The sequence below is a fragment of the Podarcis liolepis genome (genome assembly GCF_965112155.1).
Source record: "Podarcis liolepis genome assembly, chromosome: 4".
NCBI lineage: Eukaryota > Metazoa > Chordata > Lepidosauria > Squamata > Lacertidae > Podarcis > Podarcis liolepis.
The window spans coordinates 44,813,960-44,886,048 of NC_139558.1; the positions used below are offsets into that span (position 1 = coordinate 44,813,960).

The window sequence follows — 72,089 nt, forward strand, 5'->3', positions numbered from 1 at the left end:
ATGAAACTAGTTTCCTAAGCCCAAGGGGGCACTAGATTTGTTATTTCTCTCAAATTATAACTTCTTCCCATGCTACATGGTAAACTGCTTGATAAAAGGAGCTTGTGAATAGATATGGTACTCATCCTCACAGCAGCCTTAGGTTGACTGTTCTGTGAGATTACTGGCCCAAGGTCACTGAATGAGATTTGTGGCTAAGATGTCAAAACCCTGGTTCCTTCAGCTCAGTATTGTTTACTCCTGAATATTCAGAGTCTCCAGCAGTTTGCCGTTTGCCTGACCATATAAATGGAATACCAAGAATTGAATTTAGCTCCTTTGATAAGAAGAGCCAGAGTTCAGTGGTGGAACATATACCTTGTATTGAAATGATCCCAGGTTCAATCATCTCTAGGTAGAGCCTGGAAATCTATTGTGGTGCAGTCATTTCTTCTTTGGTGCAAGAAAAAGCTGTAGCTCAGGGGTAGCGTGTGGTTTGATCATTGGTATCTCCAGATAGAGCTAGAAAAGCCTGGAGAACTGGTGACCACTAAGCCTAAAGCCAGGGGTCAGCAAACTTTTCTAGCAGGGGGCCGGTCCACTGTCCCTCAGACCTTGTGGGGGGCTGGACTATATTTTGAAGGAAAAAAATGAATGGATTCCTATGCCCCACAAATAACCCAGAGATGCATTTTAAATAAAAGGACACATTCTACTCATGTAAAAACATGCTGATTCCCGGTCTATCTGTAGGCTGGATTTAGAAGGCAATTGGGCCGGATCCGGCCCCCAGGCCATAGTTTGCCTACCCATGGCCTAGACTGTACTGAGCAAGATGGAGCAATGGGATAAGGCAGCTTCCTATATGAGGGCTTGATTCTGCAATAAAGTAAGTTAAAAGTAAGTTCTGGGTTGGTGTTCATTCAAACCTAATTCAGACTTCTTACCCAGAGCACAAGGCTGACTGGCTTCTTTCTGTGGGGGCATGAGGTCACTCCACCCTCCCTAAACTGAGCAATTTCAAACTTTTTTAAAAAATATGTCGCGATAGAAGACGATGATGATAATGACAAAGAGGAACAAATCAATTGAATGAATGTACATATTGCCTTCTTGTTATTAAAGGCAGGTGGGCTGTCTGAATATATTCATTTATATTTATGTCCCACCTTTCATTCAAGTGATCAGGGAAGTTTAAAGACACTGTAAAGAACTGCCTTGAACACAGCACTACTTGCTATCTGTTATTAGCTGTTAATTCTTACAACCCTCTGGTTCTTTTTCCTTATCTTTCTTGTCCAGCACCATACTGCTTCCAGCCAAGAGACTCTGGCCTTTATGCATGCGGTTGAGGGTCCCATCTTGTTTGGCCCCACCCCTGGGCTGCCTGTTCCCCTCTTGTCCTAATTAGTTGCCCTTTCCCTTTTGCATCCTCTTTTCACTAAGTCCTTTGACCTGCAGGGCTTGCTCTGGCATCTGCTGGCACCATCTAACTCATATTTGAAATAAGCTAAAAAAGAGCAACTTCATAAATAAAGCACTACACATAATATAAATAAAGCACTACACATAATATATGAGTTAGAAAAGAACAGATAAAAGGAGTTAAAAGAATGGGAGGAGGGACAAGATAATTGTCCCCCTGATTTCAGTGGGACTTCAATTAACTCACAGTGGTACCTTGGGTTACATACGCTTCAGGTTACATACGCTTCAGGTTACAGACTCCGCTAACCCAGAAATAGTGCTTCAGGTTAAGAACTTTGCTTCAGGATGAGAACAGAAATCGTGTCCCGGCGGCGCGGCGGCGCGGCGGCAGCAGCAGGTCCCATTAGCTAAAGTGGTGCTTCAGGTTAAGAACAGTTTCAGGTTAAGAATGGACCTCCGGAACGAATTGAGTACTTAACCAGAGGTAGCACTGTAGTCTGAATTCAACCCAATGAATCTGTTCTACATGATATTTTGGTGCAATGTGATATTTCAGTGGCAACAAATGCTATTTTGTTACACATGGGTTAATTAAGAAATGACTTCAGAAGCTTTTTTGAGGGTTTTTTTTTTAAAAAAATGACACTTGGTTTGGTCTTCTTTCTCTTGAAGCCAGAAATAAATAGCTAGCTAACTAAGTAGAAGTCAAGAAGTGCACATAAAATCCAGGGTAAATGCATAATGAAGGATCCTCCTGAGAAGTTTCCTCGCCATTATGCATTTATTCAGGTCTGTTGTTGCATGGCTGATTGTGATGTGTGTGAAGAAAAACAGACAGCAAGGAATTGTATTCCAGGTCACTGAGTAACACCAGCAAGTCACATTTGCATGAAGGCCAAATTGTTTCGCTGGTTCTTTTAACAGAAGTTTGGAGTGACAGTTGTAGACAATAAACGTGAACTATGAATATTAAGTGACAGAGCACACTTGGCACACATAGAGATATCCAGATTCAATCCCTGGGAATATGTTCATTGGATGGTTGCACAACAGCTGTGGCCATGGCATGGGAGCAAGAAGGGAAGGACACCGAGAGGGGGAAAGTGGTGCTTTGAAACAAAGGCTGAAGTTTGAGGAAAGTACCTCCATACAGTGGAATATCTGAGGTCGCCTAATCCTTTATCTCTCTCGTTTGAAGCAGCTGAGGAAGGGAAGTTTGTTTAGAAATACCTACACTGAGATAATTTACCTATTATGTTGCAGTACAATAGTTTTAAAAATACATATTTAAATGAAAATTTGGTACAGGGTTATGGTGTTCTTTGTATTTAAAAAAAAATAATATCACCAGATTAATGCGCAATCGGGACAGAGGAGGCTTATGAGTCACCATATGCAGAAACTGGCATGGAGCAGAAATAGATTAATTCATCCATCTCTAAGAACAGGGAACCAGGGGCCCTCCAGATGTTGTTGGACTGCAACTCCTGAGGAAGCCCCAGCCAGAATTCCCAATGGTTGGTACTCATGGGAGATAAAGTCCAACAATATCCAGAGGACCACTGGTTCTCCCTCTCTAGGGCTAGATGATCTGCCCTCAGTATAATGAAGCTTCAAAGTTTCTATTGTCTCTCTAAGATACAGTATACCCTGACTTCACTTAATACTTACTTACTTTGCCTCATATGCCGAGTTTCATGAATGTTATGTTGGTCAGTGTAATTATGCGTATGAGAGTAAGGGGAGGTGGGGAAGAGAAAAATGCAAATACACCTCACAGTCACGAGATACTTGTTTGTGTGACAGGGAGCGCTGTGGAAAAGGTGAGGAATCCCAGTTACATAGTAAGATCTGCCAAAACACGGAAGTTAAAAGGAAGCAATTCCCAGATGGCTGATTTTCCCTTTAACATCTAATGTATTTTTGGGAATAGAGACATTTTCGTAAATTATTTCAAATCATTTTAAAGCCATCAAGTTTGAGATAGCAAGTAGCATTGCACTGTCAATTTGAGAGTCATATAAATATACAGAGATGAAATGCATTTGCTATTGGAAATGTAATGACTTTCTCAGTATAATGATTCAAAACTTTATTGTCATAGATCATAAAAGTTAGCAAGTGAAAAATCAGATATGGAAGAACTTGCTACCAGTTTCTAGCATTGTGTGTTGTTGCCTGGCATTCCAAGGTAAGTTTCGTTGCATTTCAACACGTATTCTGTTTTATTATGGTCCATTTTGTTTGGTCCTGTGACCAAGGGAAGACCAGCTATAAGTTCCTACTGGCACAGATAAAGTGGTACCAGCAGAGAGTCAGAGAACCAGCCATTCCTTAGCCCTGGGTGGAATGCAGAACTGCCATCTAAAGTGGGGACTTTGTTTATGCCTACACTCTGTTTCCCATTCTTACAATCTTAAATCCAATTTCTGCAGCAATTTGTATTTTTTAAATTTTTTTTTAAAAAAAACATGAAAAGTCATCAGCATTTTAGTGTGAATTTCTCCAAATAAACATATTGTTGCCAGCAATTTACCCAAATATAAAGCATTGTTATAAGTTATTTTCACAGTGTGTTCATTTTTATGCACACTTTCCACCAATAGATGCATTTTTGTAACATTGTTTAGGTTGAGAATTGCATTGTGATATTCAGGTAAGTGTGAATTTTGAAGGATGGCTGTGTTTCGATTCTCATCTTTTTTGGAAAGTGGAAATTTGATAGATTTGACTTTAAATGAGTTTTAAGTCAACCCCCGCCCCCCAATTCCTACGCAGAACTAATGCCAGTAATCTAAATGTCTAAGTCCAAATTAGGATCTATTTTTCCAAGACTATTGTCCACTTTTTCAGATTCCAATCTTTCAGTGAAGTGTATATGCCCTGTTATTCAATTAACATTACATGGTGAGAAAGCAGGAGAGCATGTATGGTGTAATTTGCACTTGTTTAATTGCTCATTTTGTTCTGTTCACCACTATGATATTTCCCCCTTAATGTTGGCAGAATCTTGCAAACAAATAAACACATTTTGCCACCGCCACTATCACATGCTTTTGAGGTCCTGACTCCCAAGCTCCTCACATATTAGGGACATTTTTTGTAGAAGGGAAACCTGCTGAATGTGCTCCAGCCCTTAAATTCATTAGGCTCGCTCTCTGCAGATATACTCCTGATGTGTGGACAGCATGGGGTAGGGCCAGCAGTGGATACATTAACAGGGGCAAGACCAGCACACCTGGGTGCCATGCCCCCCCCCCATAGTATGTTGACTGCATGGAGTAAATAATGCCTGGACAGACCCACAATGGCTTCAAGAGAACAGCTGGTGTCCCTACCTCTCTTGTTTCCTTTCCAGGCTTGTAACTGGCCAATTGGGATTGCCAGTCCCTCAATGACTCAGGTAGAGTGTTGTGGACTCATAGGGCCGATTTGTCAATGCTCACCTTTTTTTGCTTTCTTGCTAGTACTGCAAGTTCAGCATGACATCCTACATCAGGTCAGCCCTATCACAATCTCATTAGCAGGGTGTTCCTCAAATGTTTTAGTCAAAAATCCACAATCTGCCCCCCTCTCACTCTGTTGCCCTTATTTATTGCATGATAAAAGCAGATGCAGTAGTAAGTAAAATAAAACAGCATATTCCCTGTTAAAACTGTCACTCATGTCAAATAGCAGCAAGAAGCAGTTTATACGAGCAAGCTTGTATGGCTACTTAATTGTACAAATCAACAGTCTAAGGTCCCACCTTCACTGAATAGTTATTTCAAGGTTCTCAGATTAAGGCAGGGAAATCAGGAAGCATTTCTGAATTCCGTCATGTATTCCAATGACATATTTTCATAAAAAAATTGTCCAGTAGCACCTTAGAGACCAACTACATTTGTTCTTGGTTTAAGCTTTTGTGTGCATGCACATGAAAGCTTATATCAGGAACAAACGTAGTTAGTCTCTAAGGTTGTTGTTGTTTAGTTGTTTAGTCGTGTCCGACTCTTCGTGACCCTATGGACCAGAGCACGCCAGGCACTTCTGTCTTCCACTGCCTCCCGCAGTTTAGTCAAACTCATGCTGGTAGCTTCGACAACACTGTCCAACCATCTTGTCCTCTGTTGTCCCCTTCTCCTTGTGCCCTCCATCTTTCCCAACATCAGGGTTTTTTCCAGGGAGTCTTCTCTTCTCATGAGGTGGCCAAAGTATTGGAGTCTCAGCTTCACAATCTGCACTTCCAGTGAGCACTCAGGGCTAATTTCCTTAAGAATTGATAGGTTTGATCTTCTTGCAGTCCACGGGACTCTCAAGAGTCTCCTCCAGCACCATAATTCAAAAGCATCAGTCTAAGGTCTCTAAGGTGCTACTGGACAATTTTATTTATTTATTTATTTCAACTGTGTCAGACCAACACGGCTACGTACCTGAATTTATTTTCATATTAAATGCTAGATTAGGCCTGACCTTAACAGAAAGTAGTTAACTGAATCACAGCTAAATTTTCATCAGATAATTCTCCTATTTCCAAGTTTCTAATGCTCCTCAGATAATAGTTGCTCATTATCAAACTTTCTCTAGTTACCATTATTAAGTCATTTTCTTCCTCAAACAATAACCCCTTCCCTCAACTCATCACTGTTTCTCTTGCAGGAATTCCTTTTACAGTAGTGTATTATAGGAACAAAATAATTTGCCTTATACCAAGTCAGACCATTAGTCTGTATAGTTCAGTACTTTCTGCACAGATTGGCAGGGGCTGTTCAGAATTTTGTATACCGGTCTTTCCTAGCTCTATCTAGAGGTGCCAGCTGACTTTTTCCAAACTGACAACATTCTGATGCTAGCATCAAAGCTATAGACAGTTTATTATCTACCCAATTTGCTGTCTGCACGCAAAAAATAAAAATAAAAAAAATTATAAGAACTGTTTGCTAAAAGGGGGGCAGAGAGCAAGAGAGCATAATATTTAGGTCTTGTTTACACACCCTGGCTTTACAGGTGCAATAACCTTGAGCATCCAAAGTGAAAGGAATTCAAAGCTTATTATAATTAATCAGTCCTAGAAAAGTGTCATGGGGATACGCAGCATTAAAATATGAATCAATTAACAAAATTGCTGATTGTTTAGTCACACAATTGCTTTCTCTCTTTTTTTTCAGCCACTTAGACGGGGTACTATTGACTCTCTCTCTGCACCACAATAGTTGCTGAATAAGCACCGTAATTTATGAGTGTTGCATCTGCCTGCACAGTTTGTACACAGGGTATACATTAAGGATGCAGTAAATAATTGTGATCTGCAGATTCCGATATTTTGTTCTCAGCAAAAGAGCAGGGAGAGAGAGAGCGTAGACAAAAAGAAAGTAAATGAGTGCACAAGATAATATGGAAGTTCAGAAACTTGGTCCCTAACTTCCTTCAAAGCACAACACACATGCTTTCTATTGGGAAATAGTATGCAAAATAATCAGATCCATCTATAACCCAGAATGGAAGCTTTTGCTGATTAGTGAGAGTTTCAGATAGGGACCATGATTCAACTTTAAGCCAAATTGTAAAACCTATTCATTTTATTTACAGTGGTACCTTGGGTTAAGTACTTAATTCATTCAGGAGGTCCGTTCTTAACCTGAAACTGTTCTTAACCTGAAGCACCACTTTAGCTAATGGGGCCTCCTGCTGCCGCTGCACCGCCGGACCCCGATTTCTGTTCTTATCCTGAAGCAAAGTTCTTAACCCGAGGTACTATTTCTGGGTTAGTGGAGTCTGTAACCTGAAGCGTATGTAACCTGAAGTGTCTGTAACCCGAGGTACCACTGTATTTATTTTTTACTGCTTAGGGATGCCCTTTGATTGGATATGCAAAGCTACTAAAGACTACTTGCATAAGTTAAGAATCTTGCTAGATCAGGCAATCATCCTCTTCTCAGAGAGGTCACCCAGGTGCCTATGGAAAGCCCCAGAACAGGACCTAAACACAAGAGTGTTCTTCTCCACTTGTGACTCCCAGTACTTGAGAAGCATTCAGAGGCGGGCTGCCTCCAGGGTAGTAAAATATACCCATTGCGGCTAGTAGCCATTTGCCACAAACCCCTGGCCTACCTGGCAGCAAGTCAGTATGCTAAGTCCAAGGGTCAATCCACACAGGCAAAGTCCAAAGTCCAAGGTCAGAAAATGCAGTCCAGGGTCAATCCAAGTAGCTGTCTGAAGTCCAGCCGTCAGAATATAATCCAGAATCAAGCCTGAAGCCCCATAGAGGTCCAGGAACATTCAAGTCAAGATCCATTAACATAGGCAAGTAAGCAGACACAGCACCTCACCTCTGCTTCCCTTTTGTACTTTGCCTGCTGATTGCAGCTTCTGGGCTTGATGTGACATGTGACCTTCACCTGTTCCAAGCCTACTCCAGGTAAAGAATCACACCCTTCCTCCCAGAGCTAGTGAGCCCCACCTGGCCAGCTAGGGAGCTGGGCTGTGGACCCTTGCCTGCCTCAGCCTCCTGGAGCGCCCTGCATGCAGCTCCCTATACCTCAGAGCACTCTATGATTGTGGAGACAAGGGGCCCTTCTAACTTTGGTGATGGGCCCTGCTGCTCTGTTTCCTGTGCACTGACCCCCATCCCTTCACCAGCCCCTGTCACCCTGTGAGTACTTCCTTTCCCCTCCCCTGCTTGCTCCGGTGTGTCCCAGTCCCCACTACATCCCTCGCCCAGGCCCTCTTCTTCCTCTTCCTCCTCCCCATCGTCCTGCCAGTTCATGACATCATTTATAGCAATATCCTCCATGAATTTATTTAATCCTCTTTTAAAGCCAACCAAGCTGGTGGCCATCACTGCGTCCGGTGGAGGTGAATGCCACAGTTTAACTATGTACTACTGTGTGGGAAAAGTACTCATTTTTGTCTGTTGTGAACCTTCCAAACTCCTGCTTCAATTTATGACTTTGAGTTCTTGCTCATCCAGTTGACTTTTAAAAAGGAAAAAGAAATGTCAACATGAAGTGGATCCATGTGATGATACAGTGCTGGGCTGATGAATGCGTCTCCTTTGCTGAAAGTGGTAGTGAAGCACATACAGTGGTACCTCAGGTTACATATGCTTCAGGTTACAGACTCCGCTAACCCAGAAATAGTGCTTCAGGTTAAGAACTTTGCTTCAAGATAACAACAGAAATTGTGTTCCGGCGGCGTGGCGGCAGCAGGAGGCCCCATTAGCTAAAGTGGTGCTTCAGGTTAAGAACAGTTTCAGGTTGAGAACAGACCTCCGGAACAAATTAAGTACTTAACCCGAGGTACCACTGTAGTTGAAATTTCCATAGGAAACTGCTGTATACCAGTTCAGATCATGAGTGCATCTATCTCAGTGTTGTCTACATTGACTGGAAGTGGGTTCATCAAATTGCAGGGTGGAATTTCTCCAAGAGATGCCAAGGATTCATTAAAGGATCATCTGCATGGAAATCACATGCTCTACCATTCAGCTATGGTCTTTCCGTCGTTAGAAATTGCTTTGTGGATGGGGACAGGGAACGCCATGGAGTTTAGTGAGTCTTACTACATCTCCTTTTACATTTACAAAAGAAATACATTTTTCTGCAGATTTTTCTAGTTACAATTGCTCAGGATTTATAAGGAGATGCAGTCTTTTATTGGCTATATAATCTTATTTATGTTCATTTTAGCATTGCACCTTTATAAACCCTAACTGTCCAATTAAAAGAGAAGCTTAGTATAAAAAGTTAGATTATTATGGCTATGGGACAATAAGAACAGAAAAAGAAATAAGGTGATGGAAATATTCATTCATCTTTTCATGATCCAAGGAGGGGTCTTCAGTAGCTGGGACATTATGCTTCAAAACCAAAAGCTCTGCTAACTTAGAACTCATTGAATAGCTATTACACCTGAGGCTCTGTGGTTAAATGTCATGAAGAAGGACATAAGAAAGGTCAAGGGGGGGGGATTATGCTCTCCTCTCCTCACTGTCATCTGAGCAGAAGAGTGTCTGGATCATCACATTGCTTAATGCGTACCATGTTGAGCACTGGATGGTTGGCAAAACAGCATCCATTATGGACTAATTTTGCAGCCTAAGTTGCTGCAGCTGAAACAAGGATGTGGTGTGGGCCTTCCCCTCAAGAGGGTAATACTTTGGTGTTGAGCCAGCAGGGGAAGTACACACAATGATGTATCCACCATCAGTCTTAAGTTGCTAAGGGTTTTGCCTTTCAGGCCAAGTTTTGAAACCCATATGCAACAATGCCTGTTTGCTGTTGTTAACCACCTTGAATGGCTCGATGGATGAGAGCCTCAAAGTATTAAAACATCCAATGTGGTTAAGCACCATGTGGATACAGAAATTTTAACCACTAAGCTGCTAAAAAAATATGGCACAATACATTGGATCCATTTGGTCAACACTGGGAAAAGGTGGGTTCTCTAAATCCATTCTGCCTTGCATTCGGTTACCACCAAACCCTTTCTATCTGAACTACTCGATGCCCTTTTATTGCCCTTAATATCTGCAGTGCTAGCATTCTGTAGAGCTTATTGCTGTACAGAAAAAGCAGTAGTTTTATTATGAATTTCATTTCATTTTGCAGACTTACATCTGTTTTTAAGATTTGCCTTACCTATATAAAAGACCACACACTATTGCTTAGAATATAATTGCTGATGAATGAATAAATAACAGCATTTTTATTGCAGAGTCATTTTCACCTGCTTGCATTTGGATTCTAAACCCATTTCTACAAAAGGCAATCTCTCTAGTTGTTGAAATTTCCTCTACAGCTCTGTGCAATGTATAGTGTAGAAATGAAAGCCCTGAGAAAGGGAACTTCCATGGTTCATGGGCTTGTTTATATGGGGTCTATTAATGTTCAACCAGGACCTTTTGAGTAAACATACCCTTAATTTTCTTTAGGTTACATCTCACACATAAACCCTATGCAGGCATTTTGCTTGCATGTGAAAGCTACTACTTGAACAAGGAAAGATGCCACAATCCTATAATGTGGGTCTTAAATTCTGCAAACAGCCCCCACTACAATACACTGTGCACTTCTGACTTTTGCCCTCCAAGAGTTGAAGGTGATGGGGGTAGCAAGGCTGGGTGCACTTATCTCACTCTTTTTGCTCACATTTAGTTTCTGTACACCAGCAGAACAACTGTATAGGGCTATAGATTCCAAGTGCAAGTGTGTAGGCCATTGCATAAGCAGGGAGCAATTATCAGGAGGTTTGTGGCGGGCTGTCATCAGTAGACTCAGGTCTACTACAGTGGTACCTCGGGTTACATACACTTCAGGTTACAGACTCCGCTAACCCAGAAAGAATACCGTGGGTTAAGGACTTTGCTTCAGGATGAGAAGAGAAATCATGCTCCGGTGGTGCAGCAGCAGTAGGAGGCCCCATTAGCTAAAGTGGTGCTTCAGGTTAAGAACAGTTTCAGGTTAAGAACGGACCTCCGGAACGAATTAAATATGTAACCAGAGGTACCACTGTATTTCATTAAATCTGAGTCATACCCATGACCATTTTGGTTGCCCTTTTCTGAACCTTTTCCAGCTTTTCACTCTGGTTTCACTAAGCTACCCTGAATATTTCTTTCTTGGCCAATCACAGCATAAATGTGAAGTTCAGATTTTTGCTGCATCACTTCGTTCTTCCTTACATTGAACTGCATTTGCCATTTTACCCAGACATCCTTTTGGGGCTTCTCACAATCTCTTTTTATTCTTACTTACCTGAATTGTTGGGTGTCATCGCCAAGCTTTGCTCACTGCTCATCCTGAACTTCAAATCAATTACAAACAAGTTAAAATGTACCAGTGAGAGTACTGATCATTAGGATACTGTAACTAGATAGATACAATCCAGACACAGGAACAGTTAAGAAACCAACACTGGGAGATTGTTGTTTGTATTGCTGTCAAAACAAGCAGTGATCATTGTAATCTTGACTAAATTGCCCATGGCATATAAGAATTTTGTTTTTGTGCTGGACTTGATTTTTTATATGCTGCTAATTAGAAGGTGAGTGATCTCAGTCAGCTACAGCCTCCAATTTGTTCTTCTCAAACAAATCTGGAATAGAGAGCTAATGCTTTACTGCAGTGAAGTAATAACCAGATAACATTACACTCTCCTTATCATGTAGTTTCTGTGAGATAGTGGCTCGCTGTGCAACCTAGGAATTGCATAAATGGGCTGATTCATCAGTGCATGATATGCGGATAACACAGTGTCTGATAGAACTTCATAAATTCCAATTTGCTTATCGTTTGGATTATAAAGAGGTACAATGTAGACTGAGTTTCATGTATATTGGACTTTTAGCAGAAATTCTTAAGAATATTAACACAGGTGGGGTTTTTTGCTCATAAATTCAAATTAACAAAGGGTGACTACAAACAGCCATTTGCCAAGTGATGCATATAACAACTTGGTAAACTGGTCTTCTGGATAATCCTGTCAAATGGTGGGCGGCGGGGGGGGGGGGGGAGACCACAATCCTGAGTTTGATCTGAAATCCAGCGATGCTGTGAAAAACTAATACTTTCCTCACCACTGAGCAGGGCAATACAAATGGTCAGCTTATAAAAAAAAATATACAGACTTGGCAATGGTAATCTTTATTCATCCCAAATTTCAAGTATATGGCCTCATTCAAGTTCCAGATATAGAGTGATTATCAATTATTCTGGATTGCAATTATCTAAACTAATTATAAAAATCCTTTTGTTTCCTTTATATAGCCTCATAAAATAAGTCTAAAACTCAACACCCACACATAAACAAACAAATGTTCTCCAGTTGTTTTTGCTTTTTCAATATCACAGATGTGACTATAATTTTTAAAACAGATTATATCGTCCACTGTGTATGTATCACCCAGCTGCAAAGAGAGGCCGTTACAGGTAATGGGAAGTTTCTGTACCTCCATTTAACTAGCCTGTATGCTTTATCAAGGGATACAAGTTGTAAGATAATGCTCAGGGCTCCCATTATGTCTAACAAGCTGGTGCAAAGTCTGCACATTAAAACCTCATCTGGTCTCATCCACATGTGCCAAGAGGGAAAACAGGACTGGAATGGCCCACACAGATCCCTCTGCAGATGAGTACATTGGTGGACTGGCTTAATTCATTTTAATTAAATTAATGCCTATTATCCAACTACAACAATATTTTTATATTGATTCTGCCTGACATTTTGGTCAAAGTTTCAATGATAGGGTAAAAATAGAAGCAGATTTCCCCCTTTTATTCCTAAAAATGCTAAGAAATAAGTTTGGATAAGTGGGCAGAATTCAGTGGCAACAAAGCACACTCAAACCTCATTGGGCTTATATTAGTAGCAGCAGCAGCAACAACAACAGTGTTTAATCACTATCTACATGTATTCTGTTAAAGACAGCACAAAAAATAAAAGCAAATGAATTGAAAAATGATAAAAAGAGACATTATCATCCTGCAAGGAAAGCTTGTCAGAACAAAAATGTCTCCACTTGTCTCTCTCACTTCCTCCCCTTGTGCTTTATCATATGCTAAAATAATATGCATAACATTAGCATGTTAAATGATCCAGAGCAATGACTACTAACTTAATATAAAAACTCTATTTCACCTGAAAACATGCAGTGAAAAAAGAGCAAATCCATCCTTTTACCTGTTCAGTAGTCATATGATTGTGCTATCCTATGACTACAACAATGATGCAGAATACTGAAATCTACAGAAAGCTACAGCTATGAGTACAATGTGATAGCAATACTCCAATAGAGGTAATTTTTCATGTATAGTTGGGGGATTCTGAGAACTTATGCTTGTCATGATTTTGGATGCATTTGCTTACAAGTGCTTATTAATTGCTTATTTTGCTACAGCTAGTTTCCTCACTCCCTTTCCACTTTGCTATTGTTGATATACTGAGATATATTGATTTATTCCATTTAAGTAATGGAATAGTATGAGGGGCTCTGTATACGATTGAACCTACAAATTTAGATCAGGGTGATGATGAATGTTTCTCATTTTCTCCACACCCAAGTAACCAACCACAGTGTGCTGTTTATCCTTTAGCAAATAAACACTCCTCAAATGAGATTTTTTTCCTAAAAGTGCATTATCTTCTTTTTCCCCCCAGAGGAACATACCCGGAATTTACCGCATGATGAAACATTTGGTCAGTTATTTATTCAGTTTGTGTGCTTTGGATGGTGTATGTGGTACTCTAAAATATTCCATTAAACAGTCGGTTATATTATTGAGCTGATATTCTGATATCACAGCATTCTGTTGCCTGTACTGGTTCCAGTAGTGAATGACTCAATGCAAGCAAGTAAACAAAACCAACTAGAAGATGAGATGGAAGCTACATTTCTGCACCACTTTATGATTTATTTTTATTTTGTAAAAGTCCTCCTGAAAAATTGCCAGCATGTTAGTATCCATTTCTCTTAATGTACACATTTTTGCAACCAGTTTTCCCCAACGGAATGTATTTTCGTTTGTTACTTTTATTCATGGGTAAGCAAACTAAGGCCCATGGGCTTCTGGAAGGCCCAATTGCCTTCTGGATCTGGCCCACTGACAGTCCAGGAATCTCTGCGTGGATCGCCAGTGTGCACGGTTCTTTCCCTCTTCCTCACACGGCGGCAGTGGCGGCGGCGCCTCCTCCCTGGAGAAGCTCCCCCTGGCTTCTCCCCACCCTGGGGAGGAAGGGGGCTGGGCTTTGTTGGTGCCAGCAGCAGCAGTGCTCAAGCAGCCGCCATTTTAGGCAGCCCCTCTCTGGAGCCCTTTCGCGCTCCACTCATTGTCCCTCCACCACCACCAGCCCCTGCCACTCACGAGACACAGGTAAGCAGCCACTGGGGCTCTTGGTACTCTTGCATCATCCCCTCCCCCCAAAAAATATAGTCCGGCCCCCCACCAGGTCTGAGGAACAGTGGACTGGCCCCCTGCTGAAAACATTTGCTGACCCCTGCTTTTATTCAGGTAAAGGTAAAGGGACCCCTGGCCATTAGGTCCAGTCGTGACCAACTCTGGGGTTGCGGCACTCATCTCGCTTTATTGGCCGTGGGAGCCAGCGTACAGCTTCCGGGTCATGTGGCCAGCATGACTAAGCCGCTTCTGGCAAACCAAAGCAGCGCACGGAAACGCCGTTTACCTTCCCGCCTGAGCAGTACCTATTTATCTACTGGAACTTTGAGGTGCTTTCAAACTGCTAGGTTGGCAGGAGCAAGGACTGAGCAACGGGAGCTCACCCCGTCGCGGGGATTCGAACCGCCGACCTTCTGATCAGCAAGTCCTAGGCTCAGTGGTTTAACCCACAGCGCCACCTGCATCCCTACAACCTCTGAGTAGCATGGCATAAAATTGCATTTTAAGACCCCTCTCTCTCATTCTTCATCAGCAGCTTGTCAGAGTTCATATTGTTTCCATAATTTTTGTTTGAAACCTCACTTGCTCACTAACTTTGGAGCCAGCAGTAGTTTGGTAAGCCTATTTTTAAAAAATCTTTAACATCTGTATTTTAGAGGAAGCTGCAGAATATTTGATGAAACACGCTGTACATTCATTATTCCCCTCCTTGCAGTACAACAATTCTCTCAGGTTTTAATGGCTTTTGATAATAAGGTACAAAATTTAACAGTTAGCCAAATTGCTTTTTCTGTTTTATAGAAAAAACAAATGAAATATACCAGACTTTGCTGGAGAGAATGAATGCTGCCTGAATGTTGCCAAAAGAAAGGTGTTTTCAATTAGTTACTGCAGTGCAAAATAAAATTACTATATTTTACTTATTCTTGTCTTTGTTTGAAAAGCTACATTTCTAAGAAAAAATGGATGTGAAAATATGTGCATCTCCATAGTTTGCTAGAAATCCAGTACACATGGAAAAGGTAAAGATGGATATCAATCCATTGTAGACCAAACAGTTGCATGAGCACTATGATAACTGAACTTTCTTCCCTTTTTGGCGAAATAGGCATGGCAAGTATGCACACATCTGTAGCCAATATGATGTTATTATCTGCTATCAGGCCCAGTTACCATAGTTGGTGGTCAGAGAAGATGGAGCAATAGAGGGAGACATACCTCAAAGTGCTAAGATAGAGCTTATTTGGAAAAAATGACTCTAATAATTGTTTAAATGTCTGGTGTATTTTGAACAATTGTTTTTCAGAAACAACTGCACAATTAAATACAATTCCGAAAACTGCATTCCATGACTCCTGTTCATCCACAAACACCCATTGCTGTCTCCCCCCCCATCTTAACTTTTAGCAGCTCCTGTAGTGGAGGAAAGCAAATAGTGGATAGTACCAAAGCAAATGGTAAATCAAACCTGACAAAAGCATAATTATTACAACATATATTGATTTTTTCCCCAATTAAAATTGATCCACGGTTATTCTCATTAGCTTAATTTGACTGTAATTGACATCATTAACCAAAAAACACAAGGACATGTCCAGACTTAAGAAGAAATTAATGGATCTTCATTATTTACTGGCAATTTACTGGGGTTTTCATTGTGTATTCTCTTTATATTACTGCAAAAAATTGCTAGTTATCAACTCAAGGTTTTCTGTTTGAAAAATTAATCACAATGATTTTTATAAAGTTTTTTTTTTAAAAAAACAAAAAACCCAGACACAACAAAACCGTATGAGCAAGCCAGATTTTCCCACCAGTGATTGAAGAAAAGATTCTATTTATATGAAGTAGTACTTTGTATAAGCATAAACATCAATTTTATTAAATTTGACATACCTAATAAATACGAAAACCTGGCTGAGTTTACTTTTTTAACAAGAAATGATGAAATGTTAATAAAATAAGTGTTTCATTGCTGTTCTCATGTTCTCTATTTTTGTTTCTCAACAGAACACTTAAACCTATGAAAATTCACTAGAAAGAGCTGCATATTTCATTGTTAAATATACACCTTGAAAAATGAGAGTGTTCTGATGAAATGTATACAGAATTCTTTTCTACACATTACAAATGACTTCTATTGACAGTGATTACTTTAAAATCGACTTTCTTCCTTTTACAATGTGAACTCCTGAAGTATAGCTCAGAGATCGTGTCTTTCACATTGGGAAACGTTCCTGCAGGCTCTGAAGGATATAGAATCAATTAATCCATTGCAGCACGGTGCAAGGCAATTTGAGATCCTGGCATATGAATTGCTGGAACCCAGAATATGAAGAGGAGCAGGGAAACCAAAGCAGTTGGGAACAAAGGAAACTACCTTACACCAGGTCAGACAATGTGCCCATCTAACCCTGTACTGCATGGGCAGATGTTTTCACTGAGGGCCTCTTTCTCATCACATGCTACCATAACTAGAGATGATGGGAGATTAGATGTGGGACCTTCTGCAATGGAATGTACATATCACATCAATGTGCTATTGTCCCTCTGCATAGACATAATTATGTAGATAAGTAAATATGGACTTCATGGCAGCTAAAATAATAAGTGCCAGGTGGCATCTGTGTAAGTTCACAGTCTGGCATCAACTACTGAGCTTCCACCACCAGTATTCGGGGGGGGGGGACTGGGGGCTGGTGTGCCTCTCTTAGGGAGGGAGTGCAACAGTTTTCTGGCAGATCTACAACATGGCATATGTCAGGGACAGCCAACACGGTGCCTCCCAGATGTTGTTGAACTACAACTCCCAACGAGGGGAGTTGTAGTTCAACAATACCATCAGCCTGAAAAGTAAGGAAACCACAACAAAAACCCTAGGCCTCACCCAAAAGAATTCCACAAAAGAGTTGTCTCCCCTTTTGTAATTTTTGAATGAAATTTCTTTTCTCATTAATTTATGGGGAATTGTTGGGGGGAAATGCAGAGTAATTTTGAGCAGAGCACTAATACTTATGTTGGCTTATGATGAGCCACAGTTTGATGCAGTGTGCTTCGTATCCTCTGTGGGGGTGAGGGCGGAGGGGTCTATATTCTCTTAAAGTCAGAATACCACAAAGCGTGTTCTCCTTCATGGAGAGCACGTGTTGCGGTGGGGGCCGCCAGGACACTCCAAAGTTGGGGGCGGGCTAATTGATTGTTGGCCACTGATGCGATTGGGGCTTCCCTTGTTGTTGGGAAGAAGTTAATGTTGCCATTTATTGATTGACAGCCAGAAATAGTAAAACTCCTGGCACGAGGCTAGGGCTTCCTCTTTTCGCACGTGCATCGGATTGCCCGCTCCCCCTCCCTAGAATAGGGTTGTTCGCTTTGATCTTGCTATGCCTGTCATGGGGTCGTCTGCTTTGGAGCGGGGGCCTGGTAGGAATTTTGTCCATCTGGCTGATTGGCTGGGGCCATTTGGTTTTTGCCTACTGCGTAGCAAATCGTCACAACTTGTAAGGTTCGCGGTTAGGCATTGGTTTATGGTTTGGTTTACGGCATGGATTGGCTGTGCCTGCCCCTCTAATGCTGCTGCTGCAAGGGATTCCGTTAAAGGAATTGGGAGCTAACTATTGCTTGTCCACTCTGTCAAGGGGGCTCGGGCCATAGCAATGAGCTCCTGGTTGCATTTGGGGTGAAGGCAGGTTCCCTGCTCCGCGTAACCCCCAAGTGTATTCCCCTGTTCTGACTTTCGCATCGTGCGGAATGTCAGACTGTCCCCCACGGTGGGGGCAGCTAGTCGCAACCAATGCCTACGCAACCACTCACAAATTTGTATTTTAATAAAGTTGTGGCCAAAATTATGCCAAAAATCTTAAACAAAAATTTCTGTGTGATGTGTGAGTTATTGGGGTGGACCTGGGGACCTCGACACGCAACTTCTCAGCCAAAAGATGCTACAGTAGAAGCAGCACAATATCTGCAAGTAAGTTATTTATCTCTGTTATCGTGTCAACTTTTAGTTATTTAATAGGTAGGCATATGATTAACCTCACTGCCAATCCTTTAAACCCAGAGCCCAGTCCACAAGAACATAAAATTGTCCCTTTAGCTTTCTTTATCAAGTTTGTGAGACCTGACATTATTTCACAAGGATTACTAAGGCACAAATCCCAGGATATGTGTTGCTGCCCATTCTTTATCAATTTTGCAAAACACTCCTGGGTAATTGTTTAAGGGGAATTCTGAGTTTAATGGAGCTTTGCATACCCAAGATAATGGCCATGCCTTTGTTTATATTGTTCACATATCCCAAGATGGTACAGAATTGAGTCAAGAGCCCCTAATTATCTTAAGGGCCTTCCTTCTTTACTTTCAATTCATTTCGACCTCTAATTAGCCAATTTACTATGTAAAAAAGTCAAAGAAGAGAAGTTTGGGTAGTGGGCTTAGGATAAGCGATTAATCAAAGCCTCTTGCAGCAATCTAAAACTCATACAGAATTATGCTTGCTCGGGTTGTTTGGCCTTTTTCAGTTTCATGTCATGCTCTACTGAGGAATTGTTCTTTTATGTACACTATTCTGCTCAAATATTCTGACCCATCACATCGCATTTTTAGCAGTGGTTTGCCCTCTTCAGGTATTCAAATGAACAAATGAAAGAGTAAGTCTGGCCCTTATCAGGCGGGTGGCTTTGCGGGTGGGCCCCAGATCTTCCTGGTAAACCAGCCTATCACAGGCCAGATCGTCTTCCTATCCCCAAATGGCCCAATGGCAGCAGGAGTTAGGGGCCTTTCCCTGAGCACAGGACCAACCGACCAATTACAGCCCTTGGCACCATATCCAGGGGAAGTTTAAATACCAGGCCTACAGGGCCTTTTGGCGTCTCTCACTGCGCCGCTTCATCCACCCTCAGATTAGGGTTTTTTCACAGGTGCTACAACCTTGCTATGGACAATGTGAATTGCCTAATTTTCAGGGGCTGGGCAGGAATTTTTGCCACTTGGCTAATTGGCACTACCATTTGGGTTTTTGCCTTCCTCATAGCAATCGTCACAACTTTATAAGGCAGATAGGCGCGAAATTAAAAGACGCCTGCTTCTTGGGATAAAAGCAATGACAAACCTAGACAGCATATTAAAAAGCAGAGACATCACCTTGCCAACAAAGGTCCGTATAGTTAAAGCTATGCTTTTCCATACAGTATGTATGGAAGTGAGAGCTGGGCCATAAAGAAGGCTAATCACCAAAGAATTGATGCTTTTGAATTATGGTACTGGAGGAGACTCTTGAGAGTCCCATGGACTGCAAGAAGATCAAACCTATCAATTCTTAAGGAAATCAGCCCTGAGTGCTCACTGGAAGGACAGATCCTGAAGCTGAGACTCCAATACTTTGGCCACCTCATGAGAAGAGAAGACTCCCTGGAAAAGACCCTGATGTTGGGAAAGATGGAGGGCACAAGGAGAAGGGGACGACAGAGGACGAGATGGTTGGATAGTGTTCTCGAAGCTACCAGCATGTGTTTGACCAAACTGCAGGAGGCAGTGGAAGACAGGAGTGCCTGGCGTGCTCTGGTCCATGGGGTCATGAAGAGTCGAACACAACTAAACGACTAAACAACAAGTCTTGGTTGGAGGGGAGGTTGTAGTCTCTGCCTGCCCCTCCACGGGTAAGGGTATCCTGTTAAAGGGATCTGGGAGGAGTGGCTCTTGTCCAATGCCCAGATGGGGGTTAGGATCATACCACTCCTCCAATGGGGACCGCTGGGGGGCAGAACGCATCTGTAACCAATAAAGGTGTGGCCTTATTTGATCTCCAAATCAATATGCTCCACTTCTGACCTTCATGCATTCATTGTGGAAGTCTTGGGAAGGGGGATTCTAGCCAGGTTCAGATGAAGACCATTAGAATCATCTCTGCATTCAGAGTGAAAGGAGGATTCTAAACACATTCAGCTGAACAACTGGAATCTCCTTGCAGACATCGGGAGCTGAGGGGACAGGGCAGTGCACACAGATACATTGGGGTGGGGAAATTGTGCATGCCCCAGGTTCAACCCTCATGCTTTCTTCTGAATGTCTGAAGATAGCTAAAGTTAGAGGGGAAAATTGCACCTCACAGAGTCAGGACCTGCCAAGGCTAAAACAATAAAGAAACCCGGGACGCTGGTTACCTTGCTGAGGTCCTCTCTTCAATGAGACGATTATCCTCATAGAGAGAAGACTAACTAAGAGATGTTGTGGGCACATGTTAAGAAACAACTAACCTTGAGCCAGCAGCAACAGCTTAAAAAATCATTGAAATAGTGAGAAATCCCAGGACTCTTGACAGTAGTCTGGGAGAGAGGGAACAGTTCCACTACTGGAGGAAGTGATTCACAAGAGTTAGTGGAGAACTCACTGTACAGATCTTAATCAAAACATGAAGGAGAGGAAAGGAGAATGAGGTATAAAACTTAAAGACATAGATAAGGTAAATGTTTGGGTTATTTAAGGCATTTGTGATTCCTCTGGCATTTTGAAGGGAACAGAACTTAGAATTCTAAAACCTCTACAGTGAAAATTTATAATACTCTGTGTGGCCATATGGCATGTGTAAATATTTCCAGAATGCTGTGGGCTTTGAGATGGGATGAAGAGAGCAAACAGTTTTATTACCATTTTAATGAACACTGATGCTAAAGCTTTAGCTGAAGTTCAGCTATACTTGTGTGTAGACTGTGGGGTCATCCATAAAACATGTCACACTAAAAACCACAGTAGCAGCTCTTTTTACTCCTCCCTTGACCTTCTTGTCACAATGGGTCTCAAACAGATTCTTTTCCAAAAGTATTAAATACTTATTGGGACAACCTTGGTATTTTATTGCCTCTGAACTATCATTCAATTTTTGAGTTGTAAGGAAGCTTCATTAATAGGGAATAATGAACTTGCTCACTAGAAGCCTCAGCACTGCATGGAGAACAGTACTGCATGGGGAACATAAATTTCCAGCTTACCTTTGGGTGCCGGGAGACAGTAGAAGAAGTGGGGGTGCTGGTAGCTAGGGGTGTGCAGGGCCCCCTAGATTTACTTTGTCTGCATTTGTGCCTTTAAAAAATTGTTTCTGAGTTGCCCTGTACTTTTTCCACTTCAGTCTGTAATTATGGGTCCAAACAGCTCTGTATAAAATTAGGATTTGTTTTCTCCATTCACTATATAATGGGGAATCCAAAAATGTCTATAGAATTTCCCCACTTCAGCCCAAAATTTACAGGCACAAGTGCAGCTCCATGTGGATTAAGCCTACCGAATAGGTCCAGGGGCTTTATGTGGAAGAAATTGAAAGGGGTTTCTTTCCTCCATAAGAGATTTGCTTCCTGCTCTTTCTTAAAAAGGTAAAGGACCCCTGACAGTTAAGTCCAGTCGCAGACGATTCTGGGGGTGTGATCCTCATCTTGCTTTACAGGCTGAGGGAGCCTTTCTTATCTTGTAACAATTAAGAGGTTGGGCAAATGATGTAAATTATCGCTTGCATATTTTTAAAAAGACATTTCAAGCTTCACACCAGTTCTCTTTGCGTCCGCCACAAAGTTACCGGTAGGTTGTCCAGAATGCTTTCTGTAGAGCTCTTGGTGTTTTTATTCTCTGTTCTTTTTTAATGCAGATCAATATAGGGTTTCTGATTATTTTTTAAATGAAACTTTTGAGTTAAAAAAACCCACGACAACTCTCGGCTGTGTGCTTTATCAATCCTTCTATCAAGCACTCTTCAGTGCTCCACAGGTAATATTTTGGACAACCTTGGATATATATATTTGGCAATACTGCACAAGAATGTGTATTTAGGAGAAATGCACATTAAAATGTATATGTGGGGGAACTGTAATTTAAGATAGGAAAAATGAGAAACTGGGAGAAACCTATATTGACAGATCCCTCTGTTCCTAAACAAAATATCCCTCAGGCTCACATGAACCACTGAATGGAAGAAGGTGCCTATCCCAGGGGCAAAGACCTCAGGCCAGTTTAACATCTTTTAATATTATTTAAATATTAGTCACTGCCACATAATGCTGGTTGGGTGGTTTTAGCTCGAGTGAGGTGGTTTTAGTTCCGAGTGCCTCTGTGTGTATTAGGTCTCTTGTTTACTGTGTCCAACATTTACTTTTTATTATTCTTTTGTCTTGGTGTTGGATTAAATGTTGAATCAACTGTAATTTATTGCATTTTTAGCCTTGATTTAAATGTGGTTTTCTGTACATCACCTGTAGAAATTATTTTATGAGGTGACTTACAAATGTAAATAAAAACAAGCAACGCCCTCTTCTGCTGCAGAGCTGCCGCTTTCCTCATGACATTGCATTCAGCCCCATCCTGCGCCTGCTCCTTCCTTGTCATGAAGCTTCACCTTCATATGAAGGCTTTGGCAACATCAGCATTTCTCCTCAGTCTCTCACAGTGATGTAAGAGCTTTCTTATTTGGGCTGCATTGGGGCTTAGCAATTTGGTTATGCATCTGATTCTAATAGGATTGTAATGGCAACTTTGGCACCGGTTTTTACATATTGATTGTTTCCTCCTCTAGGACTTAAAAATGAACACCCCCAAAACCGGAGACACAGATAATCTTCTATGGACCTGCTACAGGTCTTCTCTATTCAGAAAGCGACATTTACCACCTGTAAGGGATATGGACTTATCGGTGGTTGCCTTCATTTTTACGAGGCAACTACACAAGAGCTGGGTTCACATTCTCCCTCCTGAACATACAGGGACCTATTTCAAGCCCATTTGTTTTTAGGTTGATTGCATTCTTGCACTTATATGTGTTATTACTTTATACTTGTTTTGTATATATGCTTTCAAATAATATGAGCAATCATGGGAAGGTGGAATAAAACACTTTTCTAAAAAATAAACAGATAAAAATAGGTGTGGATGATTCAATGAAAACAGATGGAACATATATCCTATAACAAGGGGCTGTGGAACAAAAAAAAATGTTAAGAAGGGGACAGAAGTTCAAAGAACTGGAAGAGAGCACAACCTCATTCTTGCTAATTACAAACTATGCAGGAAGGCCTGAGGTCGTGTGCTTTTATATTGACAAATTGAATTCAGTGCTTTAATATATTGTACAGATGTGAAATATTGTTCAAAAGAGCCATGCCAGAATACAATTTTGTAATCACTTAATCTGCATGTCAATATTTTATAGGCAATTTTATTTAACATCTTGTACATTTATTTAACATCACTGTACATTTTCAACAGTGAAACTGGAGGTCCTCAGGAGTAATTGTTCTAAAACAATAAGTGGGTTCCCTCCCCATTTTTGTCTGATGGAGAAACAACCATCATTTATATTTTTGAAAAGCAGTGCTTTAAAACGTTTCATTGTATCAATCAAGGTCAACTTAATCCAAGGCAATCTTAGGGCAGTCAAGTGCACAGAAGATGCAGGTAAAGTTGCAAGAAGAATTCCACTAAAATATGATTAGATAAAATGACTAGGTGAAGTGTGCATCTCTCACTCTGAGGTTGCATAGTGTGAATTATCATGCCTACCATGTGGCACTGCAAGCAGTGAAGAAAGTGCATGTTGCAGCCTGCATTGCATCTTCAAACAACTATCTGGTGGAGTTTCTACAAGTTCTCCAGACGCTGCTGATTCCCACTATGGGGTGGGACTGTTGGAGCCCTTGAAGCCTGACTGTGACCAGTTGACTGCACATTTTGGGTGGCCACTTATGTCTCTGAGATTCAGTCAACCTTCACGAGCGACCAAGCCATTAGGGCAGGCATAGGCAAACTCAGCCCTCCAGATGTTTTGGGACTACAGTTCCCATCACCCCTGACTATTGGTCCTGCTAGCTAGGGATCATGGGAGTCATAGGCCAAAAACATCTGGAAGGCCAAGTTTGCCTATGCCTGATTTAGGGAACGCTTTGCCAACTGAAGTTCAGCAGGAGTCATGCCTTTTAAAAACTGTACATTGGAACCCAGTTTTCCTTTTTTACTATTTTATTGATGTTTTTACTCTATTTTGATGTTTCTCTGTTCTGCACCTTCGTTATATTTTCTACCAAAGGGTGGTTTATAAATATTTACATAACAACCAAATTAAAGTTGCTCGACTTTGGAGTGGTCTTGATTCTGCAGTTGCAGTCCTGACTGAAGTGTACAATGTCATAGCATGTGAAATGGTGTGGGCTCATGCTTGAGTTTATACAGTCTGATAAAATGCTTGCCATTTTGTGGCCAACCATGTGCTCTCTTGACTTCTGTCCCTCTTGGCTTATTAAATCAAGCAGAGAAAGTTTGACTGGTTAGGTCAAGAAATCTGTTTAAGATTTCATTGCATGAGGCGGTGGTCCCTGCCACCTTGAAAATGGCAGTGGTACAACCATTCCTACAAAAGCTGGACTTGGATCAATTACCTTGGACTAACTAGTTACAAACGCTGGTAGTGGAGAGGATCATTGCAGGGTGGGGATGCAGGCATTCTTAGATTATGCTGATTATTTAGCCCCAATCCAAACTGAATTTAGGCCTGGTCATGGAACAAGTTCAAATGCAGTGACTTTTTATGGAACCTGTAATTCATGTATTTCCACACTGTCAACCCCAGTGTCTTTAAAACAATAAAAAATAAAAACTTAATAGAATGGTTGTGATGCCACCAACCATCAATAATAGAGTTGGGGTTCCTCAAGCTATGTGCCTGTGTGTGTTAGCTCAGTGGGACAAACTTTTCAGGACTGCATCCCTTCTGACAATTATTGGCTGCATCCTTATTGAATTATTATTATTATTTATTTTATTATTTTATCACTTGCTGCAAACATTTAAGTACTTATGCAATTATGGCTGTAACCTTTTTTTTCTGAAAAAATGGGCTATTTGATATTCTTCTTCTAAGAGCATGGTGAAAACATCTACATATTTTCTCACCATTAAGGAGGTCTGGAAAAATAGTAGGATTTCTCCTTTTTATCGCAATGGATATACTATTCATAAATAAATGAATTTATGAAGGACCTGTTGCATGCAGAAGAACATTATCACCATTGTAGGCAAGACCATCTAGCTATGTTCCACTGACTCATTCAAGTTTATTTTAATATAAACTTTTAAATGTATTGTTTTTCCAGAATGTGTCATCAAAAATCCGTAGGTAAGTGGTGATTGAAGGCTGTCTTTATATTGCATTGATAAAGGTGACAATTTGTTTAACTTCGCTAAAATACTAATTTCATTGCCCAATTCTCCATGTATAAAAAGTATTGTATTGTTTGAATGACAAAGTGATACTTTAAACAAAGGATGAATTGTGTAGATGAACAGAAATCACTTAAGTGCTTTTTAGGATCCAGATCCCAGCTTTGGGGCGGGGGAAATTCCCTTCATTTATTATCAGCAAGGTATTTGCTTTCTTGAAGTTCAGATGCTGAAAGTTGCACTGTGGAAGTTATCCTACACATCCTTCTCTTTGTCTGCTTCAGTGTGTTACTTACTTAATGAGCCACATTGGGATTCATAAAAGCCTCACAGGTGCACTTACTTGCTCGGGATGCCTATGTCTTCTTCTTGCCTTGTCCTTTCCAGATTCCCCTGCCTGCATTTTGACTGATCTTTAGAGCAGCTTTTGAATGCCTTGCCTTCAGAGGTTTTGACCTCCTGTAGCAGTAAACATCAGCCCCATTGAGCTTTTCTACCTTTGTTTCTTCTTCACCTTTGCTTTGCCCTAAGTCATCTATATAAATCCTGATCCTGCATTTGTGTAGTGTTTGTGCAAGCCTGTTCTGCAAAGATAGACCTACACCAAATTGTTTTTCTTTCACTGCTGTTTTTTTATTTATCATTTCTTGATAAACTGCAACCCCAGTGAAACCAAACAAAGGTACATTTAGCATTACATATGATAGCAATTCTTATGACTATTCATTATGGCTTATTTAAGGCTTACTCAAACCATTGTTCAACCTATTTCACCACTGTCTATACTAGTCCTCCAATTTCTCAAAAGTTGTATTCTCCCACCCAATTGCCTCCTGTTTTTCTGTTTTATTTGCAGGGAACTTCAGAATTTGTTTAGAATTTTGGTGGGTGCAAGGTGAAGTTCATCTTATCACTGTGAGATGTGTGGTTTGTGTTTTCCTTTCTATATAAAAAAATTCACCAACACCTGCCTGCCCTACTGGGTGTGCAGAAAGGCCCATGGAAGGAGTTACCTCATAATGTCTTCCACTGAGCTTTAATTGAAACAGCTTTCCATGTTTCAATTAAAGCTCAGTGGAAGACATTATGAAGTAGCTCTTCCATAGCACGTTTTGCAGACCAGGAAGTTCCAGTAGTTCAGGAGGCTCATCCAGCATTGTATTTTGCCCAGAAGTGAGCTGTAAATACTCCAATGCCAAAATTAGCTTGAGAAATCCTTCTATTTAAACCAGACTTTGAGGCACAGCAAAACTGAAGAACGATAAACAAATGGAAGTGGGAAATTGTCTCATTCCTCAGAAGGCCCCTATGTAGGTGGGGGTTTTTTTGAGGACAAAGTTGTATAATAAACTTTCACTAGCAGGTTTCGACGGACATTTGGACAATAGATCTAATAATGTGGGAACATGACAAATTATAGTTCTCATTCAGCACAAGACAATAGTTTATTGATTTCCTACACCATTTGCATAGATTTATCTTGTAATAGAAAATGTTCACATTCTTTCTAAATACTTATTGATTATGTGAATTCCCAAATAATTGCCTCATCAGTAGATTAATCTTTCTGGTACTCTAGTTTAATGTACAGTTAATTTCTTTACCATTATCAGTTACACAGCTGATTTTGTTTTGCCCAATTAACAAAAAATACTCCAGGAACCACATGTGCAGATATTTACCAAGGTCATTTTAACTGAAACAAGATCAAGCGGACATTTGTAGAAGCACTTAATAGTAAAAAAACTGACAAATATTGACACATATAAGCATACTAGTAAGGGCATGCTTGTAAATGTCACTGCAGGCAGATAACATTGTATCATGAAATCAATTATGATATTTTATAGAAGATTGATTTATACCAGCAGATGAGGCATCAGATCTCTTTTAATGTTGCTTAAATCTTAAATGCTTAGTTTCTTAGTTTCTAATTACAGTGCTACAGCATATTTTCTGCACTGTTTTCTAAAGTAAATTATGGCTTAGATGATTATTCAGTTTACAACCACATAGGAAGAGCTCAGCTACTATGCATATTAATTAAGATCACAAATATATGGAATTCTGCCATTAAACCTTCTCCAGGGGTATAGATTTCTGCAGAATATCTGCAAGCGCCATTAGATTTCAGCTGCTTCCATTTATGCTGCCACAGTTGCTATTTTTGATGCTATGAAGGCCCTGAATATTTCCATGTAGATGTACTTTGATCACCGTGACACTAAATCATGGATTTTGTAGTCCACAGTAGTCTCAAAATGCATAATGAATACTGTGCAGAGACTGAAGCATGAATGTGAATAAAAATATTGGAGGTTTGCATAGTGTAGCTAGCATTTGTTTAATGCATTAAACAAATCATGAAACTTTATTATTATTATTATTATTATTATTATTATTATTATTATTATTATTAATGTCAATCAAAGTCTGTGCTGGTCTGGTCACAACAGATGCCTACAAATCAAGCTACTCTTTTGAAATCAGTCTGCAAAAGTCTGTGTTCACAAAATATAGCACTTTGGGAAGATTTTAGGGTGCAGTTTTATGGTCCTTGGGAAAGGGTACCAGAAGCCATTGGACATGTAAGCAACCTCCATCAATGAATATGGGAGATACATCATCCAAGAGGTAGCTTTGACACCAGAGCCTCAATCTTTAACTGCACCAAAGCCCAATGTGAGCTGGGCTAAAAAGGGTACATTGATAGGAAGTGGCTGTGATTTAAATGATCCTAAGGTCTCCTTTCCTCTGTCCTGCCCCACACTAGGACAGAATTTAGAAATATATTTCTGAGGATGGAAAATATCACAGTAAATCTAAAATTATCAAGCTGCTTCTGTCCCTCTTACCAGTTCCGAATCTCTCTCTTTGGCGATCACTCATAGCTGAGTAAGATTGTCTTCCATGAATGTGGTCTTAGCAGTGAGTCTGTAAGTGACTGTGGAAGCCATTTCTGGATCCACATGTCCTTCCACAGTAGGGACATAGGTTTCTGGGCAGGAGTTGATCATGGTGAGGGTTTGCTAAGTGTGCCTTCCTCTTAGATTTTAAAAGTATGTCAGATCTGAATTTCATGGTTTCTTCATAACTTGATTTGACTGCAAACTGTGGTATATGCTTCCTATATATTTGAACTAAGGTGTTTGTCTCTTGGATTGTAAAAATAAAATAAAGCTGGGTGGTATTCAGCTACTCAGAAAACACCCACTGAAATGAATAGACCTAACTTAGAAATGTTGATTAATTTAAATGTGTCTACTCTGCGTAAAATTTAATTGATACCATCCATTTAATTTGCAATGCACTGATTGCAAAAGATAGAAAGAAAAAGGAAATGAAAAACTACTTTTATGAAACACCAGCACCACTGATCTGCACTTTAGCCGTCAAGTAAATGGCTCTGTACATAGTGCTTTCAGCTGTATGGCCATGCAAAATGCAGATATGTTCCAATCCTTATTTTCAAGAAAACAGAAATAATCATTCCAAGATAGCTGCAGAAACAATATTCTATGGCCATGTTTCCATATCATATCAAAACAAAACTTTTAGGAAAATTAAAACAAAATGTGAGGTCCAAATCACCATAACCAGTGGATTTCTTACATGCTAATAAGACATCAAGATTACCCTCTCATTAATACCAATCTTTGTCACAATGGCCTGATAGAACCCCAATACAAATTTGGATCAGCTCTAGTATCTCAGTCACAGACTAGTTGTTGTGATATGGTCTCCATCAGACTGCCATAAGGCACTTGGCACTCAATGCAATCCAGCCCTGATCCCTTAGCTGCAGAGTTCTATACAGCAGATGGGGGGACCACTGTGAACTCTGTGCAGGAAGGAAGGCCAGTTCAGCTGAAGACATTGATATTATAAGTACCTATTTTCAGGAAAGAGGGATTTCTCCTAGACTCCTGATTTGGCGGTAGAATGTCAAACCTGGAGCATGAGAAATGAAGCAGACCTTAATAAAGTAATGCAACATACTGAATTAAGCCAATAAATATTGACTTTCCATCAGATTTGCTTAATACAGGGAATGCCTACCAAATGTCTAGCGCCATGTTGTACCACAAATAGCCTTTGACACACCATTTAGAGGAAACATCAGCTGTCTCTTCCAAAGTCCCATGAGTGATATTTCTCCATTGACTTTTTTCCAAAAAGACAATTTGGTCTATAGCCCCATCACTTTTATGACAGAATATGCCGTGCTATGGCATGAACGATGGAACCAACCTTCCTCTCCTGTGTTATTACTCTAGCATTATTATTTAGCTGGCTTTGAGCCTGTCTGTTTTTAAGCTACTACATCGTCGATCATGTGGGTCAAGCTGTTACAGAAATGGCAGAAGAGATCTGCAGTAAATGATCATCCTAGAGGTTATACACAGACTTTTACATGACTGCAGGGGATGCTGAGAATTATTAAAAGGCTACAGCTGTCACATTAGCCCACCAAATGCACTCCTATCCTAGAAGCCACAGCCAACCCAAGGACTAATGACTGGTTGTACGACTTGACTGAGGCCTTTTCTATTATATTGACATCATACGTCCTGTATCATAAAAGCCAATCTCAGGGACTTTATCATATTTTAGTGTCACATTCTAGAATGTACAAGAAATGAGAATTATGCAGCTAGAAAAAGGCTGGACTGAAAATGAAAGAAAATATGGGATGGGTGAATGACATCCAGCAAGGTTGTTAAAGGATGGCTAAAGTCTGCTTTGTCAAAGAAACTAGAGTCATGAAAGATGGTGGGCAAGTTTATCCTCTACTCAAGCAGTAACTCTGAAAACATCCCTTTATTTTTACATATTAGATGTAAAATGCTATCATTTATTGCTATTGGGAAAGCTAAAGAATTATACTTCCTGGCACTACCACAATATTGGGTAAACTTTCCCCTGAAATTGGATGGACAAGCCTATCCCTTACTTCATACAATGTTTTATCCAAATCAGTCATAGTGCCTGAGGTATGGCACCACCATTGAAGTGCCCTCCCAACTCCTGTACATACTCTGTGCCTATTGCCACTGCCAATTCCAATGCTTCCCTTGCCCTCGTTGCTGCCCTGCCCCATTCCAGTCCCAGAAAGAAGCAGTGTTGCCGTAGCCGGGAAAGTGACAATTCAGTAGTGGTGTCCCACTTTGGGCAGCACTGTTGATTCAACTGATTCAAATACCTTTTAATTTTTCTGTGGTTTTATTTAAGAACCACTATCCCACTTAAAGAGGTAGGTTTCATAATCCGATCTCTCCTCAATCCTCTCCACAATGAAATCTCCATCTCCTTGCAAAGCCCAATCAGGTCTGGGTGGTGTTCAACACCAACACAAGCAGCCAGGTTTTTATTATTATTATTATTATTATTATTATTATTATTATTATTATTATTATTATTATTATTATTATTTTTATTATTATTATTATTATTATTATTGGTGCTGCTGCTACTCTTACTACTTATTACTAAAATGGTTTACAGATTTAACACCTGTTACAAAAATACGACCACACCTAATTAAAATACAGTATAAGGCCACTTCGACAAAACATTAAAACAAAAACCAATAATTCAAATGTACAATCAACAAGCCCATTAAAACAACATAACAAATAAAACAGTTAAAACAGGAAGCTAATAGAAGGCAGACACAGGTACCAATTCACATGCATAGCTGTACCAATGCTATGGGATTTGAATGTTTACCATATTCTATTTATGGCCCATTCCATAAACACTTACTACACCAAAATCAGGTCAGGGCCCATGGATTCTATTAATTTATCTATTTTGCGATATTTTTCAGAGTCCAGAAATTCCTTAGAATTTATTTATAGTGTTTACCATCCATACTAATAATCATGTCTATAATTTGTTTTCTTTGAATCTGATTGTAGGCATCAATCTGAGGAGCTAATAAATACGAGACATAATAACACACACACACACACACACACACACACACACACACACACACTTTAAAATCTCCTAAAATAATCTTCCTGCTTTCAGCACTGACCCATTTTTTTTACGACGCACACATCAAACCTCAAGTTGACTATTTGCTAATCAACAGGTTCCACTACATTGCACAACTGTATTGTTAAAAGTTCATTATTATTAGACTTTGTTTTCACAGTCTCCTTACTATGTTCCTAAAAGACCTATAGTTTGGACATGGTTTAATGGTTTATAAAATGGTACATCAAACAGATGACTCAACCTTTTGAAGATAATATTTTTCAGGACAGGTTTGCCTCATAGAGTTTGTTTCATCCATAAGAACAGAACAGTGTGGTCAGATCAAGGTGATAATAAAGAGAAAGCAAAGATAGGTGCCCTTATGAAGTTTGCTTGCATGAAACAAAATAAAAAGTTACAACAGCTTTAAAAGAAAAATTCTCTGCTCAAATAAAAAAGTCCCACTAAGTTTTCAACAAGTTTCATACTACAGCTGCATATGCTTTAACCGTCTCAATTGTTTAAGCTTAGAATTAAAACAAAAAACAAAACCCTAATATAGTTATATAAAGTTAGATATAATTCGTGTCTGGAGTTGTTTTCTACCTTTCACATCATGTTCATTCCTCATAAATAGGTTTGGGCTTGAAAACGGGGGAAAGACAGAAGCAGTGGTTGATATTGCTCACAGGATGGAGCCCTGCTTACCCTGTTCATGAGCATTTAATCAGGTGATTAACTTTTGCTTGTCAGAGTATCCCTAGCTTGAGGTGGGGTGGGGGGCTCATTTCTGACTTAGTATGGGTTGACAGAATGGGAAAATACACCGTTTAATAAATTTTGTCTATCAATTTATGCACATTTTTAGCCTTTCACCGTGCGGTCCCAGTGTGGGTTTCATATAGTTAGAGATATTGGAGAATTCCAATGAAAACAGGTAACAAAACCTGGACTGAATAAGCTTGAGTATACCTGCCACCGCCACCTTGAGCATCTTCCCTAAGAAGGGAGAGCAACTAGCTAATATATGGTTTAAAACTACAGAGTTCAGGGAGGTGCACAGCCACCTCTTTAAGGGCCAATGGTACCAGTTCCCTCCCACAACAATACATTTACAACTCACTAGACTCAACCAGTTGACCCCTTCCGGCTCACTCTTGTGAACCACTGTGAGCAAGGTTCAAGAGGACAAGTGATTAGCTGGATCCCTTCAAGCAGTTTGTCCACATCAATAGGCCTTATCCATTAGAATCCCCATTATATATTTTAATTTGTCTTGTTTCCCACACGTTATGTTTAGACACTAAAACCACTGGCCAAAGCACAGGGCCCACAAAGCCCTTTAGTTGCATGTGCTGAATCCCTCACACATGGAAAAATCTCCTTTCCTTATATGAGAGAGGTAAACATTTTGTACATGCACAGGCATTTCCCAGTGGATATATTATGTGTTTCCCTGTGTAGAAGATAATTGGAAATTCTTTTGTGTATAAGACTCATTGGCTGTGATCCAGGGGCTTTAATGCATGCAATGATTCTGGCGCCCACAATAATTTCCTATTATCTTCTACACAAGGGAAACACATAGTGTATACAAAGGGAAATGACTGTGCAAGTGTACAATATTTCCCATTGGTGCTCACCTTGCCCTCCCTAAATGGTGCCTCTGGGTGTTTTTGGAAAAGGTTGCTAAGACTCCTATTATCAACAGGCATGCACAATTGAATTGATTAGCTAAAGATGGAATAAATTATTTAAGGGCTCTGTGATCCAGTGGCCCCTATGAACAGAAAGTCCTTAACTAAATTACTCTACATTTACTATATTAATTCAATTTCCTGTGTCTGTTAGTGGTTGATAATAGGAATCTGATCACTCTCCTTCAAAGATGCCCAGAGGCACCATTTAGGGAGGGCAAGGTGGCTAACAATGTTATTCCGAAATAGCACTTACATTTCTTCCCAAATTACTGGTATTCTACACTTGGTAAATATAAAACAATACAGTGGTATTTGTACTGGCTTTGTTCAGAAACAAGGCACAATTCCATTTACTTCAAAGAGGGGTGACGGATTATCTCATATAGTTATAATTAGACATTAAAAAATACCCAGCTAATGATTTAAAAATGAATCACACTTTCAAAACTAAATATCGAATATATTCAGGACTGGATTTCTAAACCTTTCTATAAATCTTCTCACAAATTTCCATTATTGGTATGCTAGAATTGGGAGGGAAGTCGTTTTTGTTCAAATTTTAATGAGAAACCACCTAATTTGCATGCTGTGACCAATATGTGTACCTATATACAGCTATCCTTCAAAATCTGTACTTCTTTGAATTTTGCGATGCTGTCCTTTAGTCAGTGTGTACAAAAATGTGCCATGTGCACTCATATGCGCACATGTGAAAATAACACAAGAAAATGCATATGAATGCTGACAAATATATGTAATTATGCATATATTTCAAATTGCTGTAGAAATGTGAAGAACTGATTTTAAGATTGGAAAGATGAGAAAGAGGGAAACTGTAATCAGAGGTGGTGCCGAGCCTAGGGGGCACTGCAAGGCACCGCAACTATGACATAGTATAGTGACTTGAGCAGAACTGAAGACGAGGAGGAGCAAGGCACCAAATTTGGGCCTCTCACAAGGTGCTGCTAAAATTAGAAAATCTAAAGTCTGCCCTTGCTGCAACTGGGAGTTGTGTCCTTAGTTATAGTAACCTAAATATGTGATAACTGTATCTATCCTGCCAGGTAAGTATGTCTGTGCAAGTATCACATGAAAAAAAAATTGGATGCAAGATGTGGGTGGCACTGTGGGTTAAACCACAGAGCCTAAGACTTGCTGATCAGAAGGTTGGTGGTTCGAATCCCCGCAACAGGGTGAGCTCCCATTGCTCGGTCCCTGCTCCTGCCAACCTAGCAGTTCGAAAGCACGTCAAAGTGCAAGTAGATAAATAGGTACCGCTCTGGCAGGAAGGTAAACGGCGTTTCCGTGTGCTGCTGTGGTTCGCCAGAAGCGGCTTAGTCATGCTGGCCACATGACCTGGAAGCTGTACGTTTGCTCCCTCGGCCAATAAAGCGAGATGAGCGCCGCAACCCCAGAGTCGGTCACGACTGGACCTAATGGTCAGGGGTCCCTTTACCTTTACTCTGGATCACAAAACTACATGTAAGAATATTCAAGATTGGTGTGAAAAAATAAAAGTGATTGTAAAAAAGAAAAAGTCTTAAAAACACTTTCCTTGAAAAGGGATAACACTTTCAAGCATCTAAAAAAAGAAGTACAAGGCGGTCTCCTAACATCTGTTTCTATATAGTTAACTGGGGGGCGAAACAGAGATCAACTCAATACTGGTTTTAAAACTTCATTCTCAAGGACACAGATGCCAGATTTCACTGAGCTAGATACTTCTCATACATAAAATAAATCCACATGCACAGTTCCCCGATACACCAAAAAAAGCAACAACCAAACATGCTGATACTAAATTTTGAGTTCTGGTATTATATAGTACTACAGTTACCAATATTTCTTCTAACCCTGGATGAGTCAGTTGTACATCACTAATATAGTAACAGAGCAGCATATATCCCAAACCACTTTTATGGGTCTTATATTCAAACAAAAACCTTTAAGACTGAAATGCATCAGTGCTGCCAGAATATCACAATATGTGAAACCATTTCTTTGCTTATACACAATGCTAGGTTTTCTGCTAACACTTATTAGATATTGGGTATTGTGGACAGAAATGCATCAAGGTAATTCCATCTGGCTGCATGCCTAAGTCTTGCAAATTTAGTGATGCAAATAAAGTGAAAATACCACTGGCAAAAGTTTCCTCTCACCTTCCACCACTTCAAGTGCATGAACATCTGAAACTGTTTTATAACAAGCTGGACTGTTGGACTGTGTAGCCTGTCTGAAAGGAACTCTCCAAGGATCAAACATGGGACTTTCTAACCCCACAAGCTGAGATCCTTTCATGGGGAGCAACAGAAAACTGAGGGTTGGGACCTCTTACATGCAAAGTATGTACTGAGCTATGGTCCGTCCCCCAAAGGCAATGGTTTTTGGTAGTCATATTCAGATGCAGGTATTAATTTGGGTTGTGATCTAGCTAGTTAGTTGTAACTGAGTCCTAATGAAATTGGAGGATGTCTATCTTGTCCAACAGCTTCAGTACATCACCTGACTTTAGCTGGGTTAGGCCAAGATCATAATTCCTCCCAGTAGCTTTGTACCATCTGCTGTTGGTAGCAGTATTATGGCTGACTCAACCTGTTTCAGTAGAATGGCTTCCAAGGTCATAATCCCAGCATAATGCTACAGGTCATAGCTTTTGATTAGCATTCAGTACACCCCACTGCACATGTCTTAGGGTAGATATTTAACTTTATAATTGTGTGTCCTCAGCATTGTTTAAGAGAGTTTGTACTGGTCCAGTAAACACTTCCGCTGCGCCACCAGCAACAGCTCTCTTTGCAGAGTATTAATTAAGTCCAGTGCAGAGATTCTTGTTGCAGTACAAGCTTCAGAGTCTCAGCAGCAAAGAAATAACGACACAGGGAAGCCTGTCTTTCCAAAGACAGGTTTATTGCAGAAAGATAACAGAAACACCTCCGGAGCTTTCAGACATTTTTGCTTCACGCCCCACAGGCAGAGAAAACAAACACTCTTTATATACTGAGCAACTTAACAACTTAACGAGCTTGACTACTTAAAGTCACATCACATTGCTAACTTGCCAGCGTCTTAGGTTTCACACCCTAACACCCCCTCTCGCTGGCAATACAAAAAACAAAATTACTTCAGACCCATTTCTTCACAAAAGTTTTCATGCCGCTGAAACCCAAGCGGTTTTGTAAAACCATCAGCTTGATTTTCATGACTGGGACAGTAATTTAATTTAACAATTCCTGCTTTTACCGTTTGACAAACATTTTGAAAGCGGATATCCAAATGTTTTGTACGACCTTTAAACTGCCCATTTTGTGCTAACTTAAGACACGGTTGATTATCACCCCATACAGTGATTGGAGTGATGGCCTTTTCATACATCTCTTGTGCCAAGCATTTGTAAAATTCTAGATCTCTACATAACTCAGATAAGGCACAGAACTCAGCTTCTGTTGACGACAAAGCAATCAGGTTCTGTTTCTTGGATCTCCACCCAATCAGAGAGTTACCAAATTTTATTACACAGCCAGACACTGATTTTCTATCCTTTAAATTTGCCCAATCACTATCTGCCCAACAAGTAATCTGTGCTTGTCCTTCCGAAGATAATTCAAGGCAAAAATCTTTGGTGTATTGTAAATATCTTAACACTCTTTGAATTCCTTTCCATGCATTTACACTCAGTTTCGAAGCTTCTCTGCTGAGTAAGTTAACAGCGTAAGCAATATCTGGTCTACTCCATTGCGAAAGATGAAGTAAGCTTCCCAGTGCTGACTGAAAGATTTCAGCACGCTTGAATTCAGCACTATCCTTGAACTCATTGTCTTTTACAAAACCCATTTCCATTGGTGTTCTAACACCTGCACACTCCGTCATGTTAAATTTTTTCAACATTTGCAATATCTTGCCTTTTTGATTCAGTAGGAAACTGCCATTTTTGGTCCTATCTATCTGAACACCAAGATAGACCTTCACATCACCAAGATTCTTAACTTTGAAGTGTTTATTTAACTCTTTGGCTAGTTTTTTTACTTGTTCTTGTGTCTTTGAAGTATAAATCAGGTCATCTACATAAACAAGCAAAGATTCTTGAGCATCTCCTGAACTTCTGAAATATAAGCAATTGTCAGCCTTGCTCCTGCTAAAACCAATGCCTACCAAAACGTCATTCAAACACTCATTCCAATTATGAGCAGATTGCTTGAGTCCATAAATAGATTTATGTAGTTTCCATACCTGATTTGATTTACCAACTTTCAGTCCTGGCGGTAGCTCCATATAGAGCTCTTCAGCCAAGTCTGAATGAAGATAAGCTGTAGAGACATCAAATTGATTCACTTTGAACCCTTTCTGAGCAGCAACTGCTAATAGTGCCCGTAGGGTCTCACTCCTTGAAGTGGGTGCATAGACTTCAGAATAATGTAACCCCTTTCTTTGCGTAAAACCTCGAGCTACAAGCCTTGCTTTGTACTCTGGTTTCCCCATCGCTGTTGTCTTTATCCTGTACACCCACCTACAACTTACTGCCTTGGTACCTTCTGGCAGTTTGGTGATGGAAAACACACCCAGTTCTTTCATAGAATTCAACTCCTTTTGCATGGCCTCACGCCACCTACTGGCCTCCTCCTGGGGTAATTGCTCAACTTCCTCAAAACTTTCAGGTTCGCAATTTGCCAAACCAGCCCAAACACTAATAGCTTGGTACCTTTCAGGAGGTTTACCTTTGTTGGTACGCTTAGAACGCCTTAACAGTTCCTGCGATGTTCCTTCAGTTTCCCCCTCTGACCCAGAATCACTAGTCGTCACCTGTTTGTCACTAGTAGTTGTAGAACTTTCTGATTCTGACTTTACACGTCTCTCTTGCTGTATAGGTGAACTTTTAGAGCTAGAAGATTCTGACTTTACAGACTTGGGTGAACTAGGCGATTTCTCACCCTTATCCTCAGACTCAAATTCCTCAGTCTGTTCTGGAACTAACACCTGCCCTGGGGCCTGAGTTTCATTGTTACTATTCACCACATCAAATAGTATGTCAGGATTTCCATGAATTTTATTCCAACCATCCTGTTCACAAAATTCCGCACTTCTGCTGATTGTGATTTTCGTTTGATTGCCTTCTACATTCACAAATCTCCAACCTTTTGTGTTTGCTTGATAACCACAGAAAAACATTTCTTTAGACCTAGGATCGCCTTTCCTACGTTGTGCCCTAGGCACCAGCACATAAGCACGACATCCAAAAACTCTTAGATGATCAATTTTTGGTTTTTTTCCAAATAGCATGAAGTAAGGAGTGTTGCCTACTGTGCTATTGTACACTCTGTTAAAAGTATAATTCGCATACAATGCAGCCTCAGCCCAAAAACGCTGTGGAAGTCCAGAATCAAACAGCAAAGCAGCAATGGCTTCCTGTAATGTTCGAAATTTTCTTTCGGCAACTGCATTCTCCTGTGGTGAATAGGGATTGGTAAGTCTATGAACTATACCTTTCCTTTTTAACCACGTCTCCAGCGTGTGGTTCACATATTCCCCACCACGATCTGATTGTATTTTACGTACCCTGGTGTCAAATTTACATTCGACTTCTTCAATCCAATCCATCAGGATGGAAGCTGCTTGTGATTTTTCTTTCAGAAAAAAAACCCAACTAGCCCTTGAAAAATCATCCACCAAAATTTGCATAAATCTCGCACCTCCAAGCGATTTGACTGGCATAGGGCCACACACGTCTGTGTGCACAAGTTCAAAGGGTTTCTTGCTTACTCTATCAGATCTAGGATAGTTACATGTCTTAACCTTAGCATGTTTACAAGCACAACAATCCAGAAAATTTGGACAGGGTTTAATGTTACACCCCTCAGCTAAATCTGGCATCTTGCTTACATACTTAAAGCATATATGAGCTAACCTTCTGTGTAGTAGATGTGCACAACCTGTATGAGGAGCCTTATTTACACACTTAGCTTGCGCTTCACCTGTTGAACATCTACCTGCTGCTAACTGCTCTTCATCCAAAACAAAAAGCCCATCCTCACAGGGAATTTTAACTAGCTCCTTCCCCTGTTTCAAAATGGTGCACACATCATTTTCAAACTCAACCTTAAAACCACTTTTTACCAGGCATGACACACTCAAAAGTCCATTCTTCATTCCTGGAAGAACAAAAACAGGAAGGTTAGTTTGCAAACAGTTAACATAAATTGTGCCTTTAAGGTTCATTTCTCGTTTACTATTGTCTGCTATAGTCACAGTTTTTGCAACTGGCAATGTCTTGCAGTTCATCAAGCGGCCACTAGATGTCGCTGGAACTAAACTGTGACTTGCTCCACTGTCAATTATCCACTTCAAGGTTTGTTGACTCCTTTTAGAACTCTGTTGTGCTGCCATTGCAGATAGCCCCTTATCAGCACCTGCTCCCCCTCTGGATCGTTGATTCTTGTAGTTCTCACGTCGTCTTCCCCTGTAACTCCGGAAACTGGCCTTGGACTGTTGAAATTCCTGTTGTTTTTCTGGACACTTTGCTATCAAATGAAACCTGCTGCCACATCGAAAACATGACTTGCTGGCCATAGCAGACACCTGTGAGACTTCCTTACAGCTCTGCCTGCTAGTTTCCCCACGCTGGGAATTATCTGAACATCCAGCCCTTGGGGTATTTGAATTATCAATACGTTTTCGATGATGTTGATATTCTTGTTCACACAATCTACCAGTCACATAATTCATATTCAGCTGGTCCTCTGGCAAAACTTGTAAAGTTAGTACTAAGTTTTCAAACCCTGCATGCAGGCTGCTAAGCAGAGTATAAACTTTAATATTTTCAGGAAAATTCACACCTAAAGATGACAGTTGGTTGAAATACTCAGTCATCTGTGACGTGTGTTCAACCACACTATCCCCTGGCTTCAATTTCAACTCATACAAAGCACGTATAATGTTCACCTTCTCTCCGGGCGTGGCTCTGTGGTGAATTCGCCTAAGAGCTTCCCAAATTTCAAATGCAGACCTTAAATTTTCCACATGAGGTAATTGGGAATCGTCTATCGATACCATCAACATGCATCTAGCTTTAGTGTCCATTTTATCATGTTCCCTGTTCTGGGCATGTGCAGCAGCCTGTTGCTCTGCTGTGGCATCTGCTACAACAGCCACAAACGGCTTTCGCCTCTGGACATAGTCAGCCCACACTTCTTTGGCTTCCAACCAGACTTGAGCCCTCTTAGACCACTGCACGTAATTAGCAGAGTTCAACTTTGTAAAGGGAACCTGGAAATTTTCCACTGCCATTCTTGGGGTCTGCTGCTACTCCCTCTGTGTGCCCTTTCTTCTCTTTCCCCTTGGGATTTGTCTTACTCACTTTTCAGACGCCTCCAGCCTCCTCTGAAGCCTTTTAGAGCTGGATTTACAACCAAGCCGGTCTTCTCTCATCCGAAAGCTGCTTTCACTTTCTCTGCACACAATACAGCTGTAGAAACGTAGAAGGAGTCCATAACCTAAGAGAGTTTGTACTGGTCCAGTAAACACTTCCGCTGCGCCACCAGCAACAGCTCTCTTTGCAGAGTATTAATTAAGTCCAGTGCAGAGATTCTTGTTGCAGTACAAGCTTCAGAGTCTCAGCAGCAAAGAAATAACGACACAGGGAAGCCTGTCTTTCCAAAGACAGGTTTATTGCAGAAAGATAACAGAAACACCTCCGGAGCTTTCAGACATTTTTGCTTCACGCCCCACAGGCAGAGAAAACAAACACTCTTTATATACTGAGCAACTTAACAACTTAACGAGCTTGACTACTTAAAGTCACATCACATTGCTAACTTGCCAGCGTCTTAGGTTTCACACCCTAACATTCAGTACACCCCACTGCACATGTCTTAGGGTAGATATTTAACTTTATAATTGTGTGTCCTCAGCATTGTTTAATGCTAATGTGACATTTTGCCATGAAATATTGAGCAACTATATAGATCTATTAAAGAGGATACTTGGAGAACATATATTGACATTCACAAAATCTACATTTTGGGAGAAATAGTAAGAATAGCAAAGTATATAGGAGCAGAAAGACTAAGAAATCATTCAAGCTAAACAAAATATATTAGGAGCAAATATGTTCTGTCCATATGTTCCAACAATTTGTCTGCTGTGAATTTTGCCATCAAATGATGGTGCAGTGTATTCTATATGGCATGTGTCTGCATTAAGGAAATCTTATTCCTTTTTGAGTTAGGAACCTCATGTGCCTTCTTTCCTGGAGTCCTAGTCGCCAAATCATTTTGTTGCCAGTCAGTTAAGGGACATTCTATTTCTATTGGATGGACGTGAATCATGTTTAGGGTCTCCAGTTTGCTCACCTCCTATGAAGGCAGAGGCAAACAGATGGACTCAGTTATGTGACTGGCAAAGGTACATCTTCTTGAGAGTACAAGAAGGTCAGATAATAAATAATCATTGAACTAGACTGTTGACATTCGATTTGTGTAGATCAGATTGGAACTGGATTTTTGAAAAATGATACAGAAGCAATATTGTGTGTACTGCATACATTTTAAAATCTTGTTGTCAAGCGGTATCTTACCAGGCAATTAGACAGGTTGTTAAATCCAACTGCTTCAAGGTTTGTTTTGTATGTGCAGCTTTGCTTTCCATTAGAGGCTGAAGGAGGAGAAAAGGAAGAGAAAAGTGAGCTGTTAATAACGGTAATGGCAATAACACCAGCCATTTTATATTGCTTCACACCAGGCTTATGAGGTACATTAAGAGCAGCTGTACCAGAAAAATACTTACAAACCACAAATGTGGAGAGAACATGCTGTTACCATATTCATTAGACATAATTCTATTCTACAAGAGTACACACAGGCAACAGGGCAACAGAAGCAGCGGAAAGCTTTGAATGCATTGTTTCAACTGAGAAGCCAATATGGCCCCACATTACTTATGAACCAGGAGAACCAGCGCAACGTAAAAGATTTCAGACTATCCAAAATGCTGAAGTAAATCATGGTTTGTTCTGAAAAACAGAACGTAAATATAAATTGAACATTAGAATAACCTGAGACAGGCAAGGCTGGAGAAGAAGCCTAGCAGCATCAGTGAAACCTTGTCAGTAAAACAAGGGGGAAATTGGCAGATTGTGTGATGTGCTGTTTCCACAACTCGCTGCCCTGCTTTGCTGGAGGAGGGCTTGTAAACCAGTCCAAACCCTCAGGTTGGTTAAGGTTGTTGGGTTTCTTTTGGCTCATTGTCTTTAATTGTTTTAATTGGCGAGGGAGGGGGGAGGGTGAAGAGTGCTAACACACAAATTGGGTTCAGGTTTTTCAGTGAGGCGGGAATGCTCACCCCATCCTTGGGGCAAGTAAATAAAAGCTGTTTCCCCAAGCCATTCAAAACAACCTCCTCAGCCTCTCAGTCACCAAACAAACTCCCCCCTTTACTTACTGATCCAGTAGTAGTGGGGCTAGAAGCAGTGTGGAATTAGAGAAGAAAGGGGCGCCTCTTGCTCCTAAACAGCAAACCAGGAGAAAAGAACTAATGCTTCTTAGGACTTGTAGCCCTTGGTAAGACTACCAGTCTCAAGGGCCACAACATTCCCCCCCCCCTTCAGAATATACAAACAAATGAGAGATGGCCATTATTTTCCCCTTCCCTGCCCCATCCTGATAAGTAAACAGAAGAAGGCAAGGCATTTTAGGGGAAATGGTGGGAGGGATAAAGTAGTAGTTTTAATTTACAGAAGATAGGCACAAGTAGCTCTGTTGTGGTTTATGTGCAGCATTGGTGGAACTTTGGCAGCAATGTTATTTTGTACCTACAGGTGTAGGCACAAGCCAAGAAGTGAGCCTAGGGACTGATCTACATGTAACAGCCACCACATGATGGCTTTAAGGGTAGGTTTTTATGCAGAGGTTGGATGGTCATCTGTTATGGATGTTTTAGTTGAGTTCCTGCATTTGGACTAGAATCATAGAATCATAGAATAGAATCATAGAATCATAGAGTTGGAAGAGACCACAAGGGCCATCGAGTCCAACCCCCTGCCAAGCAGGAAACACCATCAGAGCACTCCTGACATATGGTTGTCAAGCCTCTGCTTAAAGACCTCCAACGAAGGAGACTCCACCACACTCCTTGGAAGCAAATTCCACTGTCGAACAGCTCTTACTGTCAGGAAGTTCTTCCTAATGTTTAGGTGGAATCTTTTTTCTTGTAGTTTGGATCCATTGCTCCGTGTCCGCTTCTCTGGAGCAGCAGAAAACAACCTTTCTCCCTCCTCTATATGACATCCTTTTATATATTTGAACATGGCTATCATATCACCCCTTAACCTCCTCTTCTCCAGGATAAACATGCCCAGCTCCCTTAGCCGTTCCTCATAAGGCATCGTTTCCAGACCTTTGACCATTTTGGTTGCCCTCCTCTGGACACATTCCAGTTTGTCAGTGCCCTTCTTGAACTGTGGTGCCCAGAACTGGACACAGTACTCCAGGTGAGGTCTGACCAGAGCAGAATACAGTGGCACTATTACTTCCCTTGATCTAGATGCTATACTCCTATTGATGCAGCCCAGAATTGCATTGGCTTTTTTAGCTGCCGCGTCACACTGTTGGCTCATGTCAAGTTTGTGGTCAACCAAGACTCCTAGATCCTTTTCACATGTACTGCTCTCAAGCCAGGTGTCACCCATCTTGTATTTGTGCCTCTCATTTTTTTTGCCCAAGTGCAATACTTTACATTTCTCCCTGTTAAAGTTCATCTTGTTTGTTTTGGCCCAGTTCTCTAATCTGTCATGGCCGTTTTGAAGTGTGATCCTGTCCTCTGGGGTGTTAGCCACCCCTCCCAGTTTGGTGTCATCTGCAAATTTGATCAGGATGCCCTTGAGTCCATCATCCAAGTCGTTGATAAAGATGTTGAATAAGACCGGGCCCAAGACAGAACCCTGTGGCACCCCACTAGTCACCCTTCTCCAGGATGAAGAGGAACCATTGATGAGCACCCTTTGGGTTCGGTCAGTCAGCCAGTTACAAATCCACTGAGTGGTAGCATAGTCAAGACCGCATTTTACCAGCTTCTTTACAAGAATATCATGGGGCACCTTGTCGAATGCCTTGCTGAAATCAAGGTAGGCTACATCCACTGTGTTCCCTTCATCTACCAGGCTTGTAATTCTGTCAAAAAACGAGATCAGGTTAGTCTGACATGACTTATTTTTCAGAAATCCATGCTGACTATTGGTGATCACAGCATTCCTTTCTAGGCGCTCACAGACTGTTTGCTTAATGATCTGCTCCAGAATCTTCCCTGGTATTGATGTCAGACTGACTGGGCGATAATTATTTGGGTCCTCTCTTTTCCCCTTTTTGAAAATAGGGACAACATTTGCCCTCCTCCAGTCTGCCAGGACTTCGCCTGTTCTCCAGGAATTCTCAAAGATGACTGCCAGTGGTTCTGAGATCACATCTGCCAGTTCTTTTAATACTCTTGGATGCAGTTCATCTGGCCCTGGAGATTTGAATACATCTAAACTAGCCAAGTATTCTTGTACTATCTCCTTAGTTATTCTGGGCTGTGTTTCCTCTGCTGAATCATTTGCTCCAAATTCTTCACGTTGGGCATTGTTTTCTTTATCGGAGAAGACTGAGGCAAAGAAGGCATTGAGGAGTTCAGCCCTTTCTGTGTCCCCTGTTTGCATTTCACCATGTTCTCCTCTGATTGACCCCACTGTTTCTTTGTTCTTCCTTTTGCTACGGACATACCCATAAAAGCCTTTTTTGTTGCTTTTAACCTCTCTAGCAAGCCTGAGTTCATTCTGTGCTTTAGCTTTTCTGACTTTGTGTCTACCTGTGCTGGCTATTTGTTTGAATTCCTCTTTGGTGGTTTCCCCTCTTTTCCATTTTTTGTACACATCCTTTTTTAATCTTAACTCAGTTAAAAGTTATTTAGATAGCCACCCTGGCTTCTTTAGGCACCTTCCATGTTTCCGTCTCATTGGTATTGCCTGAAGTTGTGCTTTTACTATCTCCCTCTTAACAAACTCCCAGCCATCATGAACTCCCTTTCCTTTTAGTATTACTGTTCATGGGATCTCACCCAGCACTTCCCTAAGTTTTATGAAGTCGGCTTTCTTAAAGTCAAGAAATTGAGTCCTAGTATGCTTGGCTGCTCCTTTCCGCTGTATAGTAAACTTCAGAAGAGCATGATCACCCGCGCCTAATGATCCTTCCACTTCTACCCCACTAACCAGGTCATCAACATTGGTTAGGACCAGATCTAAAATGGCTGTTCCTCTTGTTGCTTCTCCCACTTTCTGGACAATGAAGTTTCTGCAAGGCCAGTGAGGAATCTGTTTGACCTTATGCTCTTGGCTGAGTTTGACATCCAACAAATATCCGGGTAATTGAAGTCCCCCATTACTACTATCTCCCTTCCTTTTGCATGCTTGGCCATCTGTTCCAGGAAGGCATCATCTATGTCCTCCGTTTGGCTTGGGGATCTATAGTAAACTCCCACAATGAGGTCTCTGTTATTCTTCTCTCCCTTAATTTTGACTAGATGACTCTTGGGTCCCTTTCAACTCTACAATTCTGTGATTCTATGATTCTACTTCATAGGATTGCTGTGACTATATAGTTAGAAGTCACCGCAGGCAATATCTTATTGTGTGGATAGAAGAAATTCCACAACCACATTTCTTTCAAGTGGGGAAAATTGTCAAACGAGTCTCCGAGAAATCTGAATGAGCTTTTTGTCCATGCTCATTTGTGCCTTACCAGTCCCAGATTAAAATGCGCATCTGTAGACATTTAATTTTGGCTGTATTTCTTACATGTGCGCATATACTAATTGTGTTTCAACACTCTCCAGGTGGCATACCTTTTCATGCATACTGAAGAGATGGGGTTTACAAAATTCAGATAAAGGGAAGTGGATTATACTCTAACAGATGAATAAATAATGAGCTTAATGCATAGGAGCCATTTGCTTCAAAGTTTTCCATCTTCTTTCATTAAGTGGAAACATAGTTTTAGTTCATGCATACTAAAGTAGCAGCAGAAACATTTCTCTGCAGGACAAAGGCACATAACAATCAAAGCTAACCAAAGGGCTAAACACTAATTATGCCACAGAGCTAGCAGCTGAGTGTTAGGAATTATTTAAACAAATAGTATTTTAAATAACAAATGGAAGCAATTTTTTAAAAGTTGTTTTTTTTGGGGGGGGGGAAATGCAGAAGTGATTGCATTGCTAGGAAGTAAGTGTCAGATAATCAGGAGCTTATCATCTCCAGGGAACAGACTATACTGTGAAGAATCTGACTTGAATTTACCCTTTATTGGTTGTTTGATAGGAATTGAAAATTGGAAATAAATAAACTCAGCCCATCCCTAGTTAAAGTTAATTATATTTAGTACAAATCACAGCAGAAATAAAAGAAATGCTCATTGCCCCAGAAAACAGCCAGTCAGGCTACATCACATTTTATACTTACTGTTTCGATAGTTTACTAGTGGATATCCTTCAAAGGCTTGTACACCTTGAAAGATAGTGCTTTTTTAAAATAAATAAAAATCCCACAAAAATAAATCAAATCCCAGGATAAAAGAATAGAATTGTAGAAAGGGACCCCAAGGATCATCTAGTCCAAATCCCTGCAATAGAGGGATGGCACTGCTTCTGTGCTGAACAGCTCTTACTGCCAGAAAGTTCTTCCTAATGTTTAACCAGAATCGCCTTTCTTGTAAATTGAATCCATTCTGGGTAGCACAGTTGGTTAGAGCATGGTGCTGATAAGGCCAAGGTTGCAGGTTTGATCCCCATATGGAACAGCTGCATATTCCTGCATTGCGGGGGTTGGACTAGATGACCCTTGGGGTCCCTTCCAACTCTGCAATTCTATGATTCTATGAGTCCGACCCTCAGAGAACTCATAGAATGAATAACAGAATGATGCAATGCCAGTGTTCCTAGAGATAGCATCTTTTTTTACCTCAACAGGTTTAACAATGCCAGGACTGATGCCAGGTTTTAGGGAGGCCTGGCAAAGTACCGTCTGTGAGGCCCCCAAGTTGCTGTGACCTTGGTGGATTTACTGGGAGATGGATGACAGGAAAAACAGGAGCTGGATAGAGCACACAGAAAGGAGCACTGTCTCACTGCAGTGAGGTAGGTGCTTTTGCTATCCCATTGATATCCCAGATTCAACCAGGGCAGGCTTTCTTCCAGATGCTGTTGAATTACAACAGGCATAGGCAAACTCGACCCTCCAGATGTTTTCAGACTACAATTCCCATCATCCCTGACCACTGGTCCTGTTAGCTAGGGGTGATGGGAGTTGTAGTCCCAAAACATCTGGAGAGCCGAGTTTGCCTATGCCTGAACAATAACATTCATAATCTCCTACCACTGACCATACTGGCAGGGGCTGATGAAAATTGCCGCTCATCATCTGGAGGGTACCACATTGGTTATCCCTGGATTAAACAAACAGATTCTTTGCTTTGTAGTCATTTGGCACTTTCTCCAGCACTGGGGAAAAAGCAATCTTAAAAGGATCTATCTAGCTGAGTATAATTGCCATTTTTGGGTCAGACGGGCTCCTTTAAATAGGTTCAGGTGGGTAGAGTTGATGGACTTCCATTTCATGCGGCTCAGTGTGGTGCCTTCCATGGTTCTAGATTCAGGTATGCTAATCATATGCATACTATCCCTTGCTTTTTCCTGTAGGACTAATTGTAGTCATTAACAGTCGTCAACAGGTTGACCATACCCATTGAGTCAATCATGCATTTCCTACTACCCTACTGAGAAAAACCTCACCCCACCCTCCCACTTTATATAAGGGTTTGGTGACTTCTGTTTCAGTGTATCTGAAGAAGTGTGCATGCACACGAAAGCTTACACCAAGAACAAACTTAGTTGGTCTCTAAGGTGCTACTGGACAATTTTTTTGTTCCCTTTAAATAGGATTTCCCTTTCTACATCAGCCTTATGAAGACCTCTGAAAGGACACAGCAAACAGGAGAGCCATCTTCTTATTCCCTCTTTTGCTACAGAGCAAAAGACTGCATTAAACAGTGAGCTTGGTTTCCACATCATTGCCAGGGTAAGGAGATACAAAAGCTAGAAGAGAAAGTGATGTCAGGTGTTTCTTGCAAAGCCACAAGACCAAGTCAAGGCCAAGTGCTAGCAGAGGCTGAGATGGGTCAATATGAGGTTACAAAAATGCTTGGCCAGGACCCAGGTGAGAGGTCACTTGCCACTTGTCTGTGGAAAGATACTAAGCTGTTATCATAGTCTTATTTTGATAACAGAATGAAGTAGCACCTACTGTGAAGCACGGGACTTGCAAGTTTCAGCAATAAATTTGCTTATGCCCAGAGTTGGTGTGAAACATTTCAAAGAGTGGTTTTGAACAGGGCATTGGGGGAACTATTTTAGATACGTAGAATGGAAGTGGATGTCTCAGCAGACATTTGGGCTGGCATGCCAGGATATGAATATTGGGGAAGTTAACTCAATTTCATACCCTCTGCAGAAGCTGGGCTATGTAATCTGAGATGAGTTTGTGAGAGAGTTTCTAAATGATATCATAGATATGGATTATTCAGTTGAAACCCCCACAAGTTTGGGATAATAGATAGCACTTTGAGAGTAGGTCTAAGTCAAATTTTCAAGTATAAAAGCAGGTGTTTGATACCTCACATTTTCAAAATAATTGCTGAATATCCCTTGATCATCCAATGACTAAAATACATTGAATTAACTTTATAAAGATGCTTAAACTGTTTTTTCCAGAATGTGTCAATTAGGGAAAATTAGCATATTTTTCAATATTTCATGAAGACAGCAGTTACATTCCAATGGAATAATAATGTAAGATATGAAGCAGCCTTCAAATTTTGGTCTCTTTTTAATGAAACACATTTTTGTTTGTATTTCTTATATAAACAACCCCAGACAGCATCATCATTATCATTATCATTATCATCATCATATCTTCCAGGTTAAGAATAACAATGGCTCTCAAAGTGAACCATTCACAGTGCGACCAGGCGTTAAACAGGGATGTGTTATCGCCCCAACTCTATTATCTTCATCGTCACGATCCTATACATTGTAGAAATAATATATTGAACAGACGGAATGCTCTTTAATCTAAGTAGGCTGAAAGCAAAGAGTAAGGTCATCATAACTTCCGTCATAGAGCTTCAGTATGCTGATTACAATGTAGTGTGTGAACACTCAGAGGATGACCGCCAAACATCCTAAATATCTTCGCAGAAGCTTACAAAAAGCTTGGCTTATCGCTCAATATCCAAAAAATCATGGAAGACAATCTTACTTGGCTACAAGTGATTGCCAAAGAATATATAAACAACCCCCAGACATCATCATCATCATCATCATCATCGTATCTTCCAGGTTATGAAATAGTTTCAGTACTTATGCAGAAATGCTGTACAGCGGACCCTCCGGATACGAACTTAAATCGTCCAGGGGGTCTGTACTTACTCCCAAAAGTCCATATCCAGAGGCGCCGCTTCTGTGCACGCACGCGGCAAAACCCAGAAGTATATACTTCTGGGTTTGCCATGTTCGCAACCCGAAATTATGTTACCCAAAGGTAACGTAATCCGAGGTACCACTGTATAATGTTGCTGAATATAATATATTATTAATATTTTTAAATAGCAATGCAACTTTTACAAAATGAATAAATAGGTAACCCAAATCTTTGGCATGATATGAAAGACTTGATACTTTCAAGAAATCAATACAGAAAATCTTTCATGAAATTTAAAGTTTTTGTTTCCTCTGTGAAGTTGTGAAGCAGCATTAATACCCATGGAGAAAAGAGGCTCTGTAAAAGCCATGTGAAGATTTAAGATATTGGAGATTAGTTTACCCAATTCAATTCAGTTAATATGGGACCTTTTACTCTAACATCTTTTCAAGCTTGGGATAAGCTGAGGGCGACTGATAGGTTTTATAAATATTTCTTTTCAGAGGTACAGCTGAAAGGCATATTAAACATTTGTCTGTGGTGCCTGAATGAAAAAAAGTCAAACAGAATGATTTGATTTCTATATTACTAATGCTTTTTGAACCAATCGATTGGAATTGTAGCATGAACATGAACAAAATGTACTAGAAAGCTTGAAATATGATGCAAGGGTTTGCTTTATATCTTTCATATTTTCATGTAGGAGTAGCAACTGAAAGCTTATATAAGGTCCAAGATTTATATAAAATTTTGGCTTTGAAATAAACCATTTGCTTCCAATCTTTGTACCTTAAAACATGAATATATCAGAGTTTGCTAAATTGGGCCTACACAAGATGGAAAGAAAATGCTAAACTCTCCCCCTGTCTTCTTTGGGGTATAGGGGCTAGCATGGCAAAAATTATGCTCCTAAACAGAATAATTTGGGGGCTTATGGAATCAAGCTTTTTACATGCCTCTGCAGTTAAGAGCCTAAAGTCTGATTCCGTGTCTAAGGAAGAGATGTCTTTGATAGTATCATAGAATTGTAGAGTTGGAAAGGACCATAAGGACCATCTCTGCAACTCCTCACAAGACAGGAGTCTTTTGCCCAATGTGGGGCTCAAACATGACCCACAGATAAGAGTCTCATGCTCTACTGACTGAGCAATCTCATATGACTTTGCTTCTATTCCTGCTGAAACAGTATGGGAAATGTAAACATTTTTCTCTCCACCCAACTTACTAAAAATACTTCAGACTGAGTTACAGTTTCTTAATAGAGTACCAATATAGCTTTTTTTATATATAAAAAGAAAGAAAGGAATGAGTATGGATATTGGGGACTGTCGTTTTCAACCATCTCTGTCTTTCCATTGCAATTCAACAGATGTACTCTGGAGGCAAGGAGGGAACGGGAGAAGGAAGTCTTCTGTTTAATTACTGCTCTCAAACACAGATGGTGCCTGGAGCTTTCTATATGAATCCAGACAAGAGTATATATCAATTGTACTGTCCGCTCAGCTTCCACCGAAGCAAGCCCTCAGAGGATCCTGTTTGTAAACTGTGGCTGAATGCACGAAACAGAGACAAGAGGTTCAACTCTTAAAAACCGAGTTCCTCATTTCTCTTTAATCCCCTTGGGAAGCCCAGTTAATTAAAGCTGTTTATTACAACTTGATCAAAAAGTCTGAATTCTATGTGTCCTACATCTAGCTACTACAATATTCTCTGTCATTGAGCCTCACGAGGCCCCGAAGACTCTGACTTGGTAATGCAGCCATCAAAGAGAGAGGCTAACTAACTCTTTAGTTGAAGCTGTTTGTTCCAAGGTGCAGTGCAAAATACGCTCCAGGCTTTCCAAAGCTGCAGTCTGTGTGTGTCTCTCTCTCCCCCCGCCACCCCTCGCCTCCTGTCTTTACTTTAATCTAAAACCTCCTTGCCATACTTAATTTAACATTGGAATCAAATTAATTATTTTGTAACTAAATTGGTGTGAAGGATGTAAATTTCATATTTATCATGGCACATTAATTGATGCAGCGGAGTGTCCTCTGTGAGCAGCTGCAGTTAGTTTTCATATGAATAACGAACACATCTTACACACAAGGCATACTTGGAGGGAGGGGGGGGCTGTCCATAAGAAGGGCCTTTTGCAACTCACCCATTTACCATTTCCTTCATTTTATAACATTTCCCCACAATTTAAACAATAACCTGTCCTTCACTTGTTCTTGCTGTTATGACCTTAATATACAAAAATGTGACTTTTTACAGGAAAAAACGGCACCACTAGTGTACACTGCTCCCAACACCTATCCCAACACTTACCCCAACACCTAAATATTCTCTAACATTTCTCCAATGAATTTAGGTAGAAAGGTAAAGGACCCCTAACAGTTAAGTCCAGTTGTGAATGGCTCTGGGGTTGCGGTGCTCATCTCGCTTTATTGGCCGAGAGAGCCGATGTTTGTCTGCAGACAGTTTTTCTGGGCAGCATGACTAAGCCGCTTCTGGTGAAACTAGAACAGCACATGGAAATGATGTTTACCTTCCCGCCAGAGTGGTACCTATTTATCTACTTGCATTTTGACGTGCTTTCTAACTGCTAGGTTGGCAGGAGCTGGGACCGAGCAATGGGAGCTCACCCCGTCACGGGGATTTGAACCGCCAACCTTCCGATCGGCAAGCCCTAGGCTGAGTGGTTTAGACCACAGCGCCACCCACTTCCCCTGATGAATTTAGGGATGTCCTATTCCATAACAACAACAACTATAATAATTTTACTATTTATATCCCGCCCATCTGACTGGGCTGCTTCCAACAAATTTAAAAACAAAATAAAACATTACACATTTATGCCAATAAACTTTTATTTTTTTTATTTTAAAAAACCCTTAGACAGGGCTGCCTTCAGACAGTTCAGGGTTCGGATAACTCCATACCCTCCAATATTTCTCAGAAGAAAATAGGGATATCCTAAGGAAAAGTAGGACATTCCAGGATCAAATCAGAAACTGGGACAGCTTCTGTAAATCCGGGATAGTCCCTGGAGAATAGGGACAGTTGGAGGGTCTGCAACTACCTAGAAGGTAAGATCAGGTGGGCCATCTATTTTGTAAACAAGAACTAATTGTTGGATGGTGACAGATGAAAGATGTCGACTATTCATTCAGCATTAGCACTTCCTGGATTTCGCCTGTATAATGCAAGGCATTCTACCAGACAATTCTTAAATGTCAATTGCTGCCATTTTACATTAAAGATAAAGCTTGCAAATGAAGTCTTAATGTCTTTGTTGTTGACAGCTACTGAAAAAAGCTGAATGATTTAAGCTACCTTAAATATCTCTCACAACCATTTTCCCTCTGCAAAGGTAAATGGATTTAATTTCCCCATCATCAGAATAGCCTGACACTGCCTCGCTTACATGGGCCACTTCTTGATCATTATGCTTAATTATTTTTCAGAAACACAGGCAACAGTGTATTTGAATGCAGGTGAGCTGGGCCACATATCCTTAATATGGGGAAGGGTCATTGGTCAGCAGCAGAACATCTGTGTTGCACACAGCAGATTCAATCTCTGGCATTTCTAGGTAGGGCTTGGAATGTTCCCTGAGCTGGAGAAGAACTGGACCATATTCTTGCCTCCTCTACTAAATCACTTACCAGTTGGTATAGCCATACACCATCACTGGACAAAGTATACAGTAACTGCAAATGAGCTGCCACATGGAAAGGAAGCATCAGACCAGGGTGGAGGTGGCACAGCACATATTAATGGGGAAGCAAAACATTATGGTCAAAAGAAGAGATGTAAATGAAGGACTAGGCCCAGAACAAGGGGCCATGAACAGAAGAAGAGAGGCTTCGGCGTGCAAAAAATGACAAGCCATTAGGGGGCTTAACTTTGAAGACAACAAGGGGGCAGGATAGAGACCTGATATGTAGTGGAGGTTTCAACATAAGGTGCCTTTAATGTTAATATATACTTAAATAAAGAGGGATGTGGGTGACACTGTGGGTTAAACCACAGAGCCTAGGACTTGCCGATCAGAAGGTCGGCAGTTCGAATCCCCGTGACGGGGTGAGCTCCCGTTTCCCGGTCCCTGCTCCTGCCCACCTAGCAGTTCAAAAGCACATCAAAGTGCAAGTAGATAAATAGGTACCGCTCCGGCAAGAAGGTAAACGGCGTTTCCGTGCGCTGTTCTGGTTTGCCAGAAGGGGCTTAGTCATGCTGGCCACATGACCCGGAAGCTGAACGCCAGCTCCCTCGGCCAATAAAGCGAGATGAGCGCCGCAACCCCAGAGTCAGTCACGACTGGACCTAATGGTCAGGGGTCCCTTTATACTTAAATAAAAAGGATTTGTCTGCATTTAACTGGAGACTCCTAATTTATCAAGCTTGTGGAGTCCTTTGTTTTACTTTCTCAGTCTGCACAAATCAATATAACATCCTTATCCTGAAGCTGCGCAATACAGTGGCACCTCGGGTTACAAATGCTTCGGGTTACGTGTTTTCAGGTTGTGGACTGCGGGAAACCTGGAAGTACCGGAAAGGGTTACTTCTGGGTTTCGCCGCTCGCGCATGTGCAGAAGCACCAAATTGTGACAGACACGGCACTGCAGGTTACAAACGCTGCAGGTTGCGGACGTGCCTCCGTCTGCAACCCGAGGTTCTACTGTACAAGCCCAAGCCTAGAAGTTACAAACGTCAGTGGTTTAGGGCTGTGCTTGCAGAGGTAGATTTAGGACAGCATGACCGATTCCCCCACACTGTGCCCTGAGCCAAGGGGGACACTGCAGAATATCACAACTATGAAGTAGTGCATGTACAAAATAGAAGACAAGAGGTGGGGTGCTGAATTTCGGGCTCATGCAGGGACTGCTAAAATTGGAAATACCAAAGTCCACCCCTGGTGCAATAACTCCTTCATTCAATTTGGGCCCCAGTCCCACTAGAGATAATCCAGGGCTGACCTGACCTGGATCTGGGCTCTGAAATCAATTGGGGATACACAGTTTAATTAGGAGTTAAAAACCTAATTGAGCATATGGTGAGTAGGGAAAGGAGACTGCAGGCATCTCCTTCTCCTTCTCCCCACCCCGCCCCGCCCGTGCTCAGTCAGAGTTAACACAAGTGACTAGAGGTGAGCAAGAAGCAGTTGTGGTCAGCATGGTGGCACTGATGAGGAAACATGGAGAACTGAATTTAAGATTGGAGGTGGAGAGGAAAACAGAGAGAAACCAGAACTGACAAATTTGCTCATCCCTAGCTGTGAGTGGAAAATATAGACACAGTACCCCGGCTTACATATTTTTGCCTCTGTGGTTAATAGTGAGGTAAATTATATCAGGAAATCAGCCTGGGAAAAGAGCTAAACCTCTCTCCCTTACCATCAAAATTTCAATCCAAATTATAATGACTCACTGGATGATGTCTGCAAAAGAAATTAGCCTCCTCCACACATTAATTACATGAAAGGGGCTCAGCCCAAAGACTGGGGAGAAGTTTCATATCACTGGCCCTGTGTTTGGGTTTTTACATATTGATCTATGCATGTGAGAAGTTGCTTGTGTGCAAGTTCCATTCCTGTGGACATCTGTGCCAGTGCATGGAGAGTTCCCTTTCTGCAATCAACACAAGAGGGCTAAAGACACTGGGCAATTCAAATACTAATCTCTGTCACATGCAATTGGGTCCTTATCATCATCATTCGAAAGATTTGCTGGCAAAGCTAAAACAATAGGCAGGAGGCTGTTAGGATGATTTTGAAAAGGCAACATCACCCGATTAGTCTCAGTGGCATGCAAAGCTAATAGAAAGTCAAACCTCTGGAGTAAATTATTTTGCTTGGTTTTGTCATTAATTGCAAGAAGCTTTGCACTTCAAATGACGGTACAAGTCAGCTTCTAAAACTCAAACCATCCAACCCAGTGGACCACACTAAGTTATGCATAGGAGGATATAGGACAACAATTTGATGGTGAAGAATATATCTTTAGTCAGGCAGGCAACCCATTTTCTCCATCCTGTTTTCTTGTATAAGTATTGGAGGCTGGACATAGAAACAAATCTGCTACCTCAGCATTTGGCTCTGAGCTCCATAATTCGGCTGTCTAGAATTATGGACTTCACTTGCTAAGGCACACTAAGTTTCCCACAGATCTCTTTCCTCAAGACAGCTACTGTGATTTGTGTCCAATGTGACTTTCCCACCACTTTCTCAATTTATTATGTTTCCCAACAGGGCCCTCCTGGCATGTTTCACCTGAGTTGATGTGGCATCATTCTGTACAAGTGCATAAAAATAACCCTTCAGACCTATGAGAGAGATTGGAAGGGGGGAGCAGTGGCTGGAGTGAATGATAACAAAGGCACTTTAATTTATGGAGGTCCCTAGATGAGCTCAAACCTATGCTGGGAAAGTCTAGCATTTGTGTCAGGTAAAGCATAGTATTTATTCTCAAATAATATAAGAATACACTTATTACATAAGTAGCTAAATGTTTTAATTACGGTACTTCTTTTGTTTGTTTTTTAGGAATGGTACCAGTCTGATGCCTCGAAATCTCTAAATATCCAGCACAAAAAGCCTAAAGCAAAATTACAGAAATGAAGGGATGCTTTTTCTCCGGCAAAGTTCAGGCTGTTCTGACATTTGACACCTGTCTGGCTACATCTCCAAGTTAGAGCTATGCCTTCCAGCATTTTACTGGACATGTTGTATCCAGTCTGGGGTCTGTTCCCTTAGACCTTGCTCTAGAATTCTCCACATAAGTGATGCGCTGTTACTCCCTAAAGCTTTTCTTTTCTTTTTTGATGAAAGAAATGAGGATTTCCCTACCCAATTCTAGCTGTGTAGACTTTATTGAAAGAAAAAAGTATTTTCTATTATTCTTCATGCCATGCAATATGACTACCTAGCAGCAAAGAGGAAAGTCCAAAACTCTCCCATCCTCTGCAAATATAAACAAACAAACACAGTGTTTACCTCTGGCATTTGTGGACAATGCGTAGAAGGCAAGGAGTAAATATGAATAATATCCATGCAAATTACAAGGCGAGGGACTAAGAGAGAATGCAGTGTTATGACTTGGATGTCAAAAATTGGGGTGGCTAGCCCTTTTCAGTCTGAAGGCCACATTAACTCAAAGTCAACTGTCCAGGGGCCACATTTCAAAATAGCTATGGCTGAAATGCTAAAGTCAGTTTGGGACCCAGATGTGATAAAAGGCAGGGTATAATTTTGTCTAACAAGCAAGCAAGCAAGCAAGCAAGCAAGCAAGCAAAGTGTAAAACATCACACCAGAGGACCCAGTTTTTATTTTAAAAAACTGATGCCTTTTGAGAGGCTTTACACAAAGAAAGCTTTGGGGGCATTACAGATGATAGATAGATAGATAGATAGATAGATAGATAGATAGATAGATAGATAGATAGATAGATGATAGATGATAGATGATAGATAGATAGATAGATAGATAGATAGATAGATAGATAGATAGATAGCGGTTTTAATTTGACATCATTTGAGAGACCTATGAAAACAGTCAATAAACAAACAAGCAAACAAGGGAACATATTTAAAATAAAATAAAATGGAAAAATTGATGGAGCCAGCTATCAACTCCAGCTCAACCATCGGAGCAGCTACATAGGCAAAACTTCCTGTTCACATACCGAGGGTCTTATGATGACATAAGCATTGTTCTGCCAGCATATGTTGATTTCTATTGGCAGAGCAGCTCTTGCACTGCCAATGCTTTTCAGCCAACTTTACTTTAATGTAGGACTGCACCCATAATAATTTAAAGATATAATTATATGGGTGCTTTTTTTGAGAAATTTAATTAAATGTGAGATGACATTAGTTAATAAATGAACATTATTGCTGGTTCAGTTTTGTTTATCAATTCAAATATCACATGACTCATGACTTTTATAGGCCAAACCACGATTTAGAGCTACTAGTACCCTTGTTGAGACACGGGTGGCGCTGTGGGTAAAACCTCAGTGCCTAGGACCTGCCGATCGCATGGTCGGCGGTTCGAATCCCTGTGGCGGGGTGAATTCCTGTCTTTCGGTCCCAGCTCCTGCCCACCTAGCAGTTCGAAAGCACCCCTAAGTGCAAGTAGATAAATAGGTACTGCTTTATAGCGGGAAGGTAAACGGTGTTTCTGTGTGCTGCGCTGGTGCTGGCTCGCCAGAGCAGCTTTGTCACGCTAGCCACGTGACGCAGAAGTGTCTCCGGACAGCGCTGGCCCCCGGCCTCTTAAGTGAGATGGGCGCACAACCCTAGAGTCGGACACGGCTGGCCTGTACGGGCAGGGGTACCTTTACCTTTTAGTACCCTTGTGTTCAGTCTGCCCGGCACTTCTTCTGGCTGCATCAAGGAGACATTGCACCAAACCATCTATTTGCATGATATCTGAATTAAGTCATAAGAACATAAGAGTCTGGTGGATCAGAACAATGACCCATCTAGTCCAGCACCCAGTTCTCATAGCGGCCAACCAGATGCCTGTGAAAGACCCACAAGCAGGATCTTGCATGTTTCTCTCCTGCAGTTTCCAGCAACTGGTATTCAGAAACATTACTGCCTCCATTTATGGGGGCAGAGTATAGCCGTCAGGGTAGCAGCCTCTTAAAAGTCTCTTGCAGCAGCATTCACAGGTAAAGGCTTTATCCTTTCAGCAGCAGCAGGGGAAAACAAATCTTTATTTTAAACCATCCATCTATTTTACCAATTAAAGACAAGGTACCCTTAAATAAATGTGTTCTTTTAACTCTCTGTCTCACCAATTGATCAAGTGGAGCTACCAGCTAAACTGCGGCCTTAGAAGGAATGAGCTATCTTGGAAATTCATCAAAAAGGAAACTGATCTCTCTCACCTCCAGCCACCTACCAGCTGATAGGGCTACATCAAGAACTAAGCCTTTTTGGAAATTCTGGCATTTGCAATATTTAAACATTCCCCACACCATGATGCTCTCTTTTTAAGGGAGAAAAAGCAATGTATTTTTCAGCATCCCTGCTTTGAAAACTCATAGTGCCTTATTGGAATCACAACAGGTAGTAACGCTAGTTTTGAAGGAACCCTATTTGTTGCTAGGTATACCTTGACCCATTTCTGGATTATAAAGGAACAGTTATTTTAGTTAAAATTCAGAAACTTATTTCTTTCTGGCTCAGTATGTTTGAAGAATAAAACATGAGATGATGTTGCTGGCTAAAAAAACTGCTATCTGTGGTAAATAATTGACAGGATACAAAGAGGACACCGTTCGGATGCCTTCTGCACCCTCCACTCCTTTGCAAGTGTTTCCTGCTGCTGACCCCATTTTCCTGTCAATGGTCCTCCTTCAAGAAGAGAACTACCGTATTTTTTTGCTCTATAAGACCCACTTTTTCCCTCCTAAAAAGTAAGGGGGGATGTGTGTGTGTCTTATGGAGCGAATGCAGGCTGTGCAGCTATCCCAAAGCCAGAACAGCGAGGGATCGCTGCTTTCGCTGCGCAGTGATCCCTCTTGTTGTTCTGGCTTCTGAGATTCAGAATATTTTTTTCTTGTTTTCCTCCTCCATAAACTAGGTGCATCTTATGGTCTGGTGTGTCTTATAGAGCGAAAAATACTGTAATTGGCTCCTTCTGTGACATTTTGATTTTACAATGGCTTTAGGCTAAGGAGTGTCCTGCAGCCAATTGGAAGTCACGGAAGCCACGCTGGACGTTCAGCTTCCAAAGATAGTTTGAAAACTGGAACACTCACTTCCGGGTTTCGATCATTTGGGAGCCAATTTGTTCAGGAGCCAAGGTGTTTGAGATCCAAGGTACGACTGTATAAGAGGATGCTTTATACTGGGCCGGATCATTGGTCCATCTAGCTCAGGACTGTCTACCCTGACTGGGAGCAGCTCTCTGAGATTTCAGGCAATGATTTATTTTGCAGCACTACCTGCAGATGCCAGGGATTGAACCCAAGACCTTCTACATACAAAGCAGATGTTCCTCCACTGAGCTATGGTCCTTCCCTGTAGCTTTCCATTTTTACGTTGTGGTGTTTTGATAGGGCATTTTTAATGTTATATCAATGTAATGGCTGCTACCTCTCTTGGAGCCTAATTTTGGCCTAAATGTGGGGTGTGAATTCTTAGGTACATAAATAAACTGAGTTTGCATGGGGTTAAGGCCCAAAGGAATCGGGCCCATAGTGTTACGTTTATCAATAAGGAAAATGAAAGCAAAGCATAAAATGGCATTCAGGACACAATAATGTAGTGCAATTGTGTTTAGGTAGCAGTGCTATGCTGGGTGCTTCAAAATATGTCTAAAAATAATTAGACATGCATATGTTGGTTCATAAATAAATAATAATAATAAACTCCTTTCATTTCCTTTAGGCTTTGTATTTTGGAAATACTGATAGCCAAAGCCTATTTAAATAGGCGCGTGAAAATGAGATGTGCATCCTTTCAATACTGTACACAACTCTCTCCAGCCTCTTTGTATTTGGAAATCTCACTATACATATCAATTCATTTGCTGTGGGGAAAGCTATCAGCCATACCATCTCTCAGTGCAATAAATCTGCAAGTGAAATAAGGGAAGCTCTCATCTGGAAAGACATATCACATTTTGGGCTGCCTTCCTCTTTGTTATTGCTTTTCATGACAGGAAAAAATTGCTTTTCCTGATACAAATGCTTGTCTGCGGCTGTAGGTGGCATAGCTGCACAATTCACACTACACAGCCTCATGCTGTATAACACTCTAACGCTCATTGACTTCAGTTTGCTTTTTTTAAAAAAACCAAACCCAAAAAACCCACAGATACCCAAGATTGAAGCATTTAAACATGCAATCGCTGAATCTGTCTCCACAAGCCTTGGACTCTGCTAACAGAGGGTTCAGCTAAACACATCATTCTGGGAGCAGCCACTATACTTTATTTAGAATATGAGTCCCTGGAGAATCTGTACAATCTTAGCAGCAGCATGAAAGGAGAAGATGCTTTCTTTCCTTCCACAATACCTCCATATACGTTTGTGAAAAGCTTGAGATAAAATTGAAACGCTTGGATTAAACCTGGATCTGAAAGCAGCCTGGCATTCCAGTTCAGAATGTACTTGGCAAATAAGTCCAGTTGGCTTCAACAGATCCCTCTGGGTGTCTGGTATCACAGGTTTAGTTCACATTGGCATAATATAAACTGCAGAACTGTGGGACAAAAGCACAAACTATTGGTTGGTCCTGTGAGGTGTCATAATATTGCCTATCAACTCCATTATGCAGGTGTCATGAGCAAAGAGCCTGCAGGTGTGCATATGTCGAGAGAGGTCACCTCTGTTGTTTACGGGGTCCCCTCTCCACCTCCCACTGAAATTGACCTTGAAACAAGCATGCCATTGTAGCCAACAGAATAGGTTGCAGGGTGTGCTTGTTTGTTTCCTCATGTGTGTATGGGCCCCAAAAGTCTCACAAGTTTGGCTTTAATTAAATAGTTAGTTCTGATATGCCCTTCATGTGTCAGATTCTGAACAGTTCGGTTGTGTTCCTTCCATTGCTGTATTTAGTAATTATACAAGGGAAGTTTCCCATATTCAAATTCTTAGACAATGATAAAGTTGGATGAAAAAAAGGAGTGGAATCTCAGATTACAGTGATATGAGACTAGAGCCTATATCCCAACAAGCTGGACAATACTAAGATGCCAGTAACAGTCTTCAAAGACTAGAAAGCAGTACAGTGCTATACATGCTTTGAAGTAAGTCCCATAAAGTTGAATAAGACATATTCCCAGGTAAGCCTTGCTATGGTTCTCAAAGGGTGTGGTAGCAGAGGATGGCAAGTATGTTGGGAAGATTCAAGGACAATCAAAGAAACATTTAAACATTTCAGTGTAGAATAGCATAGTATGTATAAAAATATAGATTTGTTTTTTTCAAAATAAGAGCAAGAGCATCAAGTGATATTGAGGACAATCCTAGCTGTGATCTACAAGACTCATTTATAATTATATTTTTGGAATGATTCATGTTCTGATGTAGCTACTTTGTTTTATACTTTCTGATCATATTTATAAAGTAGTTCTGTTCTGTGTTATAATCAAGCGTATTTCTTATCAATTATCAGTGCAGCATGAGCAAATTTTTATAAGAGGTTTATACAGTACTGTAGTCTAGTTTCCTTTAAAAAACAACAACCGTGAAGATACTTTGCAAGAAAAGTAGGACAGGGTAAAATCTGAAAGGGCTGCTGCCAAGCCAGACTTTGAGTTTCTGCAGGATCCTTTACATTAGGAGAAAGCCGGCTAATCTGGGACTCCACAGGAAACTTGGAGCTTCTTCCCTTCTGAGAAATACTTTACTCCTGCCCTGGTTATAATATGGAGGCTTGGAGGGGGGGGGTAGCAGTTTGACAGCTATCTGTTCCTTCCTTCTTATCTATCTATCTATCTACCTAGGTCTGTGAGGCAGGTTAGTACATTTTTGGTAATTAAACACGTTAGACAACCACCATAGATGAGCTTGGCTTCCATTTAAAAGTGGCAGTGCCTCCCAGCCATTGCTGAAATGCCTGAGAGAGAGAGGGTGGTGAGCAACAGCCCATGGAAGTTGTCTTGTTGTGGGGAGAGGGTGGGGTGTTGGTGTAGCCAAGAGGGATGGGGCATAGGCAGCTCTACAAGGGGCAGAGCGTAGAGTGGCACTGCGATGAGGTCCCTTGAAGCCTAACACTTCTGCCTCAAAATTTATCAGATATATAACATTCTCACTTACAAGTGATCTGAGAAAACATGGGTTGTATTCATGAAAGTCATGCTCATAGTAGACCATTTGAAATCAGAGAATATAGCGGTCCTTGGTTTAAGAAAGATTTAGTTTATGAACAACTTGGATTAAGAACGCTGCAAACCCGGAAGTAGGTGTTTTGGTTTGTGAACTTTGCCTTGGAAGCAGAACATGTTCTGTTTCCTGTTGAGTGTGTTCCATTTGTAAATTGAGTTTCCCGCTGATATGGGAAAGCACACCTTAGTTTAAGAACGCTTTGGTTTAAGAAGGGACTTCAGGAACAGATTAAGTTTGTAAACCAAGGTACCACTGTAAAGCAAAAATCATTCTGCATGTTTTAGGACAATCAGTGTCATAAAGCAATCTGGAAACTTAGGGAGTCCCTGTTCCGACTTGAGTTGACTTATTTATTAATGGTTCCATTCAACTCAGAAGCATACAAATCTTCCCTGAATCACCCTGATTCATTGCATAATTCAGGGCTCACATAGAGCCAATGAACACCTTAATAAATACCATGTACATTGATGACACTGCCTAACAAGTGTTTATGTTGCTTTTATTAATTCCTGTAAACTGCCAAATAATTAAATAATTTAGATAAAACCCACCAGAAACTCTGAACCACTCACTTTCCCGGAAAGCCTGAGATTATTCAGTTTGATTGAAACGTGACATTCAGGAAGTGTGCTTTCAGTATCAACTAGAAAACTGAGAAGGCATGTAGGAATCCTTCAGCAGCAAATTCCTCCTTGTAAGGCTAGAGTGACATGATCTTTGTTTGCTTTTAGATGCAAATGTGTGTTTAACAAGGCAGATCTAAGGAAATGCAAAGAACAAAAGCATCACTGCCTATGTGTTATATTAAGATAATAGCCCACATTCTTTAGCTCTGTCATTCATGCTTTGACTTGCATTGGCTCTAAGTTGTGCATTTTCCAAAACGGAATGCATCCTGTGAGGCAGGGGTAGCCCTTCAAATGTTGAACTGCAACTTCCACTAACCCTGACCATTGGCCATGTTGGATGGGGCAGATGGGAGGCAGATGGGAGCCACAGGTTAGCCATCCTTGCTGTAAAGAATATTTGAAGCTGGATTATGTAATTCTTCATGTATTTTACCAAACAAAGCAACATATGCAGATTTGTCACATGAATGACAGAGGTGTACCTAGAGGTTCCAGAGCTTCCCAGATCTAAATTCCTAAGCAAATTTCTAAATTCTGAGACATTCTGCTCCAGCAAACAGAAACATCTGTAGTAAGTCATTTGAATGTTTTATAAATGCATTGCAATGAATTAAATATGATCATGAATAATGAATGAGTGCAGAGGCTCATGTTATTTATTTGGATAAAATAAAAGTTCAAAGTATTCGTCAATGTCCATTCATTCGTGGTTTTATATACAAATACATTTTAAAATTTACCAACTCATTATGATCGCTATCAAGTGCAATCCATGCATCAGTTATGAGAGAATGCTTGAATTGGTCCTGATTTAGTTGACTTCAATGCAACTAAGCCAAATTAAATTTCAAGTCCTCTCTTTAAGCTAGTGCTCTGCTGAAAAAAGATTCCAGCATTTACCCCCGCACAACCGTTTTCCATCAATTTATGGGAAAAAGATACTGCATTCAAAAATGCTGAAAAGGAAACGTTTAGTGAAATTCTCATGGGTAGGTGCAAGGATTTTGTTGTGCTTATTTTACTTTCAAGGTACTGTCGCTAAGGAGCATTTTGTGAGTGCCCTTTGTCTCATTCTGCAAATGATCTCTTCAGTAGTCTGCACTTTGCAATATCCTTGAGTGCTCACATTTCCAGAAAAAACTCTGATATGCTTAACTGGTCTTTCCTGTAAGCTTGGGAATGTATGGGGGCTCCCTGTTCTTTGTTTGGCCACTGTTCTTTGTCATCTTTTATGAAGTCTTTTTACTTTCAAAGAAATCAGTGAGGATTATTTTTTTAAAAAAATAATAATAAGAGGAACAACTTCCTTAAAAATAAGATTTGCGATCAAAAAGATAAGAATAACTTCCTTAAAAATAAAATTTGTGGTCACACTGATGTCAGCGCTCAGTAGCCAACCGACTTCCTTGGTTTTCCATGCTTCAAAGAAAGCTCAGAGGAAGAGGTCATGTGGTAATCCATAAGACTTATTCTTTTTCTTTTAATAGATAATTTGTTTGCTAAAATTGTTCAATAAAAATATCAATCAGTATAACCATATACATTTGCCCCCTCTTTCTTTCTCTCCCTCCACTCCCTCCCTCTCTCCCCCCACCCCAAGGACTTCCCTCAGCTCCCCTCTCTGGTTTCTTTGCACATATTGTTCTCTGCACCATGAGACTTTTTCAAATCATGAAGCATAAACAGATTATTGTAGAAATGTTTAATGGAAAAATATACACACATGCAACTCACCCCCACCATCACACAATAATAAGTAAGCTCAACCTTGATGACCCATAGCTTAAGGCTTGTGGGTGCTTGTGGGTGCAATTAAGGTCTGGTCCGAGTGAATGCTAGACAGCAGGGCCCAGATGCACAGGTTGAGCTTCATTTACCCCAGGGGTCAGCAACCTGCGGCCCACGGGGGTTGTTTAAATGGCCCCCGAGCTGAGGCGCCCGCTCGGCAAGTCCCTGCCCACTGCACTAAACTGGCACAGCGCGGAGTGGGGACTTGCTTCCACAGCACCGGAAATCGCATCTACACATGCACAGACACTGAAAATCGCATCTGCGCAAACGCGATCCGGCCCATGGAGCGATCTCCACAGGAGTGAACCGGCCCAGGCAAGGTAAACCTTGCCGACCCCTGATTTTACCCAATGCTCATTTAGCTAGGAGGGAGAATTTTCTTCCAGTCCTTGGCTAAGCCGCCTTACATGCCCATGTGTGTGAGGGGGATGCTTCTCCCCTTCATAACAATTGATTCTCCCTGCAGATAATTATAAGTTGTCCTGAGTCTTCTTTCGGGTGCGGAGGCAAAAGATTCAGCATAGTACTGCCATTGTACAGGGTTCCATAGGAAAGAATGTAAGAAGAGGTTCAAATTTGTTGCTGTCTGATAAGATTTGTTTTTTGCTGGCTGTTTCAGATAAATATATGACTTCTGTAAGTGCAATGTTTGCAGTAGCTGCTGGGGGAAATCTGCAAGAGCTAAGTACTGCCTATTGCTGCACTGCATTGGATTAATCAGCTTATAGAAGTATATGATGCTTGACACTTCTGCTGATGTGGTAGATGTCTTGTGCCAGTAATTGGACCCTTTATGTTGTAAATTTTATATGTGCTGACCTTTGGTTTTAAGGAAATAAATGACAGAGAAATGCACACATGCTGCATGCAGTCTAGCATCCTTTGGTAGGAAATGTTACGGCATTTCAGATAGTGCAGCTTCTAGATATATCTCAATATTTCTAGGTAAACTAACGTAACTCCTCCGGCCACAGCAGATTGCTGTACAGCTAAGTTGCTTTTATAACTCCAACTGCCAGTAATTTATAATTTATTTATTTTTAATTTTTTTGGGGGGAAACTATCAACAAATAAGTAGGCAGCTGTTAGATGTTTGGACTAATAAATTGTATTGATGAAGTCTCATCAAAGACTATGAAATAAACTGAAAGTTTACTTCAATAAGGTGGAAACATACAAAATAAATAATGATATCCCACCCAACCCCCACAAGAATAACTGAATTCATATATAATGTTAAGCCAAACTATGACTTAGTGTTACAGGTTACAGGTTATGGGTAAAGAGGAGAGAGATTAACTATTATGGTTATGAAAACTTGGGTTTGGATGGCACACTAAACTAAAACTTGACTTAGCTGCTGCACCATCCTGAGAGAAATGTGCATCTGAGAAAAACATACAAGAATGCCAACAATGCTAGCAAATTTTGTTAGGGATGGCATTACTGTGGAAATCATGAGTAATGGTGACTACCCAGCTGCCAATCCAAGGTTGAAAAGAATACCTTCCACAAACTGGATAAAGTTCATAGAACCGAATACAAGAGTTGCCAGAAGTTTTCACCTTGAGCAAAATATGAAAATTTATTTGGAAGAGGTAGCTGTGGAAGTTTTGTAGGAAAAAGAATATTTTATGTAGGATTGTCAACATTTGTGAAGATGATTCTGCACCTCTCTGAGGCTACGGTCCTACGTGTACATACGTAAGTAAGCCTTATTCAATACAGTGGGTCATTTGAACATGCATGGGATTGCATTCAAGTATACTTTATTGAAGCAGAGAGTTTCAACAAGTGTTTCTCATGTTTACAGAATATTCACAGTGTAGACGATTCAAATGATAACCTTGTGATATGATAGCATGGATCTTTAAACACTCCAGTAGGGAAGCACCACGTGGGCACCAGGCCTAGCCTGACTACATCCTGCACTACCTGTTTGAATCAATGCTTATCTGCCAGTTGGTCACCAATGAAACTAGAAGAAGAAGAAGAAGGAGAAGGAGAAGGAGAAGGAGAAGGAGAAGGAGAAGGAGAAGGAGAAGGAGAAGGAGAAGGAGAAGGAGAAGGAGAAGGAGAAGGAGAAGGAGAAGAAATGGTGGTGGTGGTGGTGGTGGTGGTGGTGGAGGAGGAGGAGTTTGGACTTGATATCGTGCCTTTCACTCTCCTTAAGGAGTCTCAAAGCGGCTAACAATCGCCTTTCCCTTCCTCCCCCACAACAAACACTCTGTGAGGTGAGTGGGGCTGAGAGACTTCAAAGAAGTGTGACTGGACCAAGATCACCCAGCAGTTGCATGTGGAAGAGTGGGGAAGTGAACCCAGTTCTTAACCGCTCTTAACCACTACACCACACTGGCTCTCACTCTCTGAGAAAAGAGATTCAGGATTTTCATGACTGTGTCCATTTTATTTTCATTTCAGGCCGTGCTCAGGTCACACTGTTCTGTTGCTACAATTTATATACCTGTATATCATTACTATTTCCATTAAATTTGTAGGTATATAATGCCTCAAATTAATGAGAATCAACAACAACTTTTTATGTTGTTGAAATGCTGTGGAACGCCCCCCCCCAAAGTTGACCAAGCCCCAGTCTGACTACTTTTCATATGCCAAACACACACACACACACACACACACACGTTTCCTCCTGTTTCATTTGGGCTATTTCTTCCCCAGTTTGCATATATTGAATGTTGCTTTCAGGATTAAAATAGCTGTTTTATTATGCTGCTGTTAAAAATAAACTGGTTTACTATTGTTTTGTGGTAGGTGTGATTAGTTGTTTCCATCTGGTTTCTATTAAAGAAGAGCATGGTGTAACCTTTTTCAAATAAATAATTTTCAGCATTAATAAAGAGAATTGCACAGGGAAACTCAAAATCCCCATTTTACATTCCAAAGGCTTTCTTAGTTATTGAATATATGCAAAATTGTTTTTAGCCTTCCTCCCCACATGCAAACTGTGAACAGCAGCATCTGCATACAACTCTTTCCCCTTCACTCGTCTTTTCTTCACAGGAAATAATAGATGATATGTCTCCTAGAAATGATGCCCCCTCCCTCCCCCTTTCTAAGACTTAAAAAAAATATATCTTCTTATATCCTTGCTCTCTGAAATGAACAAATCTTCCTACGATTGCCCCCTGGGGATCAACACAATATGCAGTAATTGAACTACACAGTAAAATCAGTAAAAGAACACAACAATTCAATTAAAGAAACTTCTAAAAAGTGGTTACATGCTGTAACTAAAGAGTTCAAATGGGTACAGGGGAAAATTGTCCATTTCCTCCGTTACACATAGACATCAATAATTTATGCAGCCTGCTTCCTTTGTAATGCAATATAAATGGTGCTCGCTGAATTGAGCAGCTCTTCATAAACTAAGCCTAACCATTTCATCAGTACAAATCTGTGGTAAGGATCAGGATTAATACTGGGAAACAGCATGCCAATTTAGAGTTATCATTTTACGTTCACCTTGATCAGTGAGGCATGTTTTTATCCTTTATCCAGTGCAGGGTGGTACATTAGAGTGAATGGGCAGGCTCAAGTTGCCACAGCCAGACTCCCCTTCCTATCTTACTTACAGCCAGTGACAATGACCCTCAGTTATTCTCTCCCTACAGAGACTGGCAGGCACAGGAATAGGTACTTGGAAGGGCACTTCATGGGCACCCTAGTTCATGAAGAAGCAATGAGGGAGGAGCAACATGGGGAGGAAGGAAAGAGTGACAGGCCTAGATGAGGGATTCTGGTCTAATTCATTGACCAGTCAAGAACTCTCCAGGGTGGCAGGGTGTTTGCATTGGCCAGTGATAGCCCATGCCAATCAGAGCACATGATAGCTAGCATGGCGGTGTCTCTGCTAGGTTGGTTGGTGTGGGTTAGCTTTGTTGAAAGCAGAACAACAATGTTTGCAATAAGTTACCTGCACCAGTGATGGGTTGGTGACAGACAAAGGCCAGAGCCGCCGCGGACACAGCAACTATGATTTAGAATGGAGTGCAAGAGGTGGAGGGGCACTGAATTTTGGCATCGCAAAGGAAACTGCTGGAATTTGAGATGCCAATCTGTTCTCTCTTCCCTCCCCCCACCCCGGCATAAGGTAGACAGGTAAAGGTCTGCAGAAGCAGTTTAGTCATGCTGGCCACATGACCCAGAAAGCTGTCTGTGGACAAAGTTTTTTGGGGGAGGGGATGTCCATTTTAAACTTTGATTCAGATCTCCATCGGCCTTCCATATGCCCATGTCACCTTTTTATCAATGATTAGCAGTGTTCCATAGAAACATCCACACTGGATAGATAAGTAGCATCTTCTGGCTTATAACATATGTTCAACGTATTTTCAGCTCCTTTTTTTAGTTTCCCTAAAGAGCTGTACTTTCTTTTGACTTTTCATTTGTTACTGATTTTTTTTTAACAGTTCTGGTAGCTTATATCTAGACACCCTCCTATTAGCTGCACATCAAAAGAAGATGGTACATTAGACATTATTAAGTAAAGGAAATTTGTACTTGTCTTCTAATATTAAGTAGGAAATCTGATTTGTTTCATCGCTGTACAGTTTTCTACATTTCTAGTTCTACAGTGGTACCTCGATTTAAGAACAGTCCAGTTAAAGAACAATTTGGTTTACAAACTCCGCAAAACTGGAAATAGTGTATTGGTTTGAGAACTTTATCTTGGTCCGAGAACGGAATCTGAACGGTGGAAGGGGTTGAACACCAGTCAATATACAGTCATACCTCGGGTTACAAACACTTTGGGTTGTGCGAATTCAGATTGTGCACTGCGCCAAACCCGGAAGTACCAGAACGCACCTCAGTTTAAGAACAGTTTTGGTTTAAGAACGGACTTCCAGAACGGATTAAGTTTGTAAACCGAGGTACAACTGTATTTGAAATTTGTGGTATCAGTAGAAACCTAGTTCTGGATGTTGTAGGATACTGTAAGAAAAACTACTGACACTTACATTTGTATATCAGTATTGTTCAGAATATAAAACACCGGCTCTCTTGGACTGAAAAGCAAGATGAGAACCACACCCCATAGTTGCCTTTGACTGGACTTAACCATCCAGGGGTCCTTTACCTTTTAGAAGGTATGCTTTGAGGAGGACAGTGCTGTGTGATCTGAACAAACAGATGCCCATGCCACTATGTCCCAAACAAAACCTAATATTTCTCAACCTGTTGTGGGCGGTATGAATGGAAGATAGGAGTTGCTGTTTTCCCAGCAGAGAGTAGCCAGCAATGGCACAGAAAGGTCTTGAAACAAGGTAAGAGGCTATTTTAAAATTCAATTAGACATTGAGAATTTGTATTGAAGTAGTTAAGTGTTCTTCATATCTCTGCAACTGAAAATAAAGGGACAAAATCAGAATTGTTTTTTCCACCTGCCAGTAGATCTCACTCTGCCTACCACTGGCTTTTGCTAAATCACCATTGGCTGTTGTGCCCTAACCCATTGCAATGGGCACCAGTTACCACTGTGTTTTTCTCTTCCATCCACAACTTCACTCACTTATGTTATCCCCCCCCACCCTGTCATTATGTCTTTCCCTAGACCCTTTCTCTCCTTTCTTTCTTTCTTTCCTTTATTTCTTGCTTGCATTTCTTCTTTTTAAATTTTATATCTTTTCCCTCTTAGTGTATACTCTCAACTTAATCCCATTCTTTAACTCTTATCTCCTGCTCTTATCGCCTTTATCCATCCAGCTTTGTGTAAATAAACATCCCCTCTCACACCATACCTGTCGAATTGTTTTACTCCATAATGAGATGGAATTTCCCTTCTGGCTACAAAAAATAATGGTGAATAATAATTAATGTAATTTTACATTAAAAATTTAAAGATGGGTTCTAATCTGAGATTATGTCCTTTTAATAGGCCAATCCAGATGTGTTATTAGCAAATACAGCTGATGTGAAACATTTGCACTTCTGCATCTTTACTAATCAACTTACATCAAAATGATTTTATCAATAAAATTGTTATACTATGAATAACACAGATCAAGAGCACAATCTAAGGAAGGCTAAGTGTAATTAAAAAATAATTAAAAATTATGGGCTAGATTCAACTACATGGTTGCATTAGTGGAAACCAGCGAAACAACTCTTGCTAGTGCAAAAATGACTCCCCAGCCTCTTTCCCCTATGCCTCTCCCCAAATCTGCTCTGGAAGGGTGGGAGATCCTCCAGAGGGCCAGCAGAAATGCTTGCACTGATGGAACAATCTCCTAAATGCTACATTGAATTCCACTGAATGAGTTCTAAGGTGGTTTTTTTTTGGGGGGGGGTCCACTTTGAACTTTGATTCAGACCTCTATATACCTCCCATATGCCCATGGAGATTATGTCACCTTTCTTATCAATGATTAGTAGTGTTCCATAGAAACATCCACACTGGATTGATAAGTAGCATATTCTGGCGTCATGAATGGAGTGCAGGAAGCTGTGTATGCGTACTAAAGTGGATGTGCTGGGCAGAATGTCTGTTGTTTTAGCACCACAAATTTGAACACATATCTGGATTTGTAGGGTACTATAAGAAAAACTACTGAAACTTGCATTTGTATATCAGTATTTGTCAGAATATAAAACACTTTAGTATTTGTTTTAGTATTTGTTTTGGGGCCAATAGTGAGAATTTTCATAAGCTGCTATTGCACTTTTGATGTAGCTTATTGAAAATTATTTGTAGGACAATGTTGAAATCAAAATATGGTATCAGACAACATTTATGACAATCATTTCCAGTGGCTGGATAGTTTTGCATTGCAGGATACCATAATGGAGAGATTCGTCTATTTTGGGAGGTGATGAGAAGTTGAGGAGTGATATTTATCACTGTTAACTACCTTGAGAATTGCTCTTTTCAATTTACTCAAACAATTGCTCTCAAAAGAATTGCCTGGTAAATGCATGGAGCCAAACTGAAAAGGAACAACCAGAGTAACAGCAGTGGTGGCTTACCTGACCTCCCTCCAGACAAGCCACTGATGCATAATGTAAGGTTACCAGACGTCCCTGTTTCCTGGGGACAGTCCCCAGATTTAAAATCTGGTAACTTTAGCATAATGGAACAGAGAGGGAGCGGGGAGGTTGAATCACCTGAAATCATTTGACATCTGATGACTATTGGGTGGCCTTGCCTATTTATTAAAGTGGCCCATGGTGGAGT

The 72,089-nt window shown here is 40.8% G+C and overlaps 1 long non-coding RNA gene across 1 annotated transcript; it reads left to right on the plus strand.

The window, feature by feature from the left end:
- The first annotated feature begins 20,247 nt into the window (after nt 1–20,247).
- LOC310704627 lies at nt 20,248–51,272 on the plus strand. Its single transcript, XR_014524934.1, has 4 exons — nt 20,248–20,736; nt 47,138–47,305; nt 48,107–48,245; nt 51,016–51,272. It is a non-coding gene; the product is annotated as an uncharacterized lncRNA (long non-coding RNA).
- Nucleotides 51,273–72,089: the final 20,817 nt, after the last annotated feature.